The sequence below is a fragment of the Biomphalaria glabrata genome, chromosome 6, assembly GCF_947242115.1.
Source record: "Biomphalaria glabrata chromosome 6, xgBioGlab47.1, whole genome shotgun sequence".
In the NCBI taxonomy this organism is placed as follows: Eukaryota; Metazoa; Mollusca; class Gastropoda; family Planorbidae; genus Biomphalaria; species Biomphalaria glabrata.
Window position 1 is genome coordinate 28,321,172 of NC_074716.1, and position 60,948 is coordinate 28,382,119.

Below are 60,948 nucleotides of genomic sequence, written 5' to 3' on the forward strand. Positions count from 1 at the left end.
ACATACACTACGATCTAAGTTAGTACCCAAGGAACATTCCTGCCTAGTTTTATCAAGATTGGTCAAGCGGTTTTGATGTCTACAAGTAACATACATACATACATACATACATACATACATACATACATACACCTCACATTCTACTTTATAATATAGATATTTCATTGTAAAATTGAGAAAAAAGGGCCAATTTGGGATCGAACCAACTCCTTTTCGTTATTATCTCAACGCTCTAACATTTTAATTAACCAGTCATACTACTGTTTGCGTACTTTTAGCTTGAAATAGTTAATTAAACACTCTACATGAGCTTCTACTTCCATTTAATACATGCATTCGCACCATTCTAGATTTGCACCATTCTAGATTCGCACCATTCTAGATTCGCACCATCCTAGATTCGCACCATTCTAGATTCGCACCACTTCTAACTTCCACCTGGCTTCCTGGTCGTGAGGTATGCGCGCTGTCTGTTTGGACTTCTCGATGGCCCGGGTTAATACTCTGCCAGCTGCCATCCCCCGTCGTCCTGTTGTACTTTTAGACTTGGACGTAGATCATCTTGAACTGGTAGGGAACATGTGAAACATGTAAGACAAACAAACAACCTCTTGGCTTCTAGTAAAGTGTGAGAAAATAGTAATAACCACAATGACTTCCGTTGGATTTCTGTGACCTTTCATAAACAAAGACGGAACAATGCCCTGGGTTTTATAGGATATTTTTAGCATCAACTAAACAATGTCAAGGAAGCTAAAATGAACTAAATAAAAGACCAGAATATTTAGAGAACTAAATCCCACACTGCCATAATGTATAGTACTGTTAACATGAAACTTAAATCCCGCATTGCCATAGTGTACAGTACTGTTAACATGAAACTTAAATCCCGTATGCCATAATGTACAGTACTGTTGACATGAAACTTAAATCCCGCAGTGCCATAGTGTACAGTACTGTTAACATGAAACTTAAATCCCGTATGCCATAATGTACAGTACTGTTGACATGAAACTTAAATCCCGCAGTGCCATAATGTACAGTACTATTGACATGAAACTTAAATTCCGCAGTGCCATAGTGTACAGTACCGTTGACATGAAACTCAAATCCCGCAGTGCCATAGTGTACAGTACCGTTGACATGAAACTTAAATCCCGCAGTGTCATAGTGTACAGTACTGTTGACATGAAACTTAAATCCCGTAGTGTCATAAGTTACAGTACTATTGACATGAAACTTAAATCCCGTAGTGTCATAGTGTACAGTACTGTTGACATGAAACTTAAATCCCGTAGTGTCATAGTGTACAGTACTGTTGACATGAGACTTGAATCTCGCAGTGCCATAGTGTACAATACCGTTGACATGAAACATAAATCCCGCAGTGCCATAAATTACAGTACCGTTGACATGAAACTTAAATCCCATAGTGTCATAGTGTACAGTACTGTTGACATGAAACTTAAATCCCGTAGTGTCATAGTGTACAGTACTGTTGACATGAAACTTAAATCCCGTAGTGCCTTAGTGTACAGTACTGTTGACATGAGACTTAAATCCCGCAGTGCCATAGTGTACAGTACTTTTGACATGAGACTTAAATCCCGCAGTGCCATAATGTACAGTACTGTTGACATGAGACTTAAATCCCGCAGTGCCATAATGTACAGTACTGTCGACATGAAACTTAAATCCCGCAGTGCCATAATGTACAGTACTGTTGACATGAGACTTAAATCCCGCAGTGCCATAATGTACAGTACTGTCGACATGAAACTTAAATCCCGCAGTGCCATAGTGTACAGTACTTTAGTGTACAGTACTGTTGACATGAAACTTAAATCCCGCAGTGCCATAGTGTACAGTACTGTTGACATGAAACTTAAATCCCGCAGTGCTATAGTGTACAGTACTTTAGTGTACAGTACTGTTGACATGAAACTTAAATCCCGCAGTGCCATAGTGTACAGTACTGTTGACATGAAACTTAAATCCCGCAGTGCTATAGTGTACAGTACTATAGTGTACAGTACTATTGACATGAGACTTAAATCCCGCAGTGCCATAGTGTACAGTACTGTTGACATGAAACTTAAATCCCGCAGTGCCATAGTGTACAGTACTGTCGACATGAGACTTAAATCCCGCAGTGCTATAGTGTACAGTACTTTAGTGTACAGTACTGTTGACATGAGACTTAAATCCCGCAGTGCCATAATGTACAGTACTGTTGACATGAGACTTAAATCCCGCAGTGCCATAATGTACAGTACTGTCGACATGAAACTTAAATCCCGCAGTGCCATAATGTACAGTACTGTTGACATGAGACTTAAATCCCGCAGTGCCATAATGTACAGTACTGTCGACATGAAACTTAAATCCCGCAGTGCCATAGTGTACAGTACTTTAGTGTACAGTACTGTTGACATGAAACTTAAATCCCGCAGTGCCATAGTGTACAGTACTGTTGACATGAAACTTAAATCCCGCAGTGCTATAGTGTACAGTACTATAGTGTACAGTACTATCTACATGAGACTTAAATCCCGCAGTGCCATAGTGTACAGTACTGTTGACATGAAACTTAAATCCCGCAGTGCCATAGTGTACAGTACTGTCGACATGAGACTTAAATCCCGCAGTGCTATAGTGTACAGTACTTTAGTGTACAGTACTGTTGACATGAAACTTAAATCCCGCAGTGCCATAGTGTACAGTAATATTGACATGAAACTTAAATCCCGCAGTGCTATAGTGTACAGTACTATTGACATGAGACTTCATAAAAAAACAAAACTTATCCACACTTTTTTTATTCTGTACACCGGATACACCAAAAAGCTACCTATTTATAGCTTTCCGGCATGTATTAAAATCTCCTATAGACCTAGATAATTACACGTGCGTAGTAAAGAATATAGTGTATTACAAGCAATTCAAAATACATTTAAAACAAGTTTTTTTTTAGAAATAGTTGAGCAGTTAAAATTTTTAATACAATTAAGTGATTTTTTTTTCAATATTCAGAAATGAAAAAAAAAAGAACCTCGTAAACTTAAAAAAAAAACAAAAAACTGTCTGTTTCTGTCATCTTGTAAACATTTTATATTATAAATGTATCCCAGGGTACAGTAGCTTGTCCACTTTATTCCGTTCAATCTTGTGAGTGAAGTAATTTCATTCATCTTTACAGTACCAGGACATACAACATTGTATAGAACGGAGTACCAGGACATACAACTTTGTATAGAACGGAGTACCAGGACATACAACTTTGTATAGAACGGAGTACCAGGACATACAACATTGTATAGAACGGAATAATTCGTACATCTAATGAGATTATTTCACAGGTTGTTTCGAATAACTTTTTTTGAAACTTTTGTCTGTCTGGTGAAAAGATTAAACCCGTTTTTATTCCCAAACCCATTCTCAAATGATTCTCTGTTGAAATCTTAAACATGTATTGATTGTACTTGACGAAACATGAATCAATTAAAACATTAACCGACTTTGTCAATTTTATTTGGTAATTTGTTTTTTTGTTTGTTTGTTCGAGATCCACAAAGGGAAATTACTTCTACAGTATTGAGAGATATAATTTTAAGTGTAAAGTTCTTTCCCTTAGATAAGCTTAATTTTAAAGTTTTATTTATTGAGTTAGCAGCATTAAAGTTCAATTAAACGCTCTTGACATTGGTTAGTTTATTGTGAACAATCCCCAGTAAATGCAATCAAATCAAGAGTTCAAGTAAATAAAAGGTCAAGTAGTTCTGAGATCTATGGTAAGAAATCCAGTCTTGACTAGAACCAGCTGGCTACTTTTGGAGACATTCTATTTCTGACAAAATCAATAAATAAAAAGAACGTAGAAAGGAATAAACAGAAAGCCAGAAGAGATCAAAGAAGACAAGTAAAGAGAAGAGATGTAAGAGAATGTGACAATGAGAGAAGCAACAAAAAAAAAAGGTAACTAAAACCAGAGTCATGGGAGAAAGGGTACATTTCACGCTTAACGCGAGGCGACCCACTTAAATTCCAATCACGCACATGGAGGTCTATAATGCATTTGACTTTGAATGAAAAATTTTTCTCTACCCCTTGTTGTCAACTATATCAAAGAATCGGGAAGCAATTTTAAAATATCACGTAATAAAGAGAGAGAGAGAGAGAGAGAGAGAGAGAGAGAGAGAGAGATGAAAATAGTTGCTTGTCTATTAATGGTACATATATTTTTCTGACGCTCCCCTACTGTCTTTTGAAGACTTAATTATGTTCGAGATTGTGAAAGAACATTAAAATGCATATGTTTGTGTGTGTGTGTGTGTGTGTATGTTTCTCGTAGTCTGTGTGTGCGTGTGTTTTTAAGACTTTGTTTATGTGAGATAATATGGATCTATCTGTGCCAATATGTGTGTGTGTGATCATACAAGTGAGAGAAGTGTCAATGTGTGAAAGTGAGTGTGTGGCTATGTAAGAAAGATAAGCGTGTGTGGGTACTTCTTAATTAGGTAACCATCAGATCTCGGGGGGGGGGGTGCAACCAAGGCTACTCCCATGCCTACATTGTCCTTGCAATAAACTGAATAAAATGAATCATTTATGTCACTTGACCAGTGCGGAAGCTATGAGCCACTAGATCTATACCTTATAAAAGAGTTTATTGCAAGGACAATGTAGGCATGGGAGTAGCACCCAACCCCCCCCCCCCCCCCCCGAAATGGAATCCCCCCCCGCAGGGGGGTGTCGGAGTTTAGTGACTGATCTTTTGCTTTAATTTTGTTTATTTTAGGTGAAATTTTAATACTAAACCATCACTTGTACTAGCACAGCCAAAGGGATTTCAGTTTAAAACCCCTTACCAGGGGTTTTTAGTTTAAAACCTCCTACCAGGGGTTTTGAGTTTGAAACCCCCTACCTAGGGGTTTTGAGTTTAAAACCCCCTACAGAGTGTTTTAAGGTTGAAGCCTCACTTCAACATTATTTCTAAAGCAAACTACAGTCACCAAATTCTATGACCGTAGCTTAATGTGGTTTTGAATTAAAAAACAAAACAACTCCAGATATATTTTAGTTTAACCCCCCCCCCCCAACAGATGATTTTGACGATAAAACTTCCCATTTCGATATAACATCTAAAGCAAAATAGTCACTTAATTCCAAGATCGTAGTAAAGAGATGTTACACATGTCCACCGTGGCTGGGCTCCTTTAATAAAGTGCAATAAAATTGAAAAGTCTAAATGTGGCTCAACAAAGATGGCTAAGACGGATTTTAGGAGTCAGTTATAGAGATTGGGTCTAAATCAAGGAAATCCTATGCCGAACTGGGAGTCGACACCTTAGTAAGATTGTGACAGAGCGTCGCATGATGTTTGCAGGACATTTTCTCCGACAAAATGAATTACGCATAAGAAGAGTTGCGATGACATCCTAGTACAACTTGGCGCCACACATTCATTGAGGTCCTCAGAGCAGGTGGGAAGAGGCTTCAGACATTACCAGTGACAGATATTTGTGGAAACAGCTTGAAATGCTCCGAACGGTGCGGGAGGGTCTAAGTCAGTAAGAAAAACACATTAGGTTTTTGAAATAAACCTTTTTAATAGCAGGAAAATGCACTGTAGATACCTCAGAATATGCATTTAGTTGGCTTTCAATACCGGAATTAGTGCTTGGCGGCGGGGCTCCGCCCCGCGCTGGGGGAGCTCTTAGCGCTCCCCCAGACCCCTTAGTAACATTGTGACAGAACGTAGGAAGAGGTTTGCAGGACATTTTCTCCGACAAAATGAATTACGCATAAGAAGAGTTGCGATAACATCCTAGACCCCCTTGCTGGCAATGGCGGGGAGTCTACAATTTTTTCACTAACTTCAGGAAGAACCAAATCTAGGGCACAATAAACGTCTTCCGAAAGCATGAAGGGTCAGAATGTTTTAAAAAAAAGTATGTACAAACACACAAATAAATACATATAAATATTTTTTTCATGGGGAGGGGGAGAAAAAATCCACCCCCAAACCCCCCCCCCCCGAAAAAAAATCCTGGCTACGCCCATGACTGTAGGAGTGCCTTTTCTGTCAGTTGATATAAGCTATGAACACGCCCTATTAGTTTCTTATACTGCTAAATCCTATTGGAATAAATAGTTGCATCTAGATGTGGAAATCCAGACCACAGAAGAAATCAAGAATGAGTGGATGAATGCAGTGACTATGTTGAAATGTGTTTAGTTCACAAAGCATATCTCAAAACCACAAGACCGAAATTGTTCACATACTGTTCACATATTGTTCGAAATACTTCACATTAACATTAGAACGTACAATTTAAGCTCTATAGTCAAAATATTGGGCTGCAAACAGGGGCGTAGATTAATTTTTAACGAGGACTGGGGTTCATTATGAAGTTCACACGATTGTACCCTTTGAACTCTTTCCCCGACCAACTACGCCCATGACAAAACTAAGATTAATGTTCTTCTTGCGTCCATTCAATAATATTGACAACTTCTATTAGTATGAGTTCAACTACACTGTGTAATGTATTAAATATCACGGATGTAATTAGTCGCAAACAATCCATGGATGTAGTTTATGGAGTATCTTGGATAATTATTCGTCAAGTTTAAATGCCCATGTATGGATTGTCCAGCTAATGAACTGTCTTTTGATATATATGAATAGTCTTCATATGTTCTACTTCAGTCAGTCTTAAAGTATGATCCTCTATTTAAGTGTATATCATTAGTGACTCTCTTGAACTAAGCTTCAAAAGATATAATTCTATCAGATCGATGGCGATGTTGGGGTATGGTAGGGTCATTTCAATCAATGTGGCATGATTCATTTAATCGATCGCTAAGGAGAAAAAAAACAACACTTTTTTTATATTAACGAGAGAATGTGTTTTTTTAAAATACTTTTATTAAAAATGTAGACACATTTATCTTTTGACGTTATAAATTTAGAAAGAGCTGTCATTTATATATTTATTCTTACAACGATGTGGGTTTTTTATGTCTTTAATGATTTTCTTTATGGAGATCAAGCTTTTGAGTTACATACAGATACATACACTTTCGTATATATGCTTCAAGCAAGTCTATCAACAAGCAGGAATAACTCTATCATATTACTTCTATGATTGATTTCTTTCTTCTTTTTTAGCGTCCCCCGAAAGGGAAAAAAACGCTATTAGTTTTGTGAGGCCTGTCTTTCCGTCCGTCCATCCGTCCGCCTGTCCGTCCGCCTGTTCGTTTAGATCTTAGAAACTAGAATAGAAAATGAAAATCGGACATCATAATGCAACGGCTACTTTTTTCTTTTCCGAATGTGAACCATCTAATTTTAAAAAAATACCTATGCCAGCAGATTAAAAAAACAAACACTTTTTAATGAAAAACTTAGGGGAGGTTAGCGTTTTAAAAGGTCACAGACTTCTTCATTAATAAATCAAGCTTCATTCGCGCATTAGTACAAAAAAATTACATCTAAAGTCACAATGCAAAAGTATCAGTGGATCATTATAAAATAGATTTTCCATTTATTAATTATCTCATGGAATAGAATACTGATTCAAATGTTGTTTTTAAAAATAATTTTAATACGAACTTCGTTTTAGTTAAAAGTTTTTTAAAAAGTATAAAAAAAAAACACTGCTTTTATAGCGCGTAGTTTCATGATACACTTGACAACAATCTAAATTAGTCTCAATAGAGGCCAGATGTAGATCTAGATTTAGATGTTCAAATTAAACAATTTGAACAAAAAATTACATCTATAAATTATTGAGGAAATAGTTTATCTTCTTACAGTTAAGGGGTGCAGAATTATTTATTATGTAAACAGAAGTATCACATTAAGAAGTGAATGTGATGCAAAAACAGCATAGTGCATTATTATCCATATCTTGATCTAATCCTGATCATAATATTGACCTAACTCTAGGTCTAGTAATTTTAAGATTAAACATGTCAAGTCATATGAATTCTTTTCTAGATCTAGATTATGTTTCTAGATTCTAGATATAGCCTGGATTCTAGATTTAGTTCTAGATCTTGATCTAGACCTAGTCTAGCTCTAGATTCTGGATAAATTCTCTATTCTAGATCTATTCTAGCTCTAGATTCTATATATATTCTAGATTCTAGAGCAATAGTCTTGACTCTAGACCTAGATATCTAGAGTACATCTAGAACTAGTCTAGTAATCTAGATCTAGTCTAGCTCTAGATTCTAGATATATTCTATATTCTAGATCTATTCTAGCTCTAGATTCAATTTATATTCTATATTCTAGAGCTATAGTTTCGAGGGCCGCATTAAAAGAATTTTGGGGAATTGGGGGCCGCATATTGATACATATACATATTTAAAGATTAGAAAAATAAGTTAGCTAACTGTGTATAATGTCTTTTGATTCACATTTATACTGTATTATTTACATTTAATTTTTTTACATTACCAATATACTATTTGCAACAAGAGTTAGCAATATCTGAAACTCATTTTACGAATATTTTTTTAATTCATTCTATAATTACCCTTTTACGTCACAACATTCCACCAAAAATATACAATAGTACTGTGAAGTATTTAACTGTTAAATGTTTCGGAAATGTGGAACTAGCTTACTAGTTGTTATCTTTGTGACTGCTTTCAAATTACTGTCGACCTGTTCTTACACTTGTTTATTTTCAAACAAGAAAAAAATATGTTCACAGATGTATGTGCAGCCAAATAATGTGAAAGTTTAGATGTAAAGTTTTTTTTAAATGTGGAAATACAGCTTCTGACACCCATAAAGCTCCCGCAGAAGAACTAACTGACCCTAACTTATATTACAGGTCATGATTTGCTTTGAGATATGTCTTCTCGAGCTGAATCAACTGGTTCCAAGTTCTTGACGTCTTAAAATTTGCTAATTCCACAATCAATGAATCCAAATAGATTTTGTACATTTCAACTATTTCGCTACTAATAGTATCACTTTTCAGGAAAGGAAAATGACAAAACTTGTTTTTATTTGCTTGCCTGGAGAAATGTGAAAGTTTTGTTTGAAGAAAAATTATCATGAATATTATGTGTAAAGAAATCATTGCAATGCCCCCGATGTAAAACGAGAAATATTAGTAACAAAGTCACAGTCCGTTAAAGGAACATAACAATTTCTTCCTTGAGAGCCCATATTCTTCTCAATACCTTGCCCGTGCTACACCAGAGGACACTACAGTGGTACCAAACATCTGAATTTTTTGTTTCCAAATCTTTATGTACTTCCAACAACTGCCTGTGGTTAAGACCTCTAGTTCTGATAAGTTTGATCACTGAAATAATTGGGATAATAATATGTTTGATATTCAATGCAGTTTAAAGCCTATGATTGCGATAGTGTTCTTTAGTTTAATTTATTTTTCTCAGTCAAAGCACAGAATCCATATTTTTTTTTTTACACTTGCCGTTTTGTCCCATGCCAAATCAACACTTTCAACACAGTTCTTCATAATATTCAATAAATACTGGCCTAAGTTTGTGTCTTTGACTGAATGTTTTGAAATAAGAATAATCTTCATTTATTTTAAACTTTTTAGAATGACATGTAGAGACAATGTTTCTTTAGCCTTTTCATCACAGGTGATTAGAATCAGACGTTTCAATAATTTATATACATATTTATAATTATTTTTTCTAATATATTTCCCTTTTGTAATCTGTGAGTACACCTGATTTCTGTGTTCGCGGGCCGCATAAAACAATCCAGCGGTCCGCTTGTGGCCCGCATGCCGTAATTTGCCCATCCCCGGTCTAGACCTATAAAGTAGATAGAGCGATTATGATCAGGATTAATAGGCCTACTAGTGGGTAATAGTGCACTATGCTGTTCGCCTGGGAAACCGTTTTCTTTTTATTGTGCGGGCTAATTTTTTTTTCCTAGCCCGTTATACTCCAATATATTAATTGACATTGTTGGGGAGAGGTACGTATCTGGGAGAAGTAGCGTCACTAGGGGGGTACGCAGGGTGCGCTCGCACCGGGTGAAACCATTTTGGAGATGATAACCAAGTTGAAAAAAAATATCTTGGCAAAAGCAGACACATAGGAAAAGATTATTATATTAAAATCTCTAGATATATTCCCAAACATGCCTAGACACGTCTAGATGCCTGTTTAAGCTTAAATGTCAAAGCTCAACGTTATACCGGCTTCTGTCTTAAAGTATAACAAAAGAAACCTGTTCAGGTGATGATAGGTCTATTTCTAATTTTAAGTAAATATCATTGTAAAATTTGCAATAACATTGGAATAAAAGTCATAAACAGTTGGATTTTATAATAGAATTGACACTCATTTTACCTTTGTTCAACAAAAAGAACTAACTAGCAATAGTGTTTATTGGAACATATTTGAAGAAAGTTGATGGAAAGGGATGACACCCTGAGCTACCGCACCAGGTGCCACCGACACTGTCTGGGAGGTTTCCATTCTGTTTTTAGGTGATCAGACGGATCTCTACTCTACTTTGTAGTTGATCAGTTGGATCTCTACTCTACTTATTCCAGAAGAGTTCTATCAAAGACGAAGTGTTGTCCTGTTTGCGTTCATGTGAAAAAAAACGCCAAATGATTGTTTTTACAATTTTATTAATTTAAACGATCAAAAGAAGACTATGGCTTAAATATTCCTGGTCCATTTGGTCTATTTGTGGCTTCGATGGGGGCCGCCTCTGAGTTTGTCTGATAACACAAACTCTCTTTGTAATCTTGTTTTATTTGTATTCTTACCCTTAGTTTACATGACCTTATATTTAAAATAAAAAAATAAATATTGCTTAAGACAGTGTTGTCAATATGACAATCATACAGTTGATCTAACGTTAGGCTATCGTACTTTCTTTTTAACTAACGGTATTCTTAAAAAGTTATTTATTTTTATCTTTAAATTTTTTTTTATTTAGCACACTTTAAAAACTAATTAGGAAAAACTTACTTAATACTTTAAAAAAAAAAAGTCAATACCTCTTTTGTGCATTTAACAGAGAGATTTTTTGCTCTTAATAACTTAAGGATATTGGATTTAAAAGAAAAAAACTGAAAATATTTACACAGGCTGAGTGGTTAGGCGCATGGCTTCCGATCCGGGGTCCGGGGTTCAAATCCTGGTGAGGACTGGGATGTAAAAGTTCGGGATATTTAGGGCACCCCTGAGGCCACCCAGCACATATTAGTTGGGGAAAAGTAATAGGCGGTTGGTTGTTGTGCTAGCCACATGACACCTTCGTTAACAAACAGAAGAACATCATCTGCTCTATAGATCTCGCAAGGTTTTAAAGTTACTTTTACTATTTACTCCCAAAAGCTTGGATAATTCTTTTAGTCTCAAGATAATAAACAAAAGCTTAAAGTAGTTTGTGTAACTGCTTGTGTAATTGCTTGTGTAACTGCTTTTGTGGATGTAAATCACAAAAAGAGAGAAATAACTGTCTTAATACACTTCCCTTCTTTCTGTTATAAGATCAAAGCTGTCTGCAAAATGTGTGCTTTTGTTTCAAATTAATCTGAAAAGCACAATATGAGACAATGTCAAGCTCTGTTGCAAGCTTCCATAAAATAACATTTCTTTAAGCTAATTACTTTATTTCACCAATATTATCATATACTCACATAAGTTCTCAAATTCCATACACCAGACGAATTGCTTCAGTAATGCAGGGGACACTATTCATTTTCTAATACTTTAAATGTACATAACAATAAATAAAATAAGCTCGATTACCTCTCTTTAAAGACCGCAGTTGTTTTTTTTAATCATTGTTAAAACAATATCTTTTTTCGTATACTTACAAATAATATTCTTTTTCTTCCTCTATCCCTATAAAACTTAAGGGCAGTTTATTGTGGTACTAGTGTTGACTCTTTTGCAATTTCTCCACCTGTCCACTCCTAGCTTTTATTAATTATCTTTCATCTTCCTGGCTATTAATTTTTCTTTAAAATAGCAGCAAATATTCTTATTTACACACACATTCCCAATAACCTTTAAAATCTTTCTATGATAGGATTTAATTTTTGGCGTGTCGGCACCATGTAGGCCATTCCGTGTCTATCTCTACTAGTCTCAAGTGGAATCATGAACGTTAGGTCTACCATTTCCCATTCTCGTATCAAGCTGAAACTTTGCACAATTAGTCATTGTCCCTAACAACATATGGGGGCACGGTGGTTGAGTGGTTAAGCGCTTGGCTTCTGAACCTGGTCTTTAGGGTTCGAGTCTCGGTGAAGACTGAGATGTTGAATTTCGAGTATTTTAGGGCGTCCCTAGGTCCACCCAACTCTAATGGGCACCAAATTTTACGTCTGGTCGTTGTGCTGGTCGCATGAAACCCTGCTCGTTAACCGCTGGCCAAAGAAACGGATGACCTCAACATCATATGCCTTATAGATCTCATGGTTTGAATGGGGAACTTTACTTTTTTTACTTAACAACATATGAATCAACTAAAAATTTTAAATTTTTTTTATCAATAAGTCATAATTGATTTATTTTCTTTTACACAGCGACATTAATAGCTAAGGGGAGATGAGCCTTGTGTAGAGATTTGGTCGTTAGCTAAAAATTGTTAATTATAGACTTTTGTGTTTTGTTATAGTAACTTGAATAGCTCAGTGGATAACGCTTCAGTGTTTCCATCATGGAGGTTGGAAACAACGAGCTTGAATTCAGACTTGAGTAACTTGTTTTTTTTTTTAAACTCTTGAATAGCCTTCTCCCAGATACATCGCCCCCCCCCCCCCTCTCCCCAACTGGTCCACAAAAGTGATTGGACAATAACGCACTGAGCATTCAATAATAAGTAATAAAATATTTTCAATAGCACTAATTTATTTTAGTCTAGATCTATTAAAATGTATGACATGAATGATTTAAGATAATTGATGTACTTTCACTCAATCTAAGTTTTTTTTTCTGTCTATACTTAACTTTTCATTTGACTGTGAATCAGATTGCAAATATCCTTCTATTTACTCATATTTATTAACATTTAAGTCTAATACAGTTGTCAGCGAACTTGGCTTAATAACATAGAGTTGGGTTTAATTATGATCCCTGTAACCTGAGATGAACTATTGAAAAATCAAAGCAGGAAGGATTGAATCCTCACATAGTGCTCTGGCAAGAAACTGGGCCGTTCGGCGTAATGCCTCGTAGCTATCATACAAGTCGAGTGACTGCCCAGACACGTCCCCTCTTAGCTTTCGGAGCCGGGAACACTCGTACAAGACGTGCGACACTGTTTCGACACTCTCTCCACAGTGACGGCATCGGCAGTCGTAGTTCGGGCGGAACCGGGCAAAGTGTGCCCCCTTCCAAAAAAACAAAACAACAACAAAACAATATTCCGTCCTTCACTGTGCAATAATTGCTTGGTCTGACCTCCTCAACCGCCACTCACGGATCGTCGCGATCCGGGTGACGCATAAGCTTCCAGACACCACGGGCTCTGTCAGATTCCTCCTATGACTTTAACCTGTAACCAGAACTGAATGCTAATTAAAACATAAATTTTAACAAGGTTACAAAAGACAGTTTGTGTGGAAACACAAACTCAAAATCGACCCCCGAAGTAAAATGTTTTACATAATTCGGATAATCCTTCAGAGTTGAAGATAGTTTACTTCCTAGTCCAAACCTCCCGCAGGACGACGGGGGATAGGAGCAGGCAGGGTTTGAACCTTCGATCGTCGATAAATCCAAACGACAGTCCAGCGCGCAAACCGCACGACCAGTGGTCCATCCAGGTAGGCTTCAATATTTTCAGAAAGAACATCCGAATGAAATTATATCAAAGACAAATGAGAGATAACAATGGAGACAGAAGGTTAACAGATCTTGTGTAGTGCCCCAACCGTCCCGCAGATCAAAGGATACGTGAAAGTGAATGTAAAGTTAGATGTGAACCTGGCCTAACTAGTTTGTGGTCTATAGGGCAGATGATGTAAAGTTCGTCTGTTTTTGTGGCCTACGGTTAACGAGGGTGTCATGTAGCCAGCACAACGACCAACCGCCTTTGCTTTTCCCCAACTAATGTCAGGTACCCATTAGAGCTGGGTAGACTCAGAAGTTGAAAATCCCAGTCTTCACCAGGATTCGAACCCGGGACCCTCGGTTCGAACTAAATAAGTTAATTGTTTTGAAAAGGCTCAATCCCATATTCGAATCCTCGAAAAAAAAAAAAATACAATTACTCTACATAGAAAAATTGTTCACGAAAATGATGTTTATAAGATTACTATTCGTCTTAAATTAGGTCTAACATATAATGCATACTAATTAGCTTTTTCTTATAAAAAAACTGCTTGCATAATTGATTTTAAAAATTAGAATTTTCGCTTTCAGGAAAAACAAAAGTAGCCGTTGCATCAGAACTTTGAATGGTCTAAAATATTGTGAAGTCGGATTTTCAATATCTCTTCTAGTTTACGAGATCTAAATGGGACGGACGGACAGACGGACAGACGGACAGACATTTCGCACAAAACTATTAGCGTCTTTTCCCCTTTCGGGGGCCGCTAAAAAAATCTGTTCTCGCGATTGTATTATTTTCACAGTAGTTCAAGTAACACCTGAAGGCATTCTTCTATCTGTGATGATGAGGGTCAAGCTGTATCGACCAATCTGAAGACGTGAGAACGGTGGAGAACATATACAACGTTACAGTTAGCTTATGGCTGAATACGGAGGAGATTATACACAGCCTACATCACTACCTCCTCCATCTCTTTAAAAAAATATTTTATTTCTTTGTCTACTATTTATACAATTCCTTTTTTATGCAAATAAACCCAACAACATAATGCTCAAAGATAATTTACACGAGTCAATAGTTCTGTATTAAATAGTGTGGATAGGCGCTATGGAAAGGAGAAAAAACGTATCACGCTTTCATTTCATTGAAAACAATCTAGATCTCTAGGATTCAAGTTCCAACACTCGGTTCTATTTACTTAAGTATGATTTGATTAGATTATAATCATTTACAACACTGCAGAGCTATATAGGTTCAATTTCTTACACTCCTGTTCTATTTACCTAAGTATGACTTGATTTGACTAAGTCACTTGCGTAACAGTATTAGATGAGTCAAATCAATATACTGCACCACTTGATCCACTGGAATATTTACTCTGAGTTAATACACATATTGTAAAGCCATTATTAATGTGTAAGTATAGCATAGTTTAAAGATACAATTACGAACCTTAAATTGAATTAAGATATTAAGATTACATTTTAAAGAGAATTACATTTCATTGAAATAATGAAAATATTACAAATTATATTTTAGTGCTTTTTAACAAAAAAAATTCAATTAAAATTTTGTATTTAAAAATTCACTATGTTATTTACTTGCACGAATGTGTCTGGTCATGTGACATGGGCATCGGGAGGTAATCACAGAGGTCACGTGTATTAATCTTGCACTCTTCCATTCCCAGTTGTCCTATATGCAATGTGGGCGGTTACGTTAAAATCTTTATTTCCGAAGGAAAGTAGAAAATGTATAAAACTAATATCGCTTTAACTTATTTGCATAGCGATGAAATAGCTTCATTTAATAATCAGACTTATAGTCAGACTTTCATTATCATCACTCAGTTTTAATAAAGCATCTCAGTTTTCAGATGTAAACAATGATTTCAGTATTTTAAATTACTATGCTAAACGCTTACAGGATAAAATGTAAGCTTTATGAAAATGTCAAAAGAAAACTTTCAAATGCTTGTATGTGTCGTGTATTACTTTATTTTTCTGTCCAACTTTGTTATCAAAATTTAATGAATTAAGTGTTTTCTGACAAGAATATTTGCATCAAAGGCTTTCATATTTACATTTATATTGTCATTCTTTGCACTGGTGGCGTGGAGGCAGAGTAGTAGGGCTATTGGCTTCTGAACCAAGGGTTCTCGGGTTCAAGTCTTAGTGAAGAACTTTATGCTTAGGGATTTCGGAGCGGTCCTAAGTCCACCAAACTCTAATGGGCACCTGACATTAGTCGGGTAAAATAAAGGCGGTTGGTCGTTGTGCTGGCCACATGACATCCTCGATTTTTTAAATTTAGTTCAGCACTTTGTTTGAGTCAATTTTAAACAAGTAAAAATATTTCAAAGTATTTAAAGTATTCGATTATTTACTTTATTTTTTAAACATTTCCTTGTCATACACTTTCAAGAAAATGTCAAATATCACGAATCTACTTCTTATGACAGATGATGAGTACATAGTATTGGAAGGGTTGATGTGTCTCATTCGTTCGTGTTTAGCGTTGCTTGGGATTGTGGGAAATACCATCAACGTCTTGACGTTTATTTCCATGGGGCTCAAAGACGGAGTCACGACGTCATTTATGCTGTTGGCAATGTCTGACACTTTGTATTTGATCACTGTCGTTAGCAGAGATGCAGCCTTTGCATTCATGGTGTCTGAGATATTGTCAGACTATAAAAAGTGGTACCCGGTGGAGCCCTATGGGGTGTACATTTATTTCGGGAATGCTGGAAGAATTCCATACGTCCTTTCATACCTGATCACTACAATGATTGCTATCTTAAGATGCCTTTGCGTCGTCTGGCCTATCAGATTCAAGTCTTTAGCTTTCAGCAAAAAACTCGCAATAGCTTTGGTATCTTTGTTTATTTTTGTTGCTGTGATGAGCTACCTTCCTGTGCTTTTGTTAATGGACATGACCTTTCAGTTCGACACGAAGCTGAACACCTCAAGACCTGCTTTGTGGATGTCTCCTCTGAGGGAGAAAGTCAAGAACGTGATCTGGACAGCAAGAAGCGCTGTCTTGCCTTTCATCACACAGGTTATCATGATATCTTGCGTGGTCACCATGAACAAACATCTGAAGTCATCTTACCGCTTTCGGCACCTCCATGACAATCCATCTTTAAACAGTATCTCGTATCTAGCAACGCTCACTTTTTCAAATGTTTTTAGAAAGAAGACTTTTCAGCAACCTAAAAATCCGAGTCCTGAGCTTACTGGGAAAGACTTGCAGGTCTAGCACCAAGTGCTGATTATTACCAGCGTGTACATCGTCTGCAACACTCCCACCATTCTCATCAACATCACCAGCTTGCTGGAGCGGAAACTCTCTATAGACCTCTACTACCGCAACATCTACTTGTCAGTGACAGGATGCAAACATCTGTTTCAAACCATCAACTCCAGTTTTAGTGTACTCGTCTACTACAAGTACAGCTCTAGATACAGACAGCATTTTATCCTCAATTGATTTCTTTACACTGGTGACCGATGAAATCAATTACAAGGTCGATTTGAGAGAAAAACAAAACTTCCTGAATGTCAACTTTTAGCAAAATAAAGCCTTAATTCTCAAAATAAAAGTGTATAGTGTCTTTCTCACTTAGACTTCAATAAACCGTTATTGCTTTACATTTGTCATTAGTAAATAAAACTTTTTTTGTCATTAAATAATTATTATATATACACTGCATTATCTGTCGTGTCGTGTCTAGGATAAGCAACTGATAAAGAAATATGAAAAAATATTTCGTCTATGTTTCTAAGTTATAGTCCACATAGAAGTTTAAAAAAAAAGTATATCTAGTTAGAGTCACTTAATTTTTCTTTAAGTAGCCAAATGCATGCATTATTCCTAGATGAGTTTGAATACCTGGTGGGTGTCATCCTGTGCGATCGCACCCCCTAGTGACGCCACTGTATTAAACAGCAGCTTTTAAACCGTGACAGCTCATTTTAAGCGGCCCATGAACAAGTAAAGCCACTATTGTTTTTGTGTTGTCTATTCATCCACCCGTCTGTCCGTCACGCAAAAAGTAAAATTAAAATATTGAAAATCCAAAAAAGATATTTTAGATCTTGCAAAGATCTAGTGCAAATGCTAACTATCTGCTGCCTAACTGCCTGTCTGCCTAACTATCTGCTGCCTAACTGCCTGTCTGCCTAACTGTCTGCCGCAGTTATTACTGTTGCCTTATAGCTGTTGCCTTATTGCTGCTTTATTTGTTAGGTTCAGTTAAGTAGGGTTGATCAATCGTTTAGTAGTGTGTATATTTAGTTTTATTACTGTTGTTTTGGTTTCATGTAAATAAATTATATATAAGTTCCTTTTATAATTTCAGTTTGTTATTTTATTTTTAGTTAGCTAGTTTAGTTTAGTTTAGTTTGATTGTGCTGTCTAGTTGCTTAGGCGACTCTAGCCCCTTGGTCGCAGACCGAGGTGCACAGATTGGGCCCACCCAGTAGAGCCTGCCTACTGTTATAAATGAATAAATGTTGAGTAGCAGATAACACAAAAAAGGCCTCACTCAGTAGCTCCACACCCTGACCTGCTCACATATGGATAAGGTTAATGATAATGAAAAACAAAAATAAGTGTACGCTAAATGAATATATGGAGATGTTGTGGCTGAGGAGTAAAGAACTTTGAACCAGAAGTCCCGTGTTCGAATCCTTGTAAATACTCTAGGTAGACCACTTCGGGCCGATTTTGAGTTTCTGTTTCCACACTAACAGTCTTTGTAATCTTGTTTCTTCTTCAGTTGTAGCTCTACACTTAACAACAAGCCTTTATTTAGAGACCAAGCTTATAAAAAAACCTAACGGATTTTCCCCGTAATTTATAGCCCATAAAGCTTAAATTTAAAAAGCTGATATCCGTGTCAGCATTTGTCAACCTCACAAACCACCATGTTAGCATTAGCACTTGGAAAAGGAAGAAAGTCTATTTTGTGCTTTTAAAGATTTATATTTGGTCTTATAATTACACTGCGGTCGTTTTGGAGGAAGACCAAAAAAAAAAAAAATAAAAATAAAAAAATAAATAAATACAAAAAAATTAATAAAAGGTTTTCTTTTTTTTAATGAATTATTGCACTCATGTTGCGAATCTATCAAAATGGTTTCCTAGCAAGACAGAAAGAGGTTAATGAAACTTGTTTACAAAAAAGATCATGCTAATTGTTATGCCATAAAAATGTACTATAGATCTCAACTGTGATGTCATTTTTATGAAAATGAAGCTATATAAATACAAAAAAAAAAATGATTTGTTTTGATAAATATGTTTCGGATGTTTTTCCAGAACTTCGCTTTCTATCTTAGCCCCAACCTCCTGCAGGATGGGAGGAGGTGGTATAGGGCGGTGTTTTAACCATTCTGATGTCCGTCCAAACGCCTGTCACATGATCAGTTTGGTTTACGTTTTATATTTCTATTACTAACATGATTTGTTCATTTATTTAAAAAAATGGTTTTGAAATATTTTTCAGAAATGATGGAGATTGCATTATAGAGGTTGTAACTTTGGTTGAATAAAAAATGTTTATTTGAATACTTATGGGAAAATTTGAAAATCTGGCAAGGTAATATCTATAAAAACGAACAAAAAAATCTTTCTATTCCTTCTTTAGGTTGAGCCCATTCGAGATAAGACTTTCCTAAAATGATTTGTTTAACTACTATTAAACATCCTCTCGCTAAACATTATATGAAATAACAAGATTAAAAAGAGAGATTGTGTTATCACACATTATAAACAGACTTAACATCATTATAACAGGTTTCTTTTGTTATAGTTTAAGACATAATTGGTATAACGTTGTGCTGTATCATTTACACTTAAACTACCATCTATATGTGTCTAGGTATATTTGGGCTTATATCTAGAGATTTTATAACTATCTTTTCCCATGAGTCTGCTTTTGCCAAATTATAATTTTTCCAACTTGCTTTTCACCCCCAAAATTGTGTCGACTGGTGCGGACCGCACCCCTCACATCCCCTCCCACTAGTGACGCCTCTGTTCCAAGATAATTCTCAAGATTTTATTATTATCTTTTCCGATGTGTTTGCTGTTGCCAAGATATAGTTTTTCAACTTGGTTGCCACCCCCAAAATGATGTCGCATGGTGCGGACCGCAACTTCACCCCCCCCCCCCAAATGATGCCACTGCTCCAAGATACTTACTTCTTCCCAACAATTTCGATTAATATATTGGAGTAGACGTAGTAAGAAATAAAAAATAAACCTGCACAACTGAACAGGTTTGCCATGCGAACAACATCGGCTAATACACAATTAACCAATAGTAGGCCTAGGCTACTAATCCTGATCATAATCGCTCTATTTACTTAATAGTATAGACTAGATCCAGAATATAGAATATACATAGAATCGATAGATCTAGAAAAGATCTAGATTTCTTGACTAGTACTAGATCTCTAGACTAGTTCTTGCTCTAGATCTAGACTTGATCTAGATAGAACTAGAATCTAGAACTAGAATAGGAATCTAGGCTAGAACAAGATTTCTAGACTAGTTCTAGAACTAGTTTAGATCTGAATCTAGATTCTTGATTTAAACTAGATCTAAATCTAGATCTTGATCTAGCATCTAGATCTCGATCTAGAATCTAGACTAGGTCTAGAAGCTAGATCTAGACTAGGTTTAGGTCTAGACCATGAAGTCCTATTGGTGATCCTGGCCTCCTCCCGGCGGACTTTGGTAACGCTGTGAACGTCTCTAACAGCGGCTAACGGGGATCCCCTCCGTCTACGGTTTTCAAGGCCAAGTGGATGGAGCTTGTTAAATCCAGGATGTCCAACCCAATGTGTGGGTGCCTGGTTAAAAGCTGGATTAGGGTGCGCCGGAATGCGAGGCGCGCCCCATAAACGCCGTAGGCTCTAGAAGGTACGTTTCCGGATGTACGACATTGCATCTAGTCGCCCCACTGATGGCGAACTTTCTGGCGGTGAAAGCAACGAGTCTAGACAACCACTCATTATACCACAAGGTATTCGCGGCAAGCGTGACATTGGAAGCTAGCTCAGCGAACCCGAGTTCCTGAGTAGGTAGCATTGATCCCACTTGAGGAGATCGAATCCAACAGTCTAACATGCAACCAGTTTCGCCCGCACTCGGGTATTTCACTCACATGGCTTTACAAAATTTATCTATTAAACCCGAGTATGGGCATTACTCACTCGATAGGCCCCGCTCTATCAATCCTAACGACGGGTTGATGTTCGATAAGTTAGCTACCGTCGTTGTTCTTCAAGATGTCCGCCCACTAAGCTCACCGATATTGACAGCAAAAACTAACCAAGGGTTGCTGCAGGGTGGCCAGCGCCCCTCGACGCAAGTCGAGCCAAGCTACCCATCAAAAACCACGGACGGGGAAGTCGTGACCCCCACACCAAATGTGACCAATAAAAGCTCGGAAAAGGAACGCAAGAGGGACGGTCCCTCTAAGCCCAAACATGTTAAAGGTACTGGGCAACTCAGAATCATATCATTTAATGCGAATAGGCAATTGCGCCTAAAAATGCCTGAAATTGAGAGACTGCTGTCGGAACTCGAGGTCGATGCGTTCTTGGTGCAGGAAGCTGGCAACGCTGGTAGGAAACGGAGCTGTGTGCCCTCGCTCTCGGGCTTCACGGCCTTTACCTGTTCCTGTGTAAAATGTCAGAAGTTAGTCACTTTTGTCAGGAACCCTTTGCTTGCTCGTGTGAAGGGAGCCACCTCACGGGGATGTGGTGAGACCGACACGCTCTTGGTCGAAATATTTAAAGATGGACAGAGATTTGAATGCCTAAATGTCTATAATCCACCGCGAAGTGTCCTTACACTCGATAGCAAAAGCCTCTCCAGCACCAGAATGATAGTGGCGGGTGATTTCAATGCCAAAATCCAGGTTATAGGTTGTTCAACAACCGATCTCTCGGGACAGAAAGTACTCGACTTATGCGACGGAACAAATTTGGTTCTCCTCAACGACGTTGATTCTCCAAACACATTCATTCACTCCGGGCATGGAGGGGAATCGAAACCAGATTTGTGCCTGGCGTCTGCGGACATAGTTGCTAAGAGTCGACTAGACGTCCTGGGGGACTTGGGATCGGATCATCTGCCGCTAATGGTCTCAATTGATCTCGGAACGACAAAGCAAACAGCCTGCCCTAGACGTAAGTGGGTGTACGCTAAGGCGGACTGGGAGCTTTTCAGGATTTCATCAGATACACTCCTGGAAAGACTTGATATTGATTTTGAGAATATTGACGCAACTTACAGTCTCTTTGTGAAGGCTCTTTTATCTGCGGCTCGTAGGGCCATTCCGCGAACCAGTGGTAAGCGCAAGTACCGATCCTTTTGGTCTCGAAAGTTGGCACGTCTTGTCCGGCAACGAAAAGCAGCACGAAGACGGCATGCTAGACAAAAAACGGAGGAGACGAGACGAGCCTACAATAAACTCACGGCAATGGTAAGAGATACGGTGTCAGAAGAGTCGTTAAAAAAGTGGTCGGAGACTTGTGCGAACCTGGACCTCGCGGATGGACGACAGGCATGGAAGTTACTAAACAACTTGGCTGGAGTGGGGGAACCGAGGGTAGCGGAGCCCCTGCAAACACCTAGTGGCCCTGTTATTACTGACAAGAAGAGAGCGGAGGCTTTGAACAAACACTTTGCTGGAGTCTCCAAAGCACACAAAAAATCTTCCGTGTCGATGGCCCTTGACCGTGTTAGAAGAGCCAATGAAAAACGCAAGTGGGTCGACAGCAAGGCTGGGACGGAAACATTCTCAGAGCCCTTTACCATGATGGAGGTGGCTTTCGCGATAAAAAAGGCGAGACTACACAAGGCAGTGGGGCCAGATGGCATCAGCGCTGAGATGCTAAAAAATCTTGGAACGATTGGCCTCCTAAAACTTCACGGCTTACTAAATCGGACATGGATTCAAGGGGACTTCCCAAAGGCATGGAGATTGGCTACCATTGTTCCTATCCTTAAAAAGGGCAAGAATGCAAACAGCCCTGAGAGTTACAGACCAATTTCCCTCACATCGTGTGTGGGGAAGATTGCGGAGAGAATTATTAACCGACGGCTTACGTGGTACCTAGAGTCCCACAATTTAATTTGTCAGGAACAGGGTGGTTTCAGACAGCGGCGTAGCGCAATGGACCAGGTTACAGTCTTTATGCAAGAGGTGGCAGACGGTTTTCAGAGAGGCGGAAGGGAGAAGAAGGGTGAGTCGACACTCGCGGTTTTTCTGGATCTAAAACAGGCGTACGATAGGGTCTGGAGACAAGGTTTGTTGCTCAAGTTGATGGACCTTGGGGTAAACTCCAATATGTATCGATGGATAAAAAGCTTCCTAACGAACAGGTTAGTTCAAACACGTTATGGCGAGCAGTTGTCAAATAAGAAGGTACTCGAGCAGGGGTTGCCTCAGGGCTCGTCACTCTCATGCACACTTTTTCTGGTATTCATCAACGATTTGACCAAACGCCTAGGGTGTCGCTCACTACTTTTTGCGGACGATTTGCTGATCTGGAAAACTGGGAGATCCGCAGCCGCTCTAGCTGCGGAAATCCAACGTGACCTAGTCACGATTTCTTGCTACACACGTTTGTGGAATATGGAGGTTAATTGCGCGAAAACAGTCTGGACCCTTTTCACTCTTGGCAAAGATATCTATAAAGAAAAGATTTCTCTCTCAATCAATGGTACCGAATTAAAGATGGAAGCCAAGCCGAAATACCTGGGAGTCACCCTGGACCCAAAAATGGGTTTGTCCGACCATGTGAGAACAGTGCGAGAGCAAGCGTCAGAGAGCCTTAAGGTAGTCAAGCGGTTAGCCACGACCAAGTGGGGGGCCAAAGCGAACGTGTTACGGGCCCTCTACATTGGAGCGGTAAGGTCGAGGATGGAGTACTCGTCTCTTGCACAGGTCTATGCCTCACAAACGTCTCTAGCGGGGCTGGACTCAGTGCAGAACCAAGCAATTAGACTCATTTGTGGTGCATTTCGTACGACGCCAACTGCGGCATGTGAGGTCATGACAAATCTCCCACCACTGAGATTACGAAGGGAGCGAGCCGTTATGATCGCTTATGAAAAATTCAAACGGCTAGAAGAGGGCTGCCCAGTCAGGAGTCTGGTCGACAATTGGCAGGGCGGAAATCGGCTGAAGCGGAACTCTTTCATGCACTCGGTGCGGGAATTGTCCAAAGAAGTCGATTTACCCCAGAACAGAGCAGCTCTCGCTCTGCATGGGGCTTCTTCTCCGGCGAATGCTCCTGGAGTCCCAGAGGTGAGGAAATCGCTGATTGACCCAGAAGTTAACAAGAAATGCACAAAAACTGTCCTACGAAACACAGGAAAACTGTCGCCCAGTACCCAGCTGATTACATTAAAGTGTACACAGATGGTTCCACGAGAGAGAACCTCGGACAAAAAACCTCTGGGTATGGTGTGGTGGTTCAATTCCCTGGCACGATTGAGAACGATGAGATTCTAGGTGCGTGTTCTGGCAGGAGCAATTACGTAGCTGAAATGGTTGCAATTCAAAATGCAGTAGAGTACATTGAAGAACGACTTAACGAGAAAACAGCACAACCCAGTCCTATTGTACTGTTTACAGACTCTCTGTCGAGCCTACAAGCCATTGAAAGCCCTGCAGATACGCTCCCGGAACCACTGGCAAAAACACTGGCGTGCGTGGGACGCCTCCAAGAAAAACACAAAATTCGGACGACATTCCAATACGTACCTGGACACGTGGATGTGGAGGGTAGTGTGAAAGCTGACTTATTAGCCAAGCTCGGCACAAAACTGGACCCTGTGGACGAGCCACAGACTTTTGAGCAGGCGCGTACGATAGTGGACGAATGGGCAAGAAATAAATGGAGCAAAAGCTGGGAAAACGGTAATACGGGAAGGGAAGTCTGGCAAAACTTAAAAGGACCCTCAAAATCGGACGAATGGTGGCAGCTAAATAGGGAAGAACAGGTAACAATCGCTAGGTACCGAACGGGACACTGTCCAATCGGTGCCTATTTTGCTAAATTTAAGCCAAACTTCGACTCACGCTGCAGGCATTGTCAGGACGACGTCGAAACAGTTAACCACATCCTTTACGAGTGCGCAAAACTACACCCTAAACAAGGCCATTTGAGTGAAACAAAAGCTGGTTTGCATGAGGAGCTGGCTCTGTACGGAGACAGAGAAGCTTTGAGAAGGACTGCCGCTTTCCTTATCCGTGTTATCAGAGAATAGAGTTCTCAACACGGTGCCCTAGTGCGATGAGACTTACACGGTCTAGACCATAGACTATATTATACATGGACTGCCAACACTAAGGAAACTAAGCATAAGTTCCATTCACCGAGGCGTCCTTGGTTGCGTGGTAAATTGACTTCCGGTAGAATTTGTTACTATATAAAGAAACTATTCCCGAAGATTTTTACCATCACTTTTACAGCAAATCATAAATGGAAACTTAATTGTCATATACGATGTTACAGAGGTAAGTGTGCACAAATCAATTTGTGACTTAGATCTATGACTATAAAGCTTTGTAACTGATTTTCTTAGCCAATATAGATAATTAGCCATGTTAATTATGATCTAGGTTCACAGTCAGCAATAAACAAACAACAACCATTAGTGTCATGGCGGAGAATGATACTTTATTATATTGAACGCGTGCACCTTTGCGCACCATATCAACATCCCCTTTTCTTTAAAAAAAAATAAAAAAAATTAAAACATTTCGGGGAGTATCATAGAAAAAAAATAAAACAACAACAACATAAACAACTAAACGTAACATACATGTATACGCTTCAATCAATATGAAACATATCACATTTAAAAATCAACATTCAATAGTTCATTAAGATACATAGTCATTGAATCTTGTCGGTTTCTTCAACTGATCCCTTGGTCGCAGGGAATGATGAGTTGATGAGTGGCGAATGTGTTGATCCTGAGTTCTATTGTCCTGTATGTTGTTATCAGTATCGGGAAATATATCTTCTTCTGTTTCTCTGTTCGGGTTAATATGCACTCTGTTTCTTTGGTACACTGCACCATTGTCACCTCGAATAATGTAAGCTCTCTGATTGACTTGAGACTGGATTCTCCATGTAGGGTCATTAGGAGATTGGAAATAGACCATCTGTCCAGTTTTCAGCTGACTTAAATTTCTTGACCTCTTATCATAAGATGTTTTTACACTCATCTGACGTTTTTCTTTCCTTCTCATAATGTTCTCTTGACATGTAGAAATCTTAATGTTACTCCTTTTGTTTGGTATCAGTGTTCGAGTCATCCGACCAAAAAACATCTGAACTGGGCTTAGATTTGTGTCTTGCCTTGGAGTATTTCTAAATTCCAGAAGAGCTTCATAAGCATCTGACTTTGATTCTCTAGATTTCTTCATTATGTTCTTCAAAATTTTAACTGCTGACTCAGCTTTTCCATTGGATTGATGGTGTCCTGGAGAAGATTTCAAATGAGTCACTCCCCATTCCATCATAAATTTGGAAAAATATTCCGATGTGAACTGAGGTCCGCTATCAGATATACAAACTTTGGGCACCCCATATCTTGCAAATAAAACTTTCAGTTTCTTTATAATTGCGTGTGTTGTTGTCAACAGCATGTTTTCTACCTCTATGAAATTTGAATAATAGTCCACTATGGCTAGATATTGTTGGTCACACATTTGAAATAAATCAATTCCAATCTTGTCCCACGGATTAGAACCTATTTCGTGATGTATTAATTCTTCTCTCTGGTTTGCTGGTTTATTTTTATGACAAATGTAGCATGAGTTGGCTATTTCCTGTATTCGAGCTGATAATCCAGGCCAGAAAACTGTTTCTTTTGCTCTTCTTTTCATTGAGTCTACTCCCAGATGTGCTGCATGGAGTTTTTCTTCTATTTCCTTGCGAAGTGATATCGGTATGATTATTTGTTCTCCTTTCAACAGGAGTCCGTCTTCGTATGTTAACATGTCTCAGTGAAAAATATTGTTTGAGTTCAGGTAAACTATTATGTTTGTCTGGCCATCCATTTAGGATATACTGAATAAGTGTTTGCATTGTTCTATCTTTCTCTGTCTCGATTCTGACTTTCTCCAGCACTGCATCTGGTATTGCCAGTCCGACTGTATTGACACAAACATCAGGGATATCACTCTTTTCCTCTGATGGGTCTCTACTCAAAGTATCAGCTATGAACAAATTTTTGCCTTTGACATATTGAAACTGGATATCGTAACGATAAAGACGCATCATTAGACTTTGTAGCCTTCTCGGAGCAGAACTGAGTCGTTTTTGAAAGATGTTTTCCAGTGGTTTATGGTCATTCTAAACTATAACTGTCCTGCCATACGTATACTGGTCAAAACGTTCCAAACCAACAACCACTGCTAACAATTCTTTTTCAATCTGTGCCCATCTTTTCTGAGTATCAGTTAATGATCTAGAAGCATATGCTATTGGACTGCCATCTTGTAATAACGCTGCTCCTAACCCATTTTGGCTACTATCTGCTTGTAATGTAAGCTCTTTGTTAGGGTCAAAATATATCAATGTGCCATGAGTCGATATTTTCTGTTTTATCTTGTTGAAAGCTCGTGTGCATTGATCAGACCAAACAAATGGTGTGTTCTTTCTGATCAACTCTGTTATGGGCTGTAAATCTGTCGACAAATCTGGAACAAATCTTGCAAGATATTGAACCATGCCACAGAATCTTCGGACTGATGAAATATCTTTTGGAGCATTCAAACTCAAAATCACAGATACTTTGTTCGGGTCTGGTTTTATTCCTGCTTCTGTAATAATATGACCCAAAAAATTAATCTCTGCTGTTCTAAAAACAGACTTTTCATGGTTCAGTTTAGTCTTCTTTTCTTGACATCTCTTCATCAGCTCTCTTAGGTTAATATCATGATTTCTGAGTGCTTCTTCTTTCGTTCTTCCTCTTCCTACCACTATAATATCATCAACGTAATTGAAACATCCTTTCAGTCCTTCTAGTGCTAGATTTAATCGTCTCTGAAAAATTTCTGAACTCACTTTCAGTCCAAATTGTAATCGTTTCCATTTGTATCTACCAAAAGGGGTTATCATTGCTGTCAAATTAGATGACGCTGTGTCTAGTCTGACATGCCAGAAAGCTTCTTGCACATCCAATTTGCTGAATATTTTGGCATCGTTCAAATCTGCCAATATGTCATCTAAAGTAGCAAGATTATAGAATTCCCTTAGTAAAACTTTATTCAGGGCTTGTGGATCTATGCAGATCCTAATTTTTCCATTAGCTTTTTCCACAATTGCCATCTGACTCACCCACTCTGTAGGCTCTATCACTGGTTCTATGATTCCTCTCTGCACTAGGGTCTTTAACTCCTCCTTAACTCTTTCTTGTAAAGCAATAGGGATCTTTCTACACGGCAGAACCTTGGGCTTAATGCTGCTATCAATCTTTAAAGACACTTCTCCTAAGTCACCCAAATCACCAGTAAACTTTGGACTATAGTGTTCTTCTTGGTTATTCACTACTGATGCTATGAACCTATCTTTATTGACTTTGATTAACTTCATTCTTGTTAAAGTTTCATGACCTAGAAGGCATGCTAGATTATTTGGTACAACTATATATTCCACCTCAAATGTTTCGTTAGTTTTCTCATTTCTCGTCGTTAGAGTGGCTTTCCCTATGGGTCTCATTTCAGTCTTATTCCACATTAGTAATCTTTGCGTTGCCTTTTCTATCTGATTCTTATTTACGTATTTTTCCTGGATGGTATTTACATCAGCTCCACTATCCATTTGAAACCTTACACGGTGACCATTTACTGTCATAACTGCTGTCATCCTTTTCGTTTTGTGGTTCTCCAAAGACATCACCCATTCATTTTTTACCATCATGACATCATCTCTTGTGTCCGACTGTAGCTGTCTTTCATCGTTAGACATATCATCTGACACCTGCTGAATTTTCTTTTTGCATATCACAGCAAAATGATGTCTCCCCTTGCATGCTAGGCACATTTTACCCCATGCAGGGCACTTTTCTTTAATGTATTCGTGAATCCTTCCACAATACCTGCATTTACCTTTCTGAATGTTTGTTCTTGAAGGTGTTGATACTTTCTCAATGATTGGAGGGTCGGCTTGTATTTGTCTCAACTGTTTGTTGGCGGTCTCGTATGCTCTGCAAATATCTCTGCACCTTTCCAATGTGAGACTACTATCTTGTAGCAATTTCATTTTGAGGCATTCATGTCTAATACCAAGAACTACTCTGTCTCTAATCAAGCTATCTTCCAGGCGTTCAAAACTACACGTTTTTGCAAGTCTTCTCAGATTTGTTATGTACTTTTCAATGTCCTCGCCTTCTTGCTGTTCACGCGTATTGAACACATAGCGCTCATAAGTTTCATTCGTTTTTCCAATGCAAAAACTTTCAAATTTGTTCACTATTTCTTCCATCTTTCTTTCTTTACCCTTCTCAATTTCAAGACCATCATATATGTCCATAGCTTTTGTTCCTATAATTGTTAGAAAGGTGGCCACTCTGACCTCCTCTGATTCTTCCGACAATTTAATGGCTAACTCATAGTTTCGCCAGCTCCGGTGAAACTTTTGCCAATTAGCGGCCATGTTTCCTTCTACCTCGAGCGGCTCGGGTACAGGAAGGAAATTTCTAGCTGCCATTGCACGGCGTAGCCTTGAATTGTTGTCTATTTATTATTGCAAACAATTAACCTTTATATACTGATTAATGATTACCTCTGATCATTAATATACCGCTGCCACCATGTTAATTATGATCTAGGTTCACAGTCAGCAATAAACAAACAACAACCATTAGTGTCATGGCGGAGAATGATACTTTATTATATTGAACGCGTGCACCTTTGCGCACCATATCAACAAGCCAAGCCTGTATTTCGTGTATTCTTGTTTACGACATTAATTGTCTGCTAATTGGTGCTGCCAGTTTGGATTATTTGTTTTTCTTTGTTTTTCATCACATTTGATAATTATTATCATTATTTTTTACAATGTATATTTTAAATTTGATAAGCGATTTACTGAAAGAGTCAATACATTTCTGAGAGTGTCATTTATTAATTTTGTATATAATGATTAATATAGGCCTAAGTTAAGTCTGTGAATGAGTCAGTCTAAATAAAATAACAATTTAGTGAATCAATAAGCCTACAATCTTACATCTTTACCAACTTGTGTTCAGATCTACAAATATTTTTTTATTCAATTTGATTTTAATTTCAAGATAATGTGCATTTTTATCTATAGTAATGGAAAATCAACCATAAAAAAAAATCAACGATGTATGTATGACTAACTGAAAAATCTGCATAAAAATTTCGGCCTTCAAGTTTTTAGTGTTTTTTTTTTTTTAACTAACTATAATCCCAAATAACATCCAATTCTTCTAAAAGCTATAAAAAGATCTGATATTGTTTCGAATATATTCGCCCAATAAAATTTTAGAATCATTAGGCTCTACTTCACTAGAAAGTGATTGTACACATAAACATGTAGACTTTCACCCAGATGTAGTGACCTATGGCTATAAACTTTATCTACAAATACGAACTTACACACAACACACTACTACACTACTATATATATATATATATATATATATATATATATATATATATATATATATATCATGGGCGTAGCCAGGATTTTTTTTCGGGGAGGGTTTTGGGGGGGGGGCCAAAAAAAAAATATATGTGTGTGTGTGTGTGTACATAATTAATCTTTATTACATTCTGACCCTTTCGGAAGACGTTTATTGTTTATTGTAGACTCCCCGCCCTTGCTAGCAAGGGGGTCTGGGGGAGTTCGCAGCGCTCCACCAGCGCGGGGCGAAGCCCCGCCGCCGAGCACTATTTCTGGTATTGAAAGCCAACAAAATGCATATTCTGAGGTATCTACAGTGCATTATCTTGCTATTAAAAAGTTTTATTTCAAAAACCTAATGTGCCATTCTTACTGACTTAGACCCTCTCGCGCCGTTCGGCGCATTTTCCGGCAAGCTGTTTCCGCAACTCTTATTTTGCGTAATTCATTTTGTCGGAAAACATGTCCCGCAAAACCTCATGCGACGCTCTGTCACAATCTTACTAAGGATTCGACTCCCAGTTCGGCATATGATTTCTTTGATTTAGACCCGATCTCTATGACTGACTCCTAAAATCTGTCTTAGCCATCTTTGTTGAGACACATTTAATGATTTTCAATTTCGGCAGAAGACTATTCACACTTAATTAAGGAGCCCAAGCCACTGGTAGAAATTTGTAACCTTTCTTGACTACGCTCTTGGAATTACATGCCTGTATTTCGCTTTAGATTTTATATCGACAAGGAAAATTTTTTCGTCAAATCATCTGTTGAGGGGTTTTAAACTAAGAAATCTCTGGAGTTTTTTTTTTGTTTTGTTTTTTATTCAAAACCCCATTTAGCTACGATCATAGAATTTGGTGACTGTAGTTTGTTTTAAAATAATATTGAAGAGAGAGGTTTTCAACTCTAAACGCTCTGTAGGGGAATTTTAAACTCAAAACCATCTGGAGGGGTTTTAAACTGTAAAGAAAAAGCCATCTGGAGGAGGGGGATTTAAACTCAAAATCCCCTTTGGCTACGCTCATAGATTTTATAGTGTGTAATTTGCTTTTTTTTTATATTGAAGAGATACTTTTTAGCTTCAAACCCCAACTGGAAGGGGGAGGAGGGTTAAACTCAAAACCCCTTTGGCTACGCTCATAGAATTTTGAGTGTGTAATTTGCTTTTTTTATATTGAAGATGGGGTTATCGTAAATTTTGGATGGGGTTTTAAAATTAAAATCTTCCTCAACTGTGCTGTTGGAATTTGGGGATTGTTGTTTGCATTATTTTTTTGTTTTGTTTTATAGAAGAGGGGGATTTAACTGCAAAAACCTCTTGCAGGGGGTTTAAAATTCAAAACCCCCTGTAGGGGGTTTTAAACTCAAAGCCCCCTGGTAGAGGGATTTGTATCTCAAAACCCCCTGATAGGGGTTTTTAAAATCTCAAAACCCCCTGGTAGGGGGATTTAAACTCAAAACCCCCTGGTAGAGGGTTTTTAACTCAAAACTGCCTCGGCTGTGCTGTGGTAAGTGATGATTTAGTATTAAAATCTCACCTAAAATAAATAAAATGAAAGCAAAAATCAGTCACTTAATTCCGCCCCCCCCCCCCCCCGCACGGGGGGGGATTTCATTTCGGGGGGGGTTGAACCCCAAGAACCCCCCCCCCCTGGCTACGCCCATGATATATATATATATATATATATATATATATATATATATATATATATATATATATATATATATATAATAGAACACTAAACACTATTTATGTAAATGCCCATTTTTAAGTTTGTAAAATAATAATTTGTTTTTATAAAAAATCTGGCTATGCCTATGACTAAAAATATTATGAACGTCGAGTCTCTAGATTCATCATCTTTGTGTGTCTGATAAACCCAGAGAATGAAGATATAGAATCTATATAGGCCCCCTATTATATAGAATCTAGCTCTAGTTGACTCTAGACTAGATCTAGGATAATTTCAAGTCTAGATGTTCAGCTTAATCTTACCTTGATCATGATGATTAATTTTAATCTGACTTCCTGACTTGTTAACTTAAACTTCGTCTTACTTAGCCCTTAGGCCTTAGGCGCCTTAGCCGTCTTAGCTTCTTCATATGTGAATCATGAATGGAAGTGCTTGGCTCACAGTGTCACAGATCGTTCTTTAAACTATTTGAAGATCTACTTTATCTTTACTAACGACTCTAATCTATATCTAGTTTATATCTATATTTTATATGATAATAATAGACCTAGACTCTTATACTTATAATAAAGACAAAGTTATAAGATCTAGAATCTGTATCTAGATCTATTCCCATTTGTGATTTATACACTGATTATACACTACAGATTTAATGTTTCTGATGAGCAATACTACTATCTACAGCCATGCCCATTAACATAGGCCCTACTCATGTACTAGATCTAGCTCTTTTGATCACAACTCATATCTTGCCTAGATATAAACAACTGTACTAGATTGGACTAGACATTCTAATCGGTTCTATTTTCGTTTTTCATTATTCTCACATATTCTAGTAGGCAATAGGTACCAAATTGTGCTATTTATTCACTGTAGATCTAGATCTTAACTTTTCTCTTAACTACCAAAGAAGTACACAAAGGATGTTGAAAGGTACCCAAAGGGCTCTAATTGCTACCATTCAATGTGTGGATTCAAGTATTTACCCAGATACTGCCACAATATGCTCTTATTGTTTTCAAAGGAGTTTTCACACAGTGCCAGAAGCTGTATAAATACATTTAACAGTAAGTTTTTAAGTAATTAATCATTTATTTTTAAACGTTATGTAAGTCTATTTTAATTGTAAGAATCCATGTGCTATTTTATTTAAAGCTAACTTATAGGTGAATATTTACACAATATTGTTGTTATGTTGTAAATAAAACATATTATATTCCCTCCAGCCTGTGCAGGGTATTTCTAAAGTGATAATTTTCTCATGCAGGCCAATACCACTCTTTTGTTATCTAAGGTGTTTTCCTTCAAATTATACTTTCTTGCATAAGAATTAAATATATTATGCAACAATTCTCAATTAGAAGTACAGATTAACCAGTTATCTTGGTGGAAAAGGATGTCAGATGAGTTGAGAAAATGCTTAAAGAAAGACTTTACATAATTCTTTGAACTAAGTCACTATAAATATTTTGGAGATTTTTTAAATTTAATTAGAATTTTATTATTGCTCACATTAAAAGCAATTGTTCTTTTCTTTTCCGCAGATGTATATTTCAAGAAGAAATGATGCTTTCTTATTTCTAAGAGTTTATCAATAGGATGCATTCCACAAAACTCACTTATTATGCCAGAAATTCTTCCTACGAAACTTCCAGTAAGTAAAAAAAAAAGTAAAGTTTCCTTTTCAGACCTTGTGATCGATAGGGCAGATGATGTAAAGATCATCTGTTTCTGACCATTCTGTAGCCTACGGTTAACGAGGGTGTCATGTGGCCAGAACAGTGACCAACCGCCATTACTTTCCCCAACTAATGTCAGGTACCCATTAGAGCTGAGTGGACTCAGACTCAAATTAAAAATTCCAGTCTTCACCAGGATTTGAACCCCGGTCCCCGGTTCAGAAGCCAAGCGCTTTACCGCTAAGCCACCAGGCCTCCTTCCAGTAAGTAGGGCAGCTTAAAATTTAATACTTTTACCTTAGTGCAAAAAGAATAAAAGCTGTCTTCAAATTCTCCCTTTAAATTTGCAAAGATATGTTTATAATTTAATGTATGCAGTAAAAAATTATGTTTCAAACACTCAGTACAATATTCAATGACTCTCTTTATTTGGGTTACCTCATCATGCTTGTGCAGAAAATTTCCTGAATTTTTTAAAAAATCTGTTCCCTTCACTTTCAAGTGCATTTAATCATTCATTAAATTTTCATAATATTACTGAATATAATGTCAAAGATTAAATATTGTTATTATTATACTATTCCTTTTTTTTGTAATATTTTAGTTTCATAATATGTTCCCATAGCATTTTTTGTGTAAAACCTCTAATATACTTTACTATACTCCTAATATACTTTTTAAGGAACTGTTTTGTTAGATGTTTTCAGAATTGATTTTATCCGTAAAGGACTTGAACATATGGAAGTTTGGTACTATATGAAACTAAGATTGAATTGGTGACTTGTTATGAATTTAATGTATGTTGTTTCTATTCCATCAACAGTACTAGAATTTGTCCAGTGCCTGTGATCCTCTGAGTTGAAGGAGAATGTGCTCCATAATACCTACTAGGAGCTTGCTGATAGCTGGAAGTTCATGAATACTATGTTGTCCTTGATTTGATGATTCTGAAAACTACCATTTCTGAAGACTTGAGCATTATTTCTATAATTTAAAAAAAATCTTTTCAGGAAATATTGTGTTTATAATATTAAGAAAGTGAAGATAATATTGTTCTTACTAATATTATTGACTTATTAAAATAGAAAGCACATCATTACCAATATTCACTTGTCAATAAATGTTAGCATTATTCAATTTTTAGTTACATGTTCAAACTATTAAATTTTATTATTTAAATTATAGCAACTTTCTCTTTCAGTCCAGCTTAAGATACATTCCTGTAAAAAGTCTATGATAATAAGTTAATGTCGATGTAGTATTGTTCAGACACTTACAAGTTTAATCATCTATACTTCACAAAAAAAAAGTGTTTGAATGGTTTTCATTTGTTTGTACATCAAATATGTATTAATATAATTATCATTTTTAGATGAAACATTAAATACTGAAGATGACCATTTCAATTTCTGATGTAGGCCTATTCTCATTTCATAAAATAAACAGAATATTATCTGAAATTTCATCCCTTCATGGTAACTGTAACTGGCTTCATAAAAAAATGGAGTGATGACTGGGTTGACTATACATTTTTGTATAAATAATGCATCAATGAATGTAGCGTATAATGTTCTTTTCCTCATCTTGAAATGTGTGGACTGATAATTAGCTGTTGCATAATACTCTAAATGACAAATATCTTCTACTCATTACAATAGCATATTTCCATGCTGTTTGGCTAAGTGGAAGCAGATAAAATTTGTTCCTCTATTAGCTGTAAAATCTCAAAATTCATGAGCAGCTGAGAAAAAAAGAAAAGAAATTCAAACTAGTTTAGACATGTTGTAAATATATATATTTGCTAATTGAAAAATGTAAGACTACTTTATGTTACAACAATGGACAGCATCTTTAAAGTTGATTTCAATGCAATCACAAGAAATAATTTTTTTCTCTACAATTAGGCCTGCTTTAATGATTTTTTTTTTATGTAAATAAATTTTATGCATAGGATTAAATATAACATGTACTTAAGGAGATTTTTTACCTATTATTTCACAATTACAAGTAATTTAAAGTGATACATGTATTGATAACACAATGTTATTGGAGAAAGTAAAAAAAAATCTCACTTGTAGTAGATCCCTTTCAATTTGAAAGTTAGTGACAATCAAATCAGGTTTGTGGAAGTAGTATGCTCCTTAAGTAAAAAAAAAACAAAAACAACGAAAAATGCATTATAAAAAGTTTTCGCTTTAAATAAAATTTCTCTTGGGTGACTTGAGTAGAAAGTAATAGAAATATGAACTTCATTTAGCAATATGCTCACACTAAGCAGAAGTGGTTTTTACTAGTGAAAATTGTCTGTCCAAATAAGCTATTGAAACTACTGTTAGCTTCACATGATATGAACTGTAAAGTTTGACAGTTCTTCCTCTAAGACTTTTAGGTACCGGTATTATCTATCAAGAGCAGGGTAAAACAAGGATGGGTTTTGGCCATCAACACTATTCGGAATGGTTTCGTCTGTACTCTCATAGCGCCTTGGAAGATGGAGTAGGCCTTATATATCCACAGTAGATCGGATGGAAGGCTTCTTAAACTGGCTTGACCAAAACGAGGAAACTACATAACCTGATTAGGGAACTGATGTTTGACGACGATGCTGCTCTCACTACCTTTCGCAGTAATTATTACAAAGGCTAGTCAATACTTCGACAGCTGCAGGTCAATAGTTCAGTCTTACAATAACTCTCACCAAGACAGAAAAAAGGGCATAAAAAGTCAACATCATCAAACTCCATTTGAGTGAAGGCTTGAGAGGCTCAAATCTTCTCTTGCAAAAGCCTTGAGACAGAAACCCTGCTGTATTGCGTAGTGCATACATGTCACCATACAGATCGAGAATTTTTGGTTCTGACCTGTTGAGACGGAGATCAGCAAGTCTGGGGCAGTCAAACAGAAAATGGGGCACGGGGGCACCAGGATTCGAAATTTGGCCATAGCCGTGAGAAACATGAGGCAACAGGACAGTGGCCTGTCCTGCACTGTGTTATAATAACTTGCCATAAAACATCACAGAATGTACTTTTTCTATTTTATCAACGACAGCATCTAAATGCCAAACATACTTTTCTTACATTTTTCAACTCGGAGAAAACTTTACATCTAGACTTATTACTTTTACTTTAGGCCTACACATAATATAGGACTTTTTTACAACTTATAAACGAAAGGTCATTTTAGCCTATTATAGTAAGAGCATATAGATCTAAATTTACCGGGTTATCCTTCTGAATAAGTCTTACTATTTGGTTTATATATATATAGGCTATGCTCTCACAAGAACCTCAATTCAATCAATGTCGTAAACAAGAAAATACACGAAATACAGGCTTGGCTAATTAGTCTATATTGGCTAAGAAAATCAGCTATAAAGCTTTAAAGTTATAGATCTAAGTCAGAAATTGATTTGTGCACACTTACCTCTGTAACATCTTCTTTAACAATTCAGTTTCCATTCATGATTTTCTGTAAAAGTGGTGGTAAAAATCTTCGGGAATGGTCTCTTTATACGTAAAAAAAAATCTACCGGAAGTCATTTTACCACGCAACCAAGGACGCCTCCTTGAACGGGACTTGTTTATTGAAAAATATAGGCTTAGTGCGTAGAGTTGGCAGTCCATGTAATATATAGTCTATGGTCTAGACTAAATAGACTCTAGGTCTAGATTCTAGATCGAGATCTAGGTTTAGGTCTAGACTAAATAGACTCTAGATATAGATCTAGAACTAAGTCTATAGCCTAATCTAGACTAGATCTAGAAATATAATCTAGGTCAATATTATGATGAGGATTAGAAGGCCTACTACTGGGTTATAGTGCACTTGAGCTGTTCGCACCAGATTCACTTTATGATGTGATACTACTGCTTACGTAATAAATAAATCTGCATCCCCTAAGCTGTTAGAAGATAAAATATTTTCTTATTGGATTATAAATGTAAATTTTGTTCAAATTGTTTAATACAATTAAATCTAAATGTAGATCTATGTCTGGCCTCTATTTAGTCTAATTTAGATTGTAGTCTAATGAGGATATGTAAAAATTGCGCGCTAAAAAATACTTCGATTTTTCTTTAAAAAATTACAATTGAAACGAAGTTTATATCAAAATTCTTTTTAAAAACATTTCAATCAGTATTTCAATCAATGGGTAGTCAATAAATGGAAAATATATTTTATAAAAATACATTCATACTTTTTCCATTGTGACTTTAGATGCAATTTTTTTGTACCAATGCGCGAATCTATGAATGAAACTTAAGTTATTAATGAATAAGTCTGTAACCTTTTCAAAAAACTTACCTCCCCTGAAGTTTTTCTTTGAAAAGTGGTGTAATTTTTTTGAAAAATCTGCTTGCATATATAATTAAAAAAAATAAATGGTTCCGTTTCGAATAACAAAAAAGTAGCCGTTGCATCAGAACTTTGAATGATCTAAAATAACATGATGTCTGATTTTCATTTTCTCTTCTAGTTTCTGAAAACTAAACGGGACGGACGGACGGACGGACAGACAGACATTCTACAAAAAACTAATAGCGTCTTTTCCCCTTTCGGGGGCCGCTAAAAATCTTTGCAATACCTAAAGACAATTCTGTCAGTAATGGTAATGATCAAATATATTACACATAGATGGTTAAGAAAAACAAAACATGAAAAATACATTGGTTGATATGACATGAACACTACAGAGTAAGAGATGAGAAAACAGAAAATCTCTTAACGTGGTTAAATAAGCGCTCAAAGATCCCGAAATTAAAAATTCAGTCTTCACCAGGATTCGAAGCCAACAGGGGCGGACTGGCTATATGGGCATTCGGACAGATGCCAGGTGGGTCTGTACCCAAATGGGCCGTTAGAGCCACCGAAAGGGCAGCATGGATGCCACTATGACACGCATTTAATTGTTAAAGGTTTTATACTATTCTATTATGAGGTTCCCTCTGAGTGTCGTGTTTAAAAAAAAAACTTTTAACAGGCTCTACAGTCTAATACTAATTTAATGTAACACATTTTCCGAAATAATGTAATAGCCTACACCCGTAGACAAGTGATACTAGTGAGCTTCATCCTTTGTGGGCTCAAAAGCAACATAAATATATTTTTTAAGATATACAGTTCATCGTTTGCATGTGCACATTTATCGATACGTTATCAAAGTTAACATGATGACTTTAAGGATAAGTTATGGGCCGGATGGTACAGAAATTGCCGGGCCGATTTTAACACCTAGTCCGCCCCTGGAAGCCGGGACCCCCGGTTCAGAGGCCAAGCGCTTTACCGCTTAGCCACCGTGCCTCTTTTTAAACCTATAAAGGTGAAAGACAACTGGGAGATGAGATTTACCAAAATCTTTATAAAACGTTTCTGAAAATCGCCAGGAGATCATTTTTATCTAATGAAGCTGTACATATATTCATATCAAAGACTCCTCGGTCACTGCAGCACCAGCTACATTAGTATAGAATACAAACTCTAGTACTCATCCTTTAAATAAATTAATGTACTTTTATAACCCTGCTCCCGCGCAGGATATGGGAGTCTGAGCTGTCTGGAACTAAGAGCCATCCTTCGTGCTACCAGAGAACTGTATTGAGGACCTGGAGCGACACTGGGAAGTGTTTCGGTGGTCTGTACTAATGTCTAGGTACAATGGACTTGTAGAACTTAAGACTCCCTGTGACATGAAAGCTGAAGTCCACGTGTCAATGTGTATTTTTATAACTGTAAATAAATACATCGGCTATTGTTACCTCCTTTCGTTGAGTGCTTGCCTTAGATTTACAACAATATATTTCAGATATCTTGCTCACTTCCTTCGTTACTTCTGCAGATTCAATATTCACTATAGGCAGAAGTTGAACGGGCCAGATAGAACAACGTCCATGGGCAGGAGATTGGACTTCATTTGCATAATAAAAACAGGCAAAATAAAAAAAATCTTTTTTTTTTAAACAAAGATTATTAAAAGGGAAGAACTCAACATTTATAGCCAAATATATATCAATACCTATTTATTTCTCTCTCTTAATCAATATCAAAATAATTTAATAATAACCGCTAATTAATTTTTTTTTATTGATTCCTGTTTTGACAGAAACAAAGAATAATTGTGTACATTTTCAACTTGATCCGAGAACAGGAAGTGGGAGGGACGACGTGTACCAGGCAGACAGATGGAACTTGTACATCAAGATGACCGCCTACTCGTAACTCAAACCATAAAAAAGCTTGTTAAAGTTATTTGTGATCAGATGACAGCTGGATAAGTCACAAGATCAATAACTAGCTAGAAAATAATGCAAGGTTTAGCATGGGCTTAGTCAGGGAGAAAAGGAGAAGGGTGTTATAGAGTGTGTGGGTGTTTCTATGCTGACGGTGGGAAGAAGTTAGCGATTGGTTTTTGAATGATGCAAGATAGGTGGTATTTGCGTCAGCGGTCTTAGGACAGACGATTTCAGAACGCGCGACTGAAAAAAGGTGTTAGTGCAGTGAATTATATTTTGTTTAATTAAAATACCTTTTTCTTTATTGCTAAAGTCTTCTAAATCCAGTGCATTTTATCACAAGTTGATTTTGTCTATATTGTAATACAAGTTATATTTAGGTTTGTTTACAAATTAAGATATTCGAGTTATTTCAAGTTTAAAACTTAATATATAAAACGCTTAAAGTGGTTTAGTTGTCAAACAGCATTTTAGTGCTACATGTCAACGACCGTCTACAACAAGGGGGGGGGGGGGGTTCGAGGTTCAACCCCCTCCTCCAAATGATTTCCCTCTCAGTACAGACTGTGGAATTGTTTTGCTGTTGTTTTTCTTTAATTTGTACAAAGCTTTTATCAGCTCTGTCTGTCTGTCGGCACCAAATTGTGTACAGGCTATTTCTGCCACACCCATTCTAGGATCAAGTGGAAACTTGAGTCTGTACACAATGATTGAATGTACTTGTACCTAACACAAAATGAATCAATAAAAAGAAATGAACCAATTAGGGGATTAATTACTGTTAATTGCATATTTTTAATACCATCTACGTAAATTAATCCTCTAGTATTAACAGATAAAAAATAATCTCTCCTACTATCGACAAAAAGTGTAAGAAAGAAGTGTTAGTTCAACAACAACAAAAAAAATCTATATTTGAGATTAAATGCATGTCTGAGTTCGTAGTGTTTAGACTAGGACTGTCTAGTCACTAAATCTCTTCTGTAATAGATCAAAACGAATAAAAACTCAATTGCCATAAATATAATTGGTTATAGGCAGTGGCGTTATTAGGGGGTTGCGAAGGTGCGGGCTGCACCGGGTGACACCGTCCCTAGTGACGCCACTGGTTGTAGGTAAGCAGAACAAATTGGCTGTAATTACATTACTAACAACAGAAGGATTGATGTGTGATTTGTGTTATGGAAAATTGCAGATGGTCACGATAAACTAAACAATGTCAAGGACGCTACTGTTGCCAACCCCCCCCCCCCCCGAAAAAAAAAAAAAAAAAAAAAAAAAAAAAAGATCTATTAATTTTGAATTTGTAGCAGATGCTATTCATATCAACTCTCCCATATCGTCACTAGTTTGTTGTCCATTTGTTTATAAATAAGTTTTAGGTCATCGAGTACAAATCCATCACATCCTTAATATTATAATTATCTTGTGCTAGTAACGGGAACGTTTGGTAAAGCCTAAAAGACGCTATTCTGCAGTGCTTTAAAAATGCATACAATTATTATACATGTGTAAATACATAGTTTGTCAACTCTTCATTTGTTCTGTACACAGGATTCATTCAAAGGCGAAGCATTTACATTTTTTCCCGCTACGTATGAAAATATCCACAAAAAGAAAAGATTTGAGTTATCGCGTAGAGAATAAAGCCGTTACTGTGATTTGCAATATCAAATATAGACAACATTCATTGCAGTAGTTTGTGTTATCAAATACAGAAGAAAGCCACTGTAGTAGTTTGTGGTATCAAATACAGAAGAAAGCCACTGTAGTAGTTTGTGTTATGAAATACAGAAGAAAGCCACTGTAGTAGTTTGTGGTATCAAATACAGAAGAAAGCCACTGCAGTTGTTTGTGGTATCAAATACAGAAAAAAGCCACTGTAGTAGTTTGTGTTATCAAATACAGAAGAAAGCCACTGTAGTAGTTTGTGTTATCAAATACAGAAGAAAGCCACTGTAGTAGTTTGTGGTATCAGATACAGAAAAAAGCCACTGTAGTAGTTTGTGTTATCAAATACAGAAGAAAGCCACTGTAGTAGTTTGTGGTATCAAATACAGAAGAAAGCCACTGTAGTAGTTTGTGGTATCAAATACAGAAGAAAGCCACTGTAGTATTTTGTGGTATCAAATACAGAAGAAAGCCACTGTAGTAGTTTGTGTTATCAAATACAGAAGAAAGTCACTGTAGTAGTTTGTGTTATCAAAGCAGAAGAAAGCCACTGCAGTTGTTTGCGTTATCAAATATAGAAGATAGCCATTGCTGCCTATATAGCTGTATTATCATGAACAGAAGAAAGCCATACATTTAGTGTAGTTGCATCACTGAATATACAAAATTCATTGCAATAATAACGGAGACACAGGGTCCAAGTAGTTGTTACATGTACGCTCAGCCAGGATCTTTATTGCCAGATAACGACGGTCTTGTCTCTACCCAATGCTTAGTACTTCATTATTAAAAATTCTCAATCTGTATGGTGACATATGCACTACGCAAGACAGCAGGGTTTCTGTCCAGGACATTTGCAAGAGAGGATTAGAATCTCTCAAGCCCTCACTCTAATGGAGTTTGATGATGATGATGACGAGTACTTGATAACCAATGTCAGCACTCACAAGCAACTAACGTGAAAAGTTCAAATCTTATGGAAACGTTCACTTAGTACGACAGTTTTATAATCATCTGATGAAGATTACATTTATTTACACTCACTTGTTACTATATAGAAAAAAAAATATTCTCCGAGGCAGAAAACTTTATCTCTTACAAACTATTCACAACGCCTCTTCGTATTTTTAGCACAAAATAAAAAGTTCTAATGACAGAGGATTTCGCTAACACTATAAATGTTTACACTATCTTTCATATCTAATCTTATAATTTATAGATCTTCCTTCCAAAGATAAGCTCATCCAGGTATTAATCTAATGCATGCTAATTAGAGACCTAGAAACTCTGCCAAGTCGATGATTTTCTTGGTTGATTCCGGCAGCTAGTTTGACTCTCCAATGCACTAGGAAGATGGCGAACTTCCATGAACTTGTCCTAGCATACGAAATAAGAAATCTGCCTTTATCTTTTTGTCTTTCTAAATATTTTATTAGTTTTTAAAACTTTTATTTATGTTAGAATATGTTTCAGCGTTTTATGTATTATTGCTACTTTCCTTTTGAGTCTTCTGTCCCAAAGTGTCTCTAAATTTAGTGATTTTACGAATTGTGTTACTCTAGTCAAATGCGATTGATGATGTATTATTGCTGTTGTATTTATAATCAAGCACTGTGGCACAATTCAGTCTGTGTACGTGATATTAAAATTTTAATTTGTTGTCCCAATTATACTTTTTAAAATCCTAGTACTATAATAAATATAATAGATGTGCTCTGACTCAACATCCACAGACACAAATGTAGAATATAAAAAATGTAATTACTTCTTGTCAATTAAAAAAAAAACAACTACCATCTGTATCAACTATCTAATTTTGCATCAAATTGCTCCTACTGCTACTGAAGTTGATGATAGTCATATTTTCATCTATAGACCTAACAATTAAAATGGTCATTAAATATGTTGCAAACTGTTGTGATGCTCATTTTTGCAAGTAATCATTAGAGTGACAGTAATCTCTAACCCTTTAATTATCGATAATTTCCTCGTTAGAGTACAGGAATTTTCAGATCTTGACTTGATAAAAGTATCACACATTTTAATCAGTTTGTTTGTGTGATCAAAGAAGCAAGACGTTTTTTTTCTTCGTTCTCAAATAATTATTCGTTTTAAGCTTCGGTAAATTTTATGGAAAAATGAAGAAAAAAAATTTGGGGAAGTAGGGCTCGAGGTGGATTAATTAAAAGACATTCAAATTTATGAACAATTAAATCTCAGAACGTGAAGTGTACAGCTTTCTTTACCGATCATTCATTGTTTGGTTGTAATTAGGTGCAAGGATTGTTTAAGATGAGCATTAGGCCTATAAATATTATACAGTTAGTATAAGCCTGTTCAGAAATTAGCATTGTTAATTTTGAAACATATAAATAATGGTTAATGACATGTTGAACAATTTGACAAAGACATCGCTAAGTTGAGTTTGAAACTAAATGTTACTACAGCTCAAAATTGTGTGTGTTATGTTGGCCTGCTCATAGATACACTGCAGTTTTAGACACTATGCTAAAAAAGTAAAAGATTTGATCAACTATAAGAATGGATTCCGAGCTAAACATGAACAGCTCTACAGCTCTTCCCAATCAGCCCGAAGGTTTAGCTCATATCAGTTACAGTTTTATGGAGCTAATTATCATCATCAACCATACGATTAGCGGGGTAATCTCGTTTTTCGGGATAGTCGGCAATGTCATTAATATTATCATCTTTTACAGACAAGGTAAGGAACTGAATGGAAGGTGGTGAGGAAGAGGTTTGTTGCTCTGTACCTGCTGACGGACGGGCCTACCGTGTCGGCGTCATGGGCCTACTTCACTTTGACATTAAAGATTCTTTTATTAACGAAGTCTTTTTTGTTTTACAAAGCTTATATGAACTCACTCTGTCTGTCTATCTTTTAAAAAAGGTGTGTACATTTTATTTCTCCCACACACATTCTCAGATCAAGCTGAAACTTCGTATAATTATTCATTGACTTAGACAATACATGAATCAACACAAAAAACAGAGGAAATTAGACAATTAATTACTGATAATTCATAATTTGTTTAATAGCAACAAGGGAAACTAATACTTCAGTATCCTCATATATGGCTAAAATTGTTAAGTTTAATCCGCTTAAATAATTGTTAACGTTATTTCTCCTTCACCCATTCTCCGATCAAGTTGATACTTTAAACAATTATTTATTGTACCTAACAAAACATGGATCAATAAACAAAAGTACTCAATTAGTCAATCAATTATTGGTAATTAATTATTTTGTTTGATATCGAATTAGGGAAATAACTTCTACATTATTGGTAGATATAGTTTTAAGGACAGATTTCTTCTCCTTTAAATAACATTGGGCCAGCAGATAGGTCAACTTCTTCTCTCAGATTTATGTTGGTTCTGCGTTCCTTCATGCTAGTCACTCTCCTTGTTTCGTATCTTGAGACTCCAACACTCACGACTTCACGCCACGGGGAGCGATCGAGAGCTTGTGTTTCCCAGCCGTAAATGTCAATATCACATTCCTTGAGGGAAATCCTAAGGGTATCTTTGTAAATCTTGTGTTGACCCCACTGAGAGTGCTTTCTTGCACACATCTACACAGGCGATTTACAGGTATACAGATTACATATTCCATCCATCGGAATTGGGGCCTTTTTGCTGTGCGTGATATGACAACTGTTGATATGTGACAACTGTTGATGTGTGACAACTGTAGGAATTCAATATCTAACATGAGGTCAAGCTAGTTCACCTGATAAATGTTTCTTATTGTAAGCGGAAGGAGTTTAGGACCAGTACTCTGACGCATATAAGAGTGAAGGGAGGACTACAGTACTGTAGACTTACAGTTCTGTTGATATGCTTGTCCATGGGATACTTTTAATTATTGCTATTGAAAAAAAAAGATTTACGTATCTTATAAAGCACAATTTCTTAATATTTTCTTAACTTTAACTTATTTGACTTTGTCAACTTCATATTGTATTTTTCATTTCCGCTTCCTTTTAAACATGCTCGAAATGGAAAAAAAAAAAAACCCCACTAAAATAATAAAAAAAATATAGATCTATTTCTTTTTTTTTCGAAAGGCTATTATGACAGACGCGTGTACTTGCCTAGATAAGAGTAGGATTGTCTTTTCTGTAACTGTAAAGGCCCTTAGCCCTAGATCTATTTGAAACCCACAGAATAGTCACAGTGAATAAGGGGATTATAATAATTATACCTTTTATATAGCGCTACTTTCATGCTTTTTTAGCGGCCCCCGAAAGGGGGAAAGACGCTATTAGTTTTGTGTGAAATGTCTGTCCGTCTCGTAAACTAGAAAAGATAGTGACAATCCGACATCACAATATTTTAGACCATTCAAAGTTCTGATGCAACGGCTACTTTTTCTTTTCTGAAAGCGACAAATCTAATTTTTTAAATCACTTATGCAAGCAGTTTTTTCATAAAAATACACCACTTTTACAACTATTAACTATTAACCACTCAAGCACCTGTGGCTCTTTATTAGGGGGAAATACTTTCTTCTCATATTTTTTAAAACATTTATGCAAACGGTTGTAGATTTTTTGTCAAAATTTTTTGCTTTTATATTTGTATTGTTAAGTTATGTAAGTTCTGTTATACTAAGTACTATACTTACACACAAACAAATATTTAAAATTTTTTAAAGAGAAAAAATCTTTTTAGTTGAAAGTTAGAAATAATTTAAAACAAATAGTAATCTTGTAAGCTGCATTTTCTTATCTTTTCTATATACCGCAACCATTTGCAATGTTTTTATTCTTGAGGATTCAAATAAGAGATTGGGCCTTTTCAAAACAATTACATCAATTATAACACTTCAATTAGGCCAGGGGAGGCGCGGTAGCTGAGCAGTAAAGCGCTTGGCTTCCGACCCGGGTATCCTGGGTTCGAATCCTGGTGAAGACTGCGATTTTCAACTTCGGAATCTTTGGGCGCCTCTGATTCCACTCTGATTCTAATGGGTACCTGACATTAGTTGGGAGAAAAGTAAAGGCGGTTGGTCGTTGTGCTGGCTACATGACACCCTCGTTAACCGTAGGCCACAAAAACAGATGAACTTAACATCATCTGCCCTATAGACCACAAGGTCTGAAAGGGGAACTAGTTAGGCCAGGTTCACATCTAACTTTACATTCACTTTCACCTATCCTTTGATCTGTTGAACCGTTGGGGCACTACACAAGATCTGTCAACCTTTTTTCTCCATTCTTATCTCTCATTTGTCTTTGATATAATTTCATTTGGATGTTCTTTCTGAAAATATTGAAGCCTACCTGGGTGGACCACTTCGGGGGCCGATTTTGAGTTTGTTTCCACACAAACTGTCTTTGTAACCTTGTTTTTAAAAGTTGTGTATTTCTATATTTCTCTGTTCACATACCTCGCAGTGTTTAGTGTTTTCTACTCCAGGAGCCGTACTATCTTAAATTTGAAAAAAAACAAACAAATATTTTACATATTTAAAAAAATGAACTGAAAGAATCTTATTGCAATTAGGCATTGAGACAGTTCAATTATCAATCACGAGATCTGGCGAAGTTTTTCCGCTTTAGAATCGGCTTTTTCATTCACAACCAAAAAAAACGAACACTAAAGACCAACAGTACTTCATCCCAGCGCATAGTGTCTTTAGATGAATCTCAGATAGTCCATTATAGCAAAGGCGTTTGCGATTCTAGACAATTGTTATTTTTTTATAAAAACAAACATCAAAATCAATAACCAAGGAGAAAAGTCAAAAAATCAATAGATTGAAATATACAAAATTATCAAATATGTAGTATGTAAATAAAAATATTCGGTTTGTCATAGACTATTTATAAATTTGATTATTTTTTTAAAACTAGTGTTCATAAATGATAAAATATGTCAATATGAAATAGATTATGTCATTATGTAAATGTAAATAAAAGCAATAAACTAAATGTAAATAATAGCAATAATTTAAATATAAATAAAAGCAATGAACTAAATGTAAAAAATTGCAATGAACTAAATGTAAATAATTGCAATGAACTAAATGTAAATAAGTGCAATGAACTAAATGTAAATAAGAGCAATGAACTAAATGTAAATAAGAGCAATAATTTAAATGTAAATAAGATCAATGGACTAAATGTAAATAAGAGCAATGAACTAAATGTAAATAAGAGCAATGAACTAAATGTAAATAAGAGCAATGAACTAAATGTAAATAAGAGCAATGAACTAAATGTAAATAAGAGCAATGAACTAAATGTAAATAAGAGCAATGAACTAAATGTAAATAAGAGCAATGAACTAAATGTAAATAAGAGCAATGAACTAAATGTAAATAAGAGCTTTGATTTAAATGTAAATAATTGCAATGAACTAAATGTAAATAAGAGCAATGAACTAAATGTAAATAAGATCAATGAACTAAATGTAAATAAGAGCAATGAACTAAATGTAAATAAGAGCAATGATTTAAATGTAAATAATTGCAATGAACTAAATGTAAATAAGTGCAATGAAATAAATGTAAATAAGACCAATGAACTAAATGTAAATAATTGCAATGAACTAAATGTAAATAAGAGCAATGAACTAAATGTAAATAAGAGCAATGAACTAAATGTAAATAAGAGCAATGAACTAAATGTAAATAAGAGCAATGAACTAAATGTAAATAAGAACAATGAACTAAATTTAAATAAGAGCAATGAACTAAATGTAAATAAGAACAATGAACTAAATGTAAATAAGAGCTATGAACTAAATGTAAATAAGAGCAATGATTTAAATGTAAATAATTGCAATGAACTAAATGTAAATAAATGCAATGAAATAAATGTAAATAAGACCAATGAATTAAATGTAAATAATTGCAATGAACTAAATGTAAATAAGAGCAATGAACTAAATGTAAATAAGAGCAATGAACTTAATGTAATTAAGAGCAATGAACTAAATGTAAATAAGAGCAATGAACTAAATGTAAATAAGAGCAATGAACTAAATTTAAATAAGAGCAATGAACTAAATGTAAATAAGAACAATGAACTAAATGTAAATAAGAGCAATGAACTAAATGTAAATAAGAACAATGAACTAAATGTAAATAAGAGCTATGAACTATCTTAAAACTTGTTATTCACTTTTATAAGATTTGACATAATTCTATGAGCTTTTTTTTTTTACAGGCTTTAAAGATACAGTGAATATATCTCTACTCGGTTTGGCAGTGTCGGATCTACTTTCTTTAATAACTTCCTTGTGGGTGGCCATATGTTGGAACCCGCTTATATACTACGCCGACCTGCCCTTCGTTCCGGAAGACGTTGAATATATGACCGGAAGTCTTCCCCATCTTCTCTGCACGCGAATCACTGCCTGGATCACGGCCTTCGTGGCTCTGGAGCGCTGTCTCTGCATCGTTATTCCTCTTCACGTCAGAACGATCATCACACCGTTTCGTACAGCGGTCTACATAGTCTCTACCTTCATAGTCGTAGCCATCGCCCAGACGGGGTTATTCTACTCCAGCAGCCTACAGTGGGTGTTTAACATAGCCAGAAACAGAACGCTAATGAGTCGGGTTGTAAGAGAAGGCAGCGAAGAGATCGATAGTATTACCTACTTGGTAAATCTCGTCAATCCTTTCGGATCTTTCATCATTGTGGTACTCTGTACTGCCATCACCGCCATCCAGCTCAGGCGGAAGTCTGAATGGAGGATGAAAATAACAATGGCGCACTCCAAGCGAACCGAAAACGAGGCTGATATTATGTCCAAGGAGAAAAAGGTCATCAAACTTGTGGTCATCATCTCGGTCATCTTCATCTTCAGCTTCCTGCCGGCCAACGTCAGCCACATCGTCTACTGTAGCATCTCATCACAGCTGCAGCTAGTTCTTCTATACATACCTTACATAAGCATCTCTTTTTCTTTCATTAAAGTCCTGGAAGCTTTCAACGCGAGCATCAGCATCGCCCTGTATTACGTCATGAGCTCAAAGTTTAGGAACAACTTCCACGATGTGTTAGGCATCAAGTCAACATTTCTTAATGGCCAAGAAACCCTTTTACACAATTAAAATTACCTGAAGCTCAGCTGTTCTTTAATTTAGGCAATGCATAAATATGGTCTCGTATCAAAGGAGAATGCAAAAGGTATATATACCTTCTGGCATAGCCAGGATATTTTTCTGGGGGGGGGGAATTATGGGGTAATATATATATATATATATATATATACACATATATATACATATGTGTGTGTGCCTGCGTGTGTGTGTGTGGGTGTGCATAATTAATCTTTGTTTCATCCTGACCTTTCATTCTTTCGGAAGACGTTAATTGTACCCTAGAATAGGTTCATAGGTTCTTCCTGGAGTAAGTGGAAAAAGTGTAGACACTTTTGGCAGCAAGAGGATCTGGGGGAGAGCTTTGAACTCCCCCAGCGAATTTAAGGGCGGAACCCCGCCGCCAGGCAATATTTCCAGTATTCAAAAAAAAAAATGCATATTCTAATGTATCTACTGTGCATTATCCTGCAGTAAAAAAATTAGTTAAAAAACTAATCCTTATCTTTTACTTAATTAGGACTTATATCCTCCAGCGCCGTTTGGCACATTGGGCGGCAAGGTGTTTCCACAAAAATCTGTAATGGTCTCCATCTCATTGCAACTCATGATATGCGTAATTCATTTTGTAAGAGAACATGTCCCGTCATGCGACGCTCTGTCACATCCTCACTAGGTCGTCGACTTCCTGTTCGGCATAGAATTTCCTTGATTTAGATCCAATCTATATAACTGACTCCGAAAACCCGTCGTAGCCATATTAGTTGAGCGACATTTTGTCTATTTGCAATTTCGGGAGATGACTTCCATGATTTTCCCTGCACTTTATTAATGGAGCCCAGCGACTGGTAGAAATGTGTAACCTCTCTGGGCTACGATCTTAGAATTCGGTGACTAGTTTGCTTTAGATTTTATAACGAATGGGAAGTTTTATCGTCAAAACCATCTCTTTGTGTGTGTGTGTGTGGGGGGGTTAAACCCCTTAGCTACGCTCATATAATTATGTAACTGTAGTTTGCTTTAAAATAATATTTTCAACCTCAAAACTCTCAAAACTATCTGTAGGGTTTTAAACTTAAAAAACTTTTTAGGAGGGGGTTTAAACTCAAAACCCACCTTGGCGCTCATAGAATTTTGAGTTTGTAATTTGCTTTTTTTTTATATCGAAGAGGTGGTTTTTAGCTTGAAACCCTGCTGGAGGGGGTTTTAAACCAGCGGCTCTACTGCCTTCTGTTAGATGACCATAGAGAATATCTTGTGGAAGTCGACCTTGTGGCATTCTATGAACGAGACCAGCGGATAAATAGCAAAACTTGCTTGGCTAACCAATTAAGTAATCTCAAATTCTATTCTCCCACTTGTCAACGAGGAGGCGCGGTGGCTTAGTGTTTAGCTTTCAAGCCGTGGGTTCGGATATTAGTCAAGACGGAGATTTTTAATTTCGGGAACTTTTGGCGCCTCTGAGTCCACCCAGCTCTAATGGGTACCTGACATTAGTTGGGGGAAAGTAAAGTGGTGGTCACATGACACCCTCGTAAAACGTGGACCACAAAAACAGATGACCCATAGGTCGCAAAGTCTGAAAGGGGAACTTTACTTTTGACTTGTCCATGAAAGTGGTCAGACCAGAGCGCCCTGAGCATTCTTAGGTAGAAATTATATAATAATATTCACCAGCTTATATAAGTTTTAATTTCAATTTAAAAAATTTGAAAGAAAGTGTGTTACATTTTTTAATGCATTCATAATAATAACATTCTAAAAACACTTAGCCCATATTTTACCTTCCAAGTAAACATACACGTTTGTCTTCTTTACGTATACCTTACTGAAACATAACAGTAAGGTATATGTGAAGTCTACACGCTAGCAGTGTCGAGAGTATTACTTTATGTTTAAGTAAGGTATATGTGAAGTCTTTACACTAGCAGTGTCGAGAGTATTACTTTATGTTTAAGTAAGGTATATGTTAAGTCTTTACACTAGCAGTGTCGAGAGTATTACTTTATGTTTAAGTAAGGTATATGTGAAGTCTTTACTCTAGCAGTGTCTAGAGTATTACTTTATGTTTAAGTAAGGTATATGTTAAGTCTTTACGCTAGCAGTGTCTGGAGTATTACTTTATGTTTCAGTAAGGTATATGTGAAGTCTTTACACTAGCAGTGTCGAGAGTATTACTTTATGTTTAAGTAAGGTATATGTTAAGTCTTTACGCTAGCAGTGTCGAGAGTATTACTTTATGTTTTAGTAAGGTATATGTGAAGTCTTTACGCTAGCAGTGTCGAGAGTATTACTTTATGTTTTAGTAAGGTATATGTTACGTCTTTACGCTAGCAGTGTCGAGAGTATTACTTTATGTTTTAGTAAGGTATATGTTAAGTCTTTACGCTAGCAGTGTCGAGAGTATTACTTTATGTTTTAGTAAGGTATATGTTAAGTCTTTACGCTAGCAGTGTCGAGAGTATTACTTTATGTTTTAGTAAAGTATATGTTAAGTCTTTACGCTAGCAGTGTTGAGAGTATTACTTTATGTTTCAGTAAGGTATATGTGAAGTCTTTACGCTAGCAGTGTCGAAAGTATTACTTTATGTTTTAGTAAGGTATATGTTAAGTCTTTACGCTAGCAGTGTCGAGAGTATTACTTTATGTTTCAGTAAGGTATATGTTAAGTCTTTACGCTAGCAGTGTCGAGAGTATTACTTTATGTTTTAGTAAGGTATATGTGAAGTCTTTACGCTAGCAGTGTCGAGAGTATTACTTTATGTTTTAGTAAGGTATATGTTAAGTCTTTACGCTAGCAGTGTCGAGAGTATTACTTTATGTTTTAGTAAGGTATATGTGAAGTCTTTACGCTAGCAGTGTCGAAATTATTACTTTATGTTTTAGTAAGGTATATGTTAAGTCTTTACGCTAGCAGTGTCGAGAGTATTACTTTATGTTTCAGTAAGGTATATGTTAAGTCTTTACGCTAGCAGTGTCGAGAGTATTACTTTATGTTTCAGTAAGGTATATGTTAAGTCTTTACGCTTGCAGTGTCTGGAGTATTACTTTATGTTTCAGTAAGGTATATGTGAAGTCTTTACACTAGCAGTGTCGAGAGTATTACTTTATGTTTAAGTAAGGTATATGTTAAGTCTTTACGCTAGCAGTGTCGAGAGTATTACTTTATGTTTTAGTAAGGTATATGTGAAGTCTTTACGCTAGCAGTGTCGAGAGTATTACTTTATGTTTTAGTAAGGTATATGTTACGTCTTTACGCTAGCAGTGTCGAGAGTATTACTTTATGTTTTAGTAAGGTATATGTTAAGTCTTTACGCTAGCAGTGTCGAGAGTATTACTTTATGTTTTAGTAAAGTATATGTTAAGTCTTTACGCTAGCAGTGTTGAGAGTATTACTTTATGTTTCAGTAAGGTATATGTGAAGTCTTTACGCTAGCAGTGTCGAAAGTATTACTTTATGTTTTAGTAAGGTATATGTGAAGTCTTTACGCTAGCAGTGTCGAGAGTATTACTTTATGTTTCAGTAAGGTATATGTTAAGTCTTTACGCTAGCAGTGTCGAGAGTATTACTTTATGTTTTAGTAAGGTATATGTGAAGTCTTTACGCTAGCAGTGTCGAGAGTATTACTTTATGTTTTAGTAAGGTATATGTTAAGTCTTTACGCTAGCAGTGTCGAGAGTATTACTTTATGTTTTAGTAAGGTATATGTGAAGTCTTTACGCTAGCAGTGTCGAAATTATTACTTTATGTTTTAGTAAGGTATATGTTAAGTCTTTACGCTAGCAGTGTCGAGAGTATTACTTTATGTTTCAGTAAGGTATATGTTAAGTCTTTACGCTAGCAGTGTCGAGAGTATTACTTTATGTTTCAGTAAGGTATATGTTAAGTCTTTACGCTTGCAGTGTCTGGAGTATTACTTTATGTTTTAGTAAGGTATATGTTAAGTCTTTACGCGAGCAGTGTCTGGAGTATTACTTTATGTTAAAGTAAGGTATATGTTAAGTCTTTACGCTAGCAGTGTCTGGAGTACTATTTGTGTTTCAGTAAGGTATATGTTAAGTCTTTACGCTAGCAGTGTCTGGAGTATTACTTTATGTTTAAGTAAGGTATATGTTTAGTCTTTACGCTAACAGGGTCTAGAGTATTTCTTTATGTTTTAGTAAGGTATATGTTAAGTCTTTACGCTAAGTGTCTGGAGTATTACTTTATGTTTTAGTAAGGTATATGTTAAGTCTTTACGCTAGCAGTCTCCAGAGTATTACTTTATGTTTCAGTTAGGTATATGTTAAGTCTTTACGCTAGCAGTGTCTAGAGCAGTGGTTCCCAAACGTTTTTGTCTCGTAGACCCCTTGCCATGTTTTCCATTCTTCGGTAGACCCCCTGCATTTTTTTGAAAATTCTTCAACTTCATTTGTGTTTTTCTCACTTATTTCTAGGCCATTCATTGATGAAATTCACAATAAAGTGAAGCAAAATAAGATTTAATATGCATTATATGAATTGACTAAAAAAAAAGCCTATTGCAGTATTTCCCAAAGTTCGTTTATTATTTTGAACAATTATTCTATTTTTTTAAGGGGGTGGGGAGAAAGGGGTACCGGTACTTAGATTTACGAAAATTATTGAAGAGGTACGCATATTTGGATATCATAGCAAGTTTGTGTAACATTTCAACATTAGGCTCCAATTTAGTTAGATTTAATATAATAACTTCTCGATTAGATGATGTTTGTTTTAAATTTGAAAATTTGGAAAATTCATCCAATCTATTGTATGCTTTATTACAAGAAACATTGAGATTATGCCTTCGTTTTGATCAAATTTAGGTTATCACCTTGTAGCGTTACCCTCATTAAATTTATGAAATAAGTCTGTTAAAATTGGATTTTTAGCACCCAAGAGCTCAGAAATAAATATTGTCAAACATAAGCCTTTCGACAACTATCATACTTCATTGTGATGAAGCAATTGATCAAAGTTTCAGGCAATGAGCAGTTCTTTATGGATTTCTTATTTCATAACAAAAAGAAAACATGATAATAATAACACATATTACCGGGCAAGGTTAACTAGTCCAGCTTTTTGTTTTTAGAAGTATGTCTTTTGCAAGTAATTACATAAGAACCTTCCAGTGTCCTAACTCCTCTTACCATTACACCTTTGAACTGTATTGTTGTTTAGAGAAATGTTTACTATGATTATCAGATGTGTGTGGCTTTTAATAGTGCAGTTTTCTGGAGTTTGATATAGGCCTAAGAAAAAATATCGTAAGACACTCACAAACCTCTTTTCTTTTAGGATGTTAAATCAAACATTTAGTTCTACTGTTCTGAACTAAAAGTGTTGGAAAGTATTTCAAATCTCAATCTATTTTATCATGTTGTCATTGTCTCAAATGGTGTTCCAGGTTAGATAGTTTCATTGTAACTTAGCTTAAAACTTTGTTACAAAAAAAGCGAATATGAAATGGCTTGTTCGACAAGGACGAACACAGACAAATATACTTTCTACAGTTCTTTTTAACTAGGCCAAGTACAATGTTACTTTCATGTAAAGAAAATTACAATGTTTAAAATAAGATGTTAAAATTAAAAAAAAAAAATCATTAGACTAACAGAGTTACAATTGAAAGGATTAACTAAGGTAAAATTATTAATGGAAAATGAAATATAAAGGCCCAAACATGCTTAAATGAGATCCACTATCGTAGACCCCCATTTACAGGTCATAGACCCCCAATTTATTTTTTCATTTCCGTAGACCCCTTGGAAGTCCTCGTAGACCCCTGTGGGTCTATATAGCAGTGTCTAGAGTATTTCTTTATGTTTTAGTAAGGTATATGTTAAGTCTTTACGCAAGCAGTGTCTAGAGTATTTCTTTATGTTTTAGTAAGGTATATGTTAAGTCTTTACGCAAGCAATGTCTGGAGTATTACTTTATGTTTCAGTAAGGTATATGTTAAGTCTTTACGCTAGCAGTGTCTGGAGTATTACTTTATGTTTAAGTAAGGTATATGTTAAGTCTTTACACTAGCAGTGTCTAGAGTATTACTTTATGTTTTAGTAAGGTATATGTTAAGTCTTTACGCTAGCAGTGTCTAGTGTGTTACTTTATGTTACTTTATGTTTTAGTAAGGTATTACTTTCTATTTACTGGATTTAAATACACATTATTTTCGTTTTCATTTGTTAAGACTGTCCATAGCAAAAAGATGAATTTGATTTGATTACCTTTGTACTGATACTATACATCTAGTCACATGATGATACAATATTATTACTTGAATTTAGTAATGAAAATATTATGTCACTGTGAGAAGTGGCTCAACCGATGGGCACCAGGAAGCACAGGCAGAGTTGTGTAAAAAGAAATGACCACTCCAAACTGGATAGTATCAATTTCCTCCCCCACTAAGGGTAATCTACTATCTTTCAATCAAGAACAGGACACACACATCGAAATTATCAACCTAACAGAATGCAACGGCTACTTTTTTTCTTTTCTAAAAGCGAAAAATCTAATTTTTAAAATCACTTATGCAAGCAGTTTATTTCATAAAAATACACCACTTTTACAACTATTCAGTATTTATACTTACATATTCGGACTGGCCGTAACACATTTGTGTAAATAACTTTAGACTTTTTGTTTAATTTTTTTTTTTTTTACATTTGTATTGCTAAGTTAAATAAGTCCTGTCATACTAACTACTACATTACACGAAAGAGTAAAAATCTATTTAGTATGTATATAAGTTGGAGATAATTTAAAACAATGGTATGTTAGTAATTTTACATATTATCGCGTGAACTGCAATAACCAATATCGGCTGTTAAAACAAGTAACTATAGGAATTTTTTTTTTTAATTTTTTTTTTTGAGGAATTAGACATTTACCATTTACAAAGCAATTAGATAAATTAGATAAATGGACATGATATAAACGCAGTGGACAGATTCACATATCTTGGCAGCACACTCTCCAGAAAAGAAAAGATTTTTAATGAAATCGACCTGCGTATCGCCAAAGCCAGTGCATCCTATGGCAGACTGTCTAAAAATGTCTGGAACAGACGTGGTGTCACCACAAATACAAAGCTAGGGATGTATCGAGCCGTCATCCTCCCTACATTGCTTTATGCCTCAGAAATGTGGATTGTGTACAGAAAACATGCAAAGAAACTGAATCACTTCCACTGAATGTCAAATGGCAAGACAAAATACCAGATACTGAAGTCCTTCAAAGAGCGGGTCTGCAAAGCATCCATACAATCCTGCGATGGGCAGGAGACGTCTGCAGAATGGAAGACCACCGCTTCCCTAAACGACTATTTTATGGCCAACTAAGAGAAGGAAAGCGATCGCATGGTGGTCAAAGAAAGCGCTTCAGGTACACCCTGAAAGCTTCTCTGAAGGCGTTCAACATATACCAAGTCACCTGGGAGACAGAGGCACATGACAGAGCATCATGGCATCGCGCTGTGAAAACTGGCGCACAGGCTGCTGAGGAAAAGAGAAAAACGATTGCTGAAGAAAATCGCCAGAGAAGAAAAGCAAGGCCAATGACACTAGCTCCAGCTAAAATAACCTGCCCAGTGTGCAGCCGAACGTTACGGGCTCACATAGGTCTCACCAGCCACATGAGAAGGCATAAAACCCCAGTGCAAAGCCCTCAGCCCCCTGGATGACAAAGTGGTCATCATCGAACCACGATGGGCGAACTATATATAGATCAATTAGATATTCATTATAAGACATCAGTTCACATTTAACTTCATTTTCACTTTTACCTATCCTTTGGTTTGCTGAACCGCTGGGGCGCCACACAAGGTCTGTCAACTTTCTTTCTCCATTCTTCTCTGTCATTTGTCTTTGATCAAATTTAATTCTGATGTTCTTTCCGAAAATATTGATACTTCCTTTTTACATGCCTGGGTGGATCACTTTGGGGGCCGATTTTGAGTTTGTGTTTCCACACAAACTGTCTTTGAAAACGTGTTTAAAGATACTGACATGCTTTCCTATGCTTCAGAGACCAACTGAAAATATTCATTGATATTTAACATGTTTTAGTATTGATTGGATAATAATTGCTAGGTTGTTCTTAAATATTGATGCAACACATTTGCAGATAAGAAGAAAATAACCTTTTGACTCTTTCATTTTAAAAACTTTTACAAGATTCTACTTTTTTGTTTTTTATGTAACTAAGACTTGATTTGCCAAAGTCGATTAAATGTTTGCGTAGCAGTGTTAGTTAAGTCAAATCAATAACGCATTATCTGTACTATACGACCTCCAGGTATATGTACATGGGGAATATACACATTTTTAAATTCACTTTTTTGTGTGTCAAATACAAATAAGGTTATTTATTTATACTTTTAAAGCCTACCTTACTTTTGTTTTTATAACGATTTCAAAATAAAATGGACATTTTGTCGTTGCTTCAAAATAAAACAAGGAACATAAAAAATATTTTTTTAAAGAAAAACAGTTCCTTCTTTACGTAGTTAATGACTTTTATAAAGGCGATTAGTTTGCTCGTAAGATGGGAACATTAAAAGACAGTAGTCTAGATTAGAATATTGGATTTATGGTGCAGGAGATTCTAGTTTGGTGATAAGCAATAAGATACAGACGGTGCGCAAAATGTTCCTGAACGACTTATTTATTTAGCTCTTTAATACATACGGGGAAATCCGCTGACGAAAGTGTGTTCAAGATATAGATTGTCTAGATCGTAAGACAAAATTTAATTTCGGACTCTAATAACATTTCGAAAATTTACAATGGTTTATCGCAAATTAGCTAGTAACTTTTTCCCTAAAGATAAACATCAACTGAAAAAATTTCTAGGAAAATCGTTAGAGCCTTTTTCGCGATCTGTGTCCACCCATCAGGGTTTAAGGTTTTTTTTTGGCTTTTTTTTTTAAACTAATAAAAAATGTACAAGCTGATAATTGAAAAAAAAAAAAAAAAAAAAAAGGACGCTGACCAGATGCAGCTGGAGAGATATCATCTGAAGGAGTTCATTCTATTTCAAATATTTCTGACCACTTAGGAAAGCAAAACTAATATTCAGAAACCTTAAACTTTATGAAATTTAAAATTAAAATCTCCACAACGAATGTGTTTCAAGTGTGTTATAAAATTTGAGAAAACTTAACATGAACATTTTGTCAACATTACTCCCACATTATTTAAAGTTGTAGGATTATATTTCGATAGAATTTTATTTTCTAAAAATAATCATTTTGAAGTAGAAACTATATTTACTAAAACCATATTTCATGTTAATTTTTTAAAGACTATTAGACATTGTTACATCCTAATTCAAATATCTCAACCGCACTAATGTTATACTAAAAGTATGTAAACCAAAACAGGTCAGGAGGTTGTTAAATTCAACTGTTTCAAAAATTACGACGAGAAAAACAATTATTTTATTATTCTAGCCGTTCATTTAAAAAATAAAATAGTTACGTCCTACGTCTATCCATGCGTGAAGCTAATCGTTCATGTTTAATGACATATTTAAACTTAGTTCTTTCGTTTCACAGTCTGATTCGAGCAACCCGTTCAGTGCTTCAGAAAATAAGAAGATCTAATATGGATGTGTACTTACATATGGAAAAAGAAATATTCATTTATTGACATCATTTCGTATCAAATGTGTTTATTGACAAAATACTTACTGGCGTATAAAAGTATTCTCTTCAGAACAATTGGTTCAAAGAATTACTTATTGCGTCTTAACCTTTATCCTTTCAAATTTTTTTAAAGAAAATGTCATATGCCATGAATCTCAGTTCCCAGGAAGTTCTATTTCAAAGTCTTATGACAGATGATGAGTACATAGTATTTGAAGGGTTGATGAGTCTCATTCGTTCGTGTTTAGCGTTGCTTGGGATTGTGGGAAATACCATCAACGTCTTGACGTTTATTTCCATGGGGATCAAAGACGGAGTCACGACGTCATTTATGTTGTTGGCATTGTCCGACGCTTCGTATCTGGTCACTGTCATTGCCAGAGCTGCAGCCTTTGCATTCATGGTGTCTGAAATATTGTCAGATTATCAAACGTGGTACCCGGTGGAGCCCTATGGGGTGTACAAGTTTTCCGGCCATTCAGGCAGAATTCCTTATATCCTTTCAAACCTGATCACGACCCTAGTTTCGGTCACGAGGTGTCTTTGTGTGGCCTGGCCAATAAGATTCAAATATACCTTTAGCAGAAAACTCGCCCTGGCTTTGGTCTTTTTGTTTACTATGTTTGCTGTGGTGACATTTTTTCCAGTCCTGCTTTTCATGGGTATGACTTGGCAGTTTGACCCTAGGCTGAACACCTCCAGACCTGCTTTGTGGATGTCTCCTCTGAGGGAACAAGTCAAGGACGTGGTCTGGACTGGGAGAGACGCTCTCTTGCCTTTCATCACACAGGTCATCATGATAACTTGCGTGGTAATCATGAACAAACATCTTAAATCATCTTACCGATTTCGACATCGTGATGATAATCATACGTCAAAAAACACCTTGTCTCCAGCATCGCTCTCTGTTAGGAAGAAGACTTTTCAGCAACCTAAACATCCGAAACCTGAGCTTACTGGGAAAGACTTGCAGGTCTTGCACCAAGTGCTGCTTATTACCAGCGTGTACATCGTCTGCAACACTCCGACCATTCTTATCAACATCACCAGCTTGCTGGAGCGGAAACTCTCTATAGACCTCTACTACCGAAACATCTATTTGTCAGTGACAGGATGCAAACATCTGTTTCAAACCATCAACTCCAGTTTTAGTGTACTCGTCTACTACAAGTACAGCTCGAGATACAGACAGCATTCAATCCTCAATTGATTCCTTTACATTGATGAAAAAATGTTAGCAAAATAGCCATAATTTAAAAAAAAGTTGTATAGTATCAGTAGATACAAACTCTCTCTCAGCTAGACATTAATGTTCCATTATTTCTCATTACATTTTTAATAGTAAATATTTTTTGTCACAAATTATTTTCTTTTTTATTATATATTAGTGAAAAAGAAAAGCATCTAGTAAAATAATAATGGATTTAGACT

At 36.2% G+C, this 60,948-nt stretch overlaps 4 protein-coding genes and 2 long non-coding RNA genes across 6 annotated transcripts; 5 read left to right on the forward strand and 1 right to left on the reverse strand.

Annotated features, from left to right (window-relative positions):
- The first annotated feature begins 16,375 nt into the window (after positions 1-16,375).
- LOC129926853 (uncharacterized) lies at positions 16,376-17,071 on the forward strand. The gene has a single exon (XM_056033316.1). It carries the CDS (start codon positions 16,376-16,378, stop codon positions 17,069-17,071), a length of 696 nt encoding a protein of 231 aa, XP_055889291.1.
- A 7,314-nt stretch (positions 17,072-24,385) lies between these two features.
- On the forward strand, positions 24,386-25,108 carry LOC129926854 (uncharacterized). The gene has a single exon (XM_056033317.1). It carries the CDS (start codon positions 24,386-24,388, stop codon positions 25,106-25,108), a length of 723 nt encoding a protein of 240 aa, XP_055889292.1.
- Positions 25,109-32,333: 7,225 nt separating this feature from the next.
- LOC129926933 (uncharacterized) lies at positions 32,334-35,443 on the forward strand. The gene is made up of 3 exons (XR_008778638.1): positions 32,334-33,271; positions 33,749-33,858; positions 34,707-35,443. It is a non-coding gene; the product is annotated as an uncharacterized LOC129926933 (long non-coding RNA).
- On the reverse strand, positions 35,143-37,386 carry LOC129926934 (uncharacterized). The gene is made up of 3 exons (XR_008778639.1): positions 37,310-37,386; positions 35,956-36,023; positions 35,143-35,624 (listed from the first exon to the last, which is right to left on the reverse strand). It is a non-coding gene; the product is annotated as an uncharacterized LOC129926934 (long non-coding RNA).
- An 11,743-nt stretch (positions 37,387-49,129) lies between these two features.
- LOC106068038 (uncharacterized) lies at positions 49,130-49,876 on the forward strand. The gene has a single exon (XM_013227326.2). It carries the CDS (start codon positions 49,130-49,132, stop codon positions 49,874-49,876), a length of 747 nt encoding a protein of 248 aa, XP_013082780.2.
- Positions 49,877-59,665: 9,789 nt separating this feature from the next.
- LOC106068036 (uncharacterized) lies at positions 59,666-60,727 on the forward strand. The gene has a single exon (XM_013227324.2). It carries the CDS (start codon positions 59,666-59,668, stop codon positions 60,725-60,727), a length of 1,062 nt encoding a protein of 353 aa, XP_013082778.2.
- The last annotated feature ends 221 nt before the right edge of the window (positions 60,728-60,948 follow it).

Excerpts from the sequence above, each read along its gene's own strand:
- LOC129926853 (XM_056033316.1), top strand. The coding sequence starts at position 16,376 with ATGGGGCTCAAAGACGGAGTCACGACGTCATTTATGCTGTTGGCAATG.
- LOC129926854 (XM_056033317.1), top strand. The coding sequence starts at position 24,386 with ATGGTTGCAATTCAAAATGCAGTAGAGTACATTGAAGAACGACTTAAC.
- LOC106068038 (XM_013227326.2), top strand. The coding sequence starts at position 49,130 with ATGACCGGAAGTCTTCCCCATCTTCTCTGCACGCGAATCACTGCCTGG.
- LOC106068036 (XM_013227324.2), top strand. The coding sequence starts at position 59,666 with ATGAATCTCAGTTCCCAGGAAGTTCTATTTCAAAGTCTTATGACAGAT.